General features: G+C 41.9%; 1 protein-coding gene and 1 long non-coding RNA gene across 2 annotated transcripts in view; one reads left to right on the top strand and one right to left on the bottom strand.

The window, feature by feature from the left end:
- Positions 1-16,033, bottom strand: part of LOC139584666 (uncharacterized) — a 20,315-nt gene extending 4,282 nt beyond the window's left edge. Inside the window, exons 1-2 of the long non-coding RNA XR_011676804.1 lie at positions 14,247-16,033; positions 13,685-13,785 (exon numbers count right to left, since the gene is read on the bottom strand). This is a non-coding gene — a long non-coding RNA (uncharacterized lncRNA). The remainder of the gene's footprint in view (positions 1-13,684; positions 13,786-14,246) is intronic.
- Positions 16,034-32,011: 15,978 nt separating this feature from the next.
- On the top strand, positions 32,012-51,966 carry LOC139530944 (telomere repeats-binding bouquet formation protein 1-like). Its single transcript, XM_071327750.1, has 20 exons — positions 32,012-33,587; positions 33,696-33,806; positions 33,960-34,088; positions 34,173-34,304; positions 34,751-34,811; positions 34,993-35,111; positions 35,243-35,371; positions 35,849-36,001; positions 36,152-36,283; positions 36,438-36,563; positions 36,690-36,832; positions 39,094-39,254; positions 39,678-40,190; positions 40,323-40,393; positions 41,724-42,089; positions 42,199-42,318; positions 50,210-50,289; positions 50,514-50,558; positions 51,173-51,360; positions 51,477-51,966. Exons 1-20 carry the CDS (start codon positions 33,551-33,553, stop codon positions 51,508-51,510), a joined length of 2,850 nt encoding a protein of 949 aa, XP_071183851.1. The 5' UTR covers positions 32,012-33,550; the 3' UTR covers positions 51,511-51,966.
- The last annotated feature ends 20,123 nt before the right edge of the window (positions 51,967-72,089 follow it).

The following is a 72,089-nucleotide window of genomic DNA, read 5'->3' as shown; positions in this document are numbered from 1 at the left end:
AGTGCAGAGTTTGGATGGTGAGCCGTGCATTGCATGACGTGCAATTTTGTGCTGTTCCTACCAGGTACATTGTTAAAGATATTATATTGTAATTGTATTATTTTGGTAACTACATGCCCCAGTGAACAAGCACCAAACCAGCGAATAAATCTCCATGACTGGTGCTACACTTTGGAGTTCGTGTCGAGGATTGATTGTACACAACGCAAGAAGAGTACTGTTACAGTGGTGCCGTGACCGTTCTTCTGGATCGGATCATCCTTCGCTGGATTTCCATCTCAGAACTTCGCCGTGGTTGCCGTTGAAGAACCAGATAAGACGTTGCTGGTGCAGTATAGTGCGATATCGCATTTCGCCACAAGAGGGCGCCACCAACGTTTTATTATCGGAATTGATGATTTCTCTGGCTGAGACACTTCACAGATAAACGATAACTTTTGTGTTACTTGTTTATTTGCAATTCTATTGTATATCTGATATAAGTAGGGTGAGTTTTACCAGTGTACTAGATATAGGTTAGATTTTGACGTGAGGTTAAAGAAAGAAATATATATATGCATTTTTTTGCTATTTACATTTTTATTAGTGTGTTGATTTCCCATTGTTAAAATGGAAGGTGTTGGGAGAGGTAGGGGTTTCCTGTCATTTAATCTGTCTCCATCTGTTGGTAGGGGTTCAGGCAAAATTCCAGTTGCTTCTACACCTATGCCTAAACTGGAGGGTTTTGGGAGTTTTGATGATAGTTTGCCAATGGAAACGCCCAAGGATGTGTATGGAAGAGGTTTGCCAAATACAGGGAGTGGGGAGGTCTCCATGGATTTCATAGCAGACATAGTACAGCAGATTGGTCATTCCATTGGGGAGAACATTGCCTCCTGTTTGGAGTCAAAGGCAATTGTTGGACATGTTGGGGACAATGTTATGGGGAATGCATGCAGCTCTAGGGGTTTGGATGTGTCGGGCCTGAACCTGGTATTGAAGTCTGATATCAGGGAACCGGTGTACTTTCGGGGGGATGGCTCTGAAAAGTGCACAGTGCATGAGTGGGAGGATATGGTCATGGTTTACATGCGTAAGAGGGGCGTATCTGTGATGGACCAAGCTGTTGAGGTTATGGGTAGGCTTATGGGAAGGGCCCGTGATGTTGTTAAAGTGGCCATACGCAGCAATCCCTCTGTTGATTTATCTAAAGGCCCGAGTCCCATCTTTGACATACTGAAACAACATTTTAGTGACACTGCTTTTTCAAGCATGCCCCTCGCTGACTTTTATGCCACATTACCTCTGACTGATGAACAACCATTTGACTATTGGCTCAGACTCAACAGGGCTATGGAGGTTGCTGAAGATTGTCTAAAGAGACAGAAAAAAAGTGTTGAAGACCCATCTCGTGAGCTCACAGTCATGTTCATCAGACATTGCCCTAGCGCTGAACTGTCCCTTATCTTTAAGTGCAAGCCATTACAGCAGTGGACTGCTGCAGATGTTCATGAGAGGCTGGATGAATACAGGAGGGAGCAGAGGTACTCTCACTTATCTAAGGTGACCCCAGCCATCACAACAATGAAGCAGGAAGTTGGTGCTGTAATGCCGATCACCATGCCTGCTGTGAGGCCCATCATGGAAGTACCCAATACGTTGCCTTACCCAGCCCAGACTATTCAGGGCTCAGCTGAGCCGATGGAACGTATCCTTGCAATGCTGGAGCGTGTGCTGGAGCAGAGACCACAACAGTCTGACCATAGGTTCCAAAAAGGGAATAGGAGCAAAGTGAAGTCTAATGGGCCATGTAACGTGTGCGGGGATGCTGGACATGATACTTACTTTCACTGCAGGGCCAATCACCTCTGCTTTCTTTGTCATGTAGCTGGCCACGCACGCTCTCAGTGCCCCAAGGCCGCAGCTCTGAGCACAGCTGGTGGAGTCCCTACAGTAACCACTGCTCAGCTCCCGGAAAACTAGTAGGCCTGCATGTAGAAGGGGAGAGTGTTGGGCCTTTTGTAGAGTCCCCATCGGTGAGAGCTGTTGATTTGGAGTCTGTATATAAAAGTGTTTGTGACGAAATGGAGACTGAGAAGAGTATCATAATGCAGAACACACAGAGGCTTTCTGCACATGATGATTTATTTTATGCCAAGGTGTTAATAGGAGGAGAAGTGGAAGTGAGAGCTATGCTTGACAGTGGATCCATGGCTTGTACCTTGAGCTCTAGGGTCTTACCTGAACTGTTGCGTGCAGGAGTGTTGAAAAGTCCATCATTGAGTCCTACAGAGGTAGTCTTGGTTGGTTGTGGTGGGTTGAAGACGCGGCCTTTGGGAGTATGTGAGCTGGAGATGGAGGTGTACGGATGTAGAGTTGCCGTGCCTACACTGGTGGTTGAAGGCCAGAGTGATGACCTCATCTTGGGCAGCAATCTCCTAAAGCACTTGATTCGCCACCTGAAGACGGATGGAGATCTCTGGAAGAGGGTTTATACTCCTGTGTGTGACGGGGGTGAGGAGAGCAAGCTAATCAAAATGATGGCTAATGTGGAGAGATGGAGAGACGGTGAAGTACCTGACAAAGTTGGAACTGTGAGACTAAAAGGGGCTGTGACTCTAGAGCCTATGCAGGAGCACTTAGTCTGGGGCAGACTACGAAACACTCAGAATCTATCAGCGGGCAGTGCTGTTCTCATTGAGCCCAGCAGTTCAAGGTCAACACCAAGGTCAATACTGGTAGGGAGGACAGTAGCTCTATTGCGGGGGGATGGGTGGCTCCCTGTTAGAGTGATAAACCCTTCTCAGAAGACAGTGACTTTGAGACGAAACGCCACTCTAGCCGATGTCTTTCCTTGCATGGCTCTAGAGGACTTTGACTGTTCGTGTGTGAATGATGATTCATCAGCAGCTTTGCAGCAGCAAGTGCAGAGAACGGCTGATATACTCACTGACTGCCAAGATGACTTGACACTGACTGATGACGGTTCCAGCCAACTTCACGATACTGACGGACCTGACAGTTCAAGCGATCCTGAGGTCTTACGTGACTTAGGTTTGACTGATATTGATGTCAACTCCTGTCAAGCGTCTCCTGCTGGTAAGAAGAAACTCATCCAACTCATAGCTGAGTACCAGTCTATTTTTTCCAGGCACAAGTTAGATTGTGGAAAAGCTTCCGGATGTCTTCACCGCATTCACCTGAGTGATGAGAAACCCTTTCGGATGCCCTACCGACGCCTTTCACCAAATCATTATGAGAAGCTCAAACAAGCATTGAATGAGATGGAAGAACGTGAAATCATAAGGAAGTCTAGTAGTGAGTTCGCCTCTCCCCTTGTCCTTGTATGGAAGAAGTCTGGAGACCTGAGACTCTGTACTGATTTTCGTTTGCTCAATGCTCGCACCATCAAAGACGCCCACCCACTCCCTCACCAGGCTGACGCACTGGCTGCTTTAGGTGGAAATGCCTTTTTCTCGACAATGGACCTTACCTCTGGCTACTACAATGTGGAAGTGCATGAGGATGACCGGAGATTCACAGCTTTTACGTCGCCATTTGGATTGTACGAATACAATCGTATGCCACAGGGGTTATGTAATAGTCCTGCAACCTTTATGAGGATGATGCTAAACATCTTTGGGGATCAGAACTTTCTTAGCCTGCTGTGTTACCTTGACGATGTCTTGGTCTATGCGCCCACTGAAGATCTGGCTATACAGCGCCTGGAAATGGTTTTTGAGCGTCTCAAGGCTCACAACCTGAAGTTGGCGCCAAAAAAGTGTAACTTTCTGCAGAGGTCTGTGAAGTTTCTGGGGCATATCATTAGTGCGGATGGTGTAGCTACAGACCCTGAGAAGGTGAAGGCCATTACAGGAGTAACAGAAGCTGATCTGATGGAAGATGGCACTGACATTCCATCTCAGAAGAAGTTGAGGTCATTCCTTGGGATGGTGGTGTATTATCAACAGTTCATTGAAGGTTGCTCGACCATTGCAAAGCCTCTCTTTGGATTGACTACTGGACACAAGGCTCCACGCTGGAAGAAGAAGCAACGCTCACCTGTCAGGAAGTTGACGGCTGCCGACTGGACAACAGAATGCAGACAGGCCTTATTCCAGCTAAAGCAAGCCTTACTGGACCAGGTTTTGTTGGCCCACCCCGACTTCGAAAAACCCTTTCTACTCTCGGTGGATGCGTCCAGCAATGGCTTAGGTGCTGTGCTGTCCCAGGTGCAGGAACAGGGAGCTACAGCGAGACCTATAGCCTTCGCGAGCAAGTCCCTCAGTTATGCGCAGTCGAGGTATCCTGCGCACAGGCTCGAGTTCTTTGCCATGAAATGGGCTATCTGTGACAAGTTCCACCACTGGCTACGGGGGCAGCACTTCACGGTATGGACGGATAATAATCCCTTGACATACATTCTGACCAAAGCAAAGCTTGATGCTTGTGAACAGAGATGGGTCGCCAAGCTGGCACCGTACGAGTTTGACATCAAGTACATCCCTGGAAAAATAAATGTTGTTGCAGATGCTTTGAGCAGAGAGCCCTTCGTACGACCCAGTGCACTCCATCGCCTGACAAGGGTTCCGTACGAGACCTTACTAGCTGAAGCCGACGCTGTGCGCACAGACAGAGTGCAAGATGTGTTTCGCTGGTCCAGCCACCCCTTTGACAAAGCCTCTGACTCCAACGAAGTGGTCATTAGCTGCCAGGCTACTGTTGACCCCCCATCTGGTGCTTTATCAAGACATGAAGTTGCAGCTGTTCTTCACTCACACAGGTGCTGGGGGGGTGAAGTGGGCTCACATGCACTGCTGTTGCCACAGCTTCCACAAGCTGTTATGCCATCAGAGCAGACCGATGTCGATGTTCTGCCACACAACCTTCTGATGAGTAAGCAGCGTGATGACAATGTGATCAGCAGAGTGATCTTCTTTGTGGAGAGGGGGAGAAGACCATCCCGGAGAGAGCGTGCCCATGAGAGTGTTGAGGTTTTGTGTCTTCTCAGAAGTTGGGACAAGTTGACCATGAAGATGGGTGTACTGTATCGTGTTTCAAAGAATGTGGTTACAAAGAGGAAAACGTATTTGTATGTGGTTCCAGCCTCCATGAAAGCAATGGTGTTGAAGGGTGTCCATGATGAAGCTGGTCACCAGGGCCAACAGAGAACAGTCTACCTGACAAGACAGAGGTTCTTCTGGCATGGCCTGGAGAGGGAGGTAAAGGCATATGTGAAGTGCTGCAGGAGATGCGTCGTGAGCAAGACTCCTGATCCGGAAGCGAGAGCTCCTCTTGAGAGCATAATAACAACTGAGCCTCTTGAACTAGTGTGCATAGACTTCTGGTCTGCAGAAGATTCTTCAAACAAGTCCTTGGATGTGCTCGTTGTTACTGACCACTTTACCAAATTGGCTCATGCCTTCTTGTGTCCGAACCAGTCTGCTAAGTCAGTAGCTCATCAGTTGTGGAACAACTATTTCTGTGTCTACGGGATGCCTCGCCGTATACACTCAGACCAGGGAGCCAACTTCGAGAGCGCTTTAATAGCCGAACTGTTGAGTGTTGCAGGGGTTCAGAAGTCTCACACCACGCCGTACCATCCGATGGGGAACGGGTCCTGCGAAAGGATGAATAGGACGTTGGGAAACATGATCCGGGCCCTGCCAACGAGAGCAAAGCACAGATGGCCTCAGGCGCTGAAGTCCCTCACATTTGCGTACAATTGTACAATCCACGAGACCACAGGCTTTGCCCCTTTCCTGCTAATGTTTGGGAGGACGCCAAGACTGCCTGTTGACATAGTCTTTGGCTCTGTCATAGAGAACCCAGAAGTTGTCGACTATGACCAGTTTGTTCAGTCTTTGAGGAGAGATCTGAAAGAAGCCATGAATACAGCACAGGCATCTGCAGCGAAGCAGTTGAAGAGGCATGCTGACCTTTATGACAGAAGAGTCAGAGGAGCACCAGTGGAGATTGGGGATCGAGTGTTACTGGCTAACAAGGGGGAGCGGGGAAAGCGGAAGCTCGCTGACCGTTGGGAGGATACTGTCTACCTTGTCACTGGATTGAATGCTGACAGTCACACTTTTAAGATTCAGAACAGCTCCACTGGACGGGAGAAGACGGTACATCGCAACCTGATAATGCCAGTCAACTTCCTTCCTCTTCCCTATGCTGCTGTTGATGAGGGAACAGACATGTCTGGATTAACAGAGTCTGAGGGCATGAATGACAGCCTTGTGGTCTCAGCTGCCATGGACACTGCAGTGGATGATGATGCTGAGTACAGAACAAGAGTGTGGGTGTCAGAATTGCCTTCTGAAGGAACAGGTGACACAAGCCTGGAGGGTGATGTGCGATCCTTGGATGCTCGGGATATTCCACCTTTGGATTCTGTGGAAGATATACTGCAGCTGGAAGGTCTGCCTCGATCAGAGAGTCTTCAAGAATCTGACCGAGACCGTAACAGTGTAGTGAGTGAGCTAATTGACCAGTCTTCTTATGATATCCGTACTGACCTACCAAACTCGGACAATTCCTTAACTGATCAGTTACAGACGGACTGTGTTGACAGACCCACTGTTGCAACAGTACACAACACTGTTACCCCTTATGCAGTTGAAGGTAGTCGGGGTCGTATTAGGTCAAGGGCAGGAAGACTATTTAAACCAGTGTCAAGACTGATTGAGATTATGAATCAGCAGACAGTTAGCTCTTGAAGGTTAAATATGTGAATAGAGGGTCAATGGTATTGACATCTTTTATTTGTTTTGCTTTTACATCATTGTGACCATGATTAGAGGTTGCAAGCTGGTAATGTGACGGATATGATCAACTCTCTTATGGTAGTTTATTTTATTACTTGGATGTTTTAAAGTCACTGAGTGTACTTAACATGTAACAGGCATGTTTACCTATGAGGGCTAAGGGGATTGATCAACCGCTTTTCACTCTAATTCTCAAGGAGAATAGTCTAATGACTGGAATATTTAGTGACTGATTTAAAGCAGGGTCTGCATCCTTGATATACACAGCTTTACCTTTTAGTTTCTCTATTAGGTAGTATAAAAATATCTCCATTTTTTTTCTCTGGATTATTCTGTACATATGTTGAGTGTTTCTGTATCTGGTATGTTTGCACAGTGCTGTTTTGTATTTTTATTATTTTTCTTTGCAAGTGGAATTCAGTAGGGGGGAGTGTAACAGGGTTATATTGGTGATTCCCCTTGCCACTTTATTGTTAAGCCAATGGGTTTTTGGTTTTAGTTTTGTCTTGCCTTCACCTACTCAACATGGCATCTTATTGGCTGGTTTGCGTAGCTTGCTTACGAGGGAGGATGTTTCAGTTAGAATCGTCCCAGTGAACAAGCACCAAACCAGCGGTAAGTTGTTGGTTGCAAAGCACTGTACATCAAAAGTGATTTTTATACTCCCAAGTGATGATTTAAGTGTACAATTTATATAAATGTGTTTGTAAATGTTATTCGAACATCACACATAAGATGCAGTGTTTTTTGGAGAATATTGGTTGTGCATTTTGGTTGTAAAGAATTCCCGCCAGTACTAGCTAGCAACTTACTGTGTCTGGTGGGGGGGGGTTCATATATTTTGTACAGTGCGTGAGTGCAGAGTTTGGATGGTGAGCCGTGCATTGCATGACGTGCAATTTTGTGCTGTTCCTACCAGGTACATTGTTAAAGATATTATATTGTAATTGTATTATTTTGGTAACTACATGCCCCAGTGAACAAGCACCAAACCAGCGAATAAATCTCCATGACTGGTGCTACACTTTGGAGTTCGTGTCGAGGATTGATTGTACACAACGCAAGAAGAGTACTGTTACACTGGATAAGAGCTTCTGTTCAATGACTAAAACGTAATTCATATAACACGAATGAGGAATTATCCAGAGTTACAGCTGCTTTTGCAGTTTATTCATTAAAAAAACTTAACCTTTATTTAACTAGGCAAGTCAGTTAAGAACAAATTCTTATTTTACAATGACGGCCTACCCCAGCCAAACCCCTCCCCCAACCTGGACAACGCTGGACCAATTGTGCACCGGCCTATGGGACTCCCGGCTGGTTGTGATACAGCCCGAGATCGAACCATGGTTTGTAGTGACGCCTCTAGTCATAACGATAGTCTGTCAGTAGCTATGTTTCATTAACTTGTCCAGTGATTTTTTTTTCTACATTTACAAACATCGCATAGAAAATAGATAGATGCCTACTAGAGTGATTTCCCACTGAACCATTTAGTGTCGATGAAAACAGCTGGAGGTAATGACTTCACAATTTAAAAAGCAACAACTTTACAGTGTCAAATACAAATGTACTGGGTGAAGTGTTTCCATTACTCATTTAGGCATTAATAAATTGGTGACAGCCTTTTATGCCCTTCCACCTATCTGTAGCCCACGAAAGCCAGCATGGATAGAATGCAATAATTGACTAATATTTGACATATTCTAATAATTATCATGTGCCAATGTATTGCCACGGTCCGTGCCATGGTGAAACTTGTTATTCATGTATATCTGAAATAATTGGATGGTGAAACCTGCCAGCCAACCAGAAAAGCAAGGCAAATAAATAGAGTTCGCCAGCTTGTAGTCCTAAAACACGGAAATTAGTTATCTACGGTTCGTTCAGCCATTCCTATGGTGAAAATGAATGGGGAAAGAATAGTTTTCGGACGAATGACAGAAATAAGGTCTGAGGATAACACAAGCTTAGGAGATCTTATACGTTTTGTTTTATGAGATAATATCAGTCAGTTAACGTGACCTTTATGATTTATGAAGCATTTCTGTGCTTTTTAAATTACATAAACGCGTCAAAATTCCCAAAAAGTGACGTTAGCTAATGAAGAGTATATCATAAAACAATACGTATAAGATCTACTAAGCCTGTGTTTACCACAGACCTTATTTTTGGCGTTTATTCAAAAACGCCATTAATTTTCCCATAGGTTTTGTTCAACGAACCTTGGTGGACACAGTGCCTACAAAAATACGCTATTAGGCTACTATTGCTCCCTGTTCAGGCATGTTTGAATGTCAGGACAATCCTTGTCCTGCAAAGAAATTGTATTTTTAGTAGAAAAAAAACATTTTGCTCTCAGTAGGCCTTTAGAATTAAATGTGTAGTGGAGCTTACAGCTACATTATTAACCTACATCACGTGCCCGTCTAAGGTCTACCTCTACCTCATAATTTACTCAAAAAACACAGTTTACACCATAATTTCTCACAAAAGTTTGACAAAATAAAATTCTGCCCATGTCGAACGGATAAAAATGTTGTGAATCTTATGAAAATGTGTCTTATATATATATATTTTTTTCATTTAACCAGGTAGGCCAGATTTAAAACTGTGACCTGGCCAAGATAAAGCAAAGCAGTGCGACACAAACAACAACACAGAGTTAAACATGGAATAAACAAACATACAGTCAATAACACAATAGAAAAGTCTATATACAGTGGGGAGAACAAGTATTTGATACACTGCCGATTTTGCAGGTTTTCCTACTTACAAAGCATGTAGAGGTCTGTCATTTTTATCATAGGTACACTTCAACTGTGAGAGACGGAATCTAAAACAAAAATCCAGAAAATCACATTGTATGATTTTTAAGTAATTAATTTGCATTTTATTGCATGACATAAGTATTTGATCACCTACCAACCAGTAAGAATTCCGGCTCTCACAGACCTGTTAGTTTTTCTTTAAGAAGCCCTCCTGTTCTCCACTCATTACCTGTATTAACTGCACCTGTTTGAACTCGTTACCTGTATAAAAGACACCTGTCCACACACTCAATCAAACAGACTCCAACCTCTCCACAATGGCCAAGACCAGAGAGCTGTGTAAGGACATCAGGGATAAATTGTAGACCTGTACAAGGCTGGGATGGGCTACAGGACAATAGCCAAGCAGCTTGGTGAGAAGGCAACAACTGTTGGCACAATTATTAGAAAATGGAAGAAGTTCAAGATGACGGTCAATCACCCTCGGTCTGGGGCTCCATGCAAGATCTCACCTCGTGGGGCATCAATGATCATGAGGAATGTGAGGGATCAGCCCAGAACTACACGGCAGGACCTGGTCAATGACCTGAAGAGAGCTGGGACCACAGTCTCAAAGAAAACCATTAGTAACACACTACGCCGTCATGGATTAAAATCCTGCAGCGCACGCAAGGTCCCCCTGCTCAAGCCAGCGCATGTCCAGGCCCGTCTGAAGTTTGCCAATGACCATCTGGATGATCCAGAGGAGGAATGGGAGAAGGTCATGTGGTCTGATGAGACAAAAATAGAGCTTTTTGCTCTAAACTCCACTCGCCGTGTTTGGAGGAATAGAAGGATGAGTACAACCCCAAGAACACCATCCCAACCGTGAAGCATGGAGGTGGAAACATCATTCTTTGGGGATGCTTTTCTGCAAAGGGGACAGGACGACTGCACCGTATTGAGGGGAGGATGGATGGGGCCATGTATCGCGAGATCTTGACCAACAACCTCCTTCCCTCAGTAAGAGCATTGAAGATGGGTCGTGGCTGGGTCTTCCAGCATGACAACGACCCGAAACACACAGCCAGGGCAACTAAGGAGTGGCTCCGTAAGAAGCATCTCAAGGTCCTGGAGTGGCCTAGCCAGTCTCCAGACCTGAACCCAATAGAAAATCTTTGGAGGGAGCCGAAAGTCCGTATTGCCCAGCGACAGCCCCGAAACCTGAAGGATCTGGAGAAGGTCTGTATGGAGGAGTGGGCCAAAATCCCTGCTGCAGTGTGTGCAAACCTGGTCAAGAACTATAGGAAACGTATGATCTCTGTAATTGCAAACTAAGGTTTCTGTACCAAATATTCAGTTCTGCTTTTCTGATGTATCAAATACTTATGTCATGCAATAAAATGCTAATTAATTACTTAAAAATCATACAATGTGATTTTCTGGATTTTTGTTTTAGATTCCGTCTCTCACAGTTGAAGTGTACCTATGATAAAAATGACAGACCTCTACATGCTTTGTAAGTAGGAAAACCTGCAAAATTGTCAGTGTATCAAATACTTGTTCTCCCCACTGTACAGTGTGTGCAAATGAGGTAAGATTAGGGAGGTAAGGCAATAAATAGGCCGTAGTGGCGAAGTAATTACAATATAGCAATTAAACACTGGAGTGATAGATATGCAGAAGATGAATGTGCAAGTAGAAATACTGAGGTGCAAAGGAGAAAAAATAAATAAATAACAATATGGGGATGAGGTAGTTTGATGGGCTATTTACAGATGGGCTATGTACAGGTGCAATGATCTGTAAGATGCTCTGACAGCTGATGCTTAAAGTTAGTGAGAGAGATATGAGTCTCCAGCTTCAGTGATTTTTGCAATTCGTTCCAGTCATTGGCAGCAGAGAACTGAAAGGAAAGGCGGCCAAAGAGGAATTGGCTTTGGGGGTGACCAGTGAAATATACCTGCTGGAGCACGTGGTATGGGTGGGTGCTGCTATGATGACCAGTGAGCTGAGATAAGGCGGGGCTTTACCTAGCAAAGACTTATAGAGCCAGTGGGTTTGGCGACGAATATGAAGCGAAGGCCAGCCAACGAGAGCATACAGGTTGCAGTGGTGGGTAGCATATGGGGCTTTGGTGACAAAATGGATGGCACTGTGATAGACTGCATACAATTTGCAAGTGTTACAAGTGTTGGAGGCTATTTTATAAATGACATTGCCGAAGTCAAGAATTGGTAGGATAGTCAGTTTTACGAGGGTATGTTTGGCAGCATGAGTGAAGGATGCTTTGTTGCAAAATAGGAACCCGATTCTAGATTTAATTTTGGATTGGAGATGCTTAATGTGAGTCAGGAAGGAGCGTTTACAGTCTAACCAGACACCTAGGTATTTGTAGTTGTCCACATATTCTAAGTCAGAACCGTCCAGAGTAGTGTTGCTGGATGGGTGGGCAGGTGCGGGCAGCGATCGGTTGAAGAGTATGCATTTAGTTTTACTTGCATTTAAGAGCAGTTGGTGGCCACGGAAGGAGAGTTGTATGGCATTGAAGCTTGTTTGGAGGTTAGTTAACACAATGTTCAAAGAAGGGCCAGAAGTATACAGAATGGTGTCGTCTGCGTAGAAGTGGATCAGAGAATCACCAGCAGCAAGAGCGACATCATTGATGTATACAGAGAAGAGAGTCAGCCCGAGAATTGAATCTTGTGGCACCCCCATAGAGACTGCCAGAGGTCCGGACAACAGGCCCTCCGATTTAACACACTGAACTCTGTCTGAGAAGTAGTTGGTGAACCAGGCGAGGCAGTCATTTAAAAAACCAAGGCTGTTGAGTCTGCCGATAAGAATGTGGTGATTGACAGAGTCGAAAGCCTTGGCCAGGTCTATGAATATGGCTGCACAGTATTGCCTTTTATTGATGGCGGTTATGATATCGTTTAGGACCTTGAGCGTGGCTGAGGTGCACCCGTGACCAGCTCTGAAACTAGATTGCATAGCGGAGAACGTACGGTGGGATTGGAAATGGTCGGTGATCTGTTTAACTTATCTGCTGTTTGTTTCCGTTACACATGTCGCAAGGATTTTTTAGTTTGTTGCTACATTGCTTTTGTCGAATAAACCTGGGTCAATGGAAACCTAGTGTGTAAATATCTATGAAAAGTAGGTTGTTTTATCTGGCACATCCTGCACGGTTTTATCAGATCTTGACAAACCGCTTCCTGTTTACACATTTTTCCAAATGTAAAGCATCTAAAAAGTTCCATTATTTCCAATCGAAAACGTAAAATAAAAGTTCATTTTATATTCACCTTGTGCATGAAACAAGTAGCCCAAGATACCAAAAGTAGTGGAGGTGGTGCAGGAAGATAATTGTTGAGTCAATAACAAATCTCTAAATCTCCATTCGAAGCTGAAAGCAAGGCCTTATTTACCTATTGTGAAGGGAATCACTTAATTTACTAAATGTCCTTTTTTCAAACAGAAGATGGTACATTGTGACTTAAAATATTGACAGTACAGACATGTGTTTGACTAAAAAGTAAACTTCCTCCAGCCTCAGCTCCATAATGTTAATTATACTAAAGAAACGCTGTGGACGAAGTGAGCATAAAAAGGAAAACAGAGGAAAACTCAATTTTAACTCACTTTCATTGAGTTACAACTATTAAGACATTTTGACTGGCTTTAATTTCAAGTTAAATTCATGATTTGAAAAGAACCTCCACAGAAAACAATGGCAATTTCAGTTCCTCCCCTGATCTGACTAATCTAAATGGAATTGCTGTGAACTCGGCATTACACATGTATATAAACTTCATGTGTCAATAACAATGAAACCTTCACACAGTTTGTGGACCGTAGATTGTCAGCATATCTGGTCAAAATAAGGTACATAGCAGTTTTAGCAAACTAACACCGGCTAACATGAAGTCATAAAAAATATACTCAGGAAAATATATTAAGGATTTTATCGGACAGTATAAAGTGAGGAAGTGCACCAGAGAGTTCATATGAAAATATTATTTATTTAAACTATGGTCAAGTTTGGTACTACTAGTCTAGTGAAACACATTTTTATTTTTAACTAGGCAAGTCAGTTAAGACCAAATTCTTATTAACAATAACAGCCTACCGGGGAACAGTGGGTTAACTGCCTTGTTCAGGGGCAGAACGACAGATTTTTACCTTGTCAGCTCGGGATTCGATCCAACAACCTTTCGGTTACAACGCGCTAACCACTAGGCTACCTGCCACCCCAGGTCGTGTCAGCTTTGGGACCGTGGTGACTATGTAGGAGAAAACACAAACACACACACAAACATCAGCTTACATACATTATTGTAAACTACACAACAAAGGTTTTCATTGTGTGTACAACATGGTTATTTACCAACATGTAGTAGGGATTTCAAGCTAAAACAGTACCTCATGTCTTCAACAACCTGAAAAACACTAATACAATGCCACTCACTGTTTTTCTGCAAACAGTATTCAAGCTTTAGGTCTATGTACACAACACGTTTTCACCCCCTGGGGTAAAGTAAACAAGTTTCATGAAATGTGTGTGTGTGTATATGTCGAGGTCAACCACCTTAGCTAACAATTTTGTGAATAAGTGTGTGTGTGTGTGTGTGAGAGAGAGTGAATTAATGTGTGTCGGGCCGTCTATATGTGCTAGCTGTGGCTATGTTAAGATAAACCCCAGAAGCTGTTATATAGTCTGTGTCTGTGTGTCCACCTGTGTTACCTGTGTTGTTTGGCGAGATCAGAGTTGAGGTAAACCATAGTAGCTATGATATCATCTCTATACATGTGTGCCAGGTCCTCAGGCAGAGCCAACATGGATGCCAGTCTTTCCTGGCAGAGCTCTCCGTACTCCCCTGTGCCCAGGGCATGTCTGATGAGGTGTGGCAGCGTTGGGGTCCAGGATGGGCATGGCGCTGGCACAGCGTTTCAGCAGCAGCTCTTGTCTCTGGCCCAGCTTCAACTGTCTCTCAGTCGGGGAGACTGGAGCCTGCAGGACAACAGTTTAGTAGATGAGAACTGATAAAAGGATAAATGCACATGGACAAAACACAGACACACAATTTTTTGAAGTTCCCGCTGTCGTGACTGTACTTTCGTTAATCTGATGACTGTTATTTATCGAATCAACTAACTATGTTTATCTGTTACCCGATTAAATTAATCATTTAACAATTAACTTGGGGCACCACGAGAGCAGTTGTTTATAGCATTACCATCTCCCGAAGTAAACTCTAAAGGTCTTTACCTATCACATCTGTAAAACATTTAACATATTAATCATAACCTATTATCATATTATAATTCTGAACAGTCGTAACCTCCTGCATCTGCAAAAAACCCAACCCTACATATGATTCAGTATTACACAAATTGGTTTAATTATTTTTTTACTAGCTAACTAAATAATAACACAGAAGAAACATACACACTTAATACATTAGGAAAATGTCCCTAGCGGACTGACACAATATGTTGGCTTTGTACACAACGACATGGAGAGGTTGAGAGAGAGAGAGAAAGAGAAACTTATCATTGATACTTTTTAGAAACTATTTTCACAGTAATCATATACTTTGCACACAAACCGCCGCAAGTTTGAAGTAAGAAATCTTGAATGTATTTACGAGTGAATGCCTTCGTTTGTCGTGGATCTCTGTCGGAACCAGCCCTCCCTAGAAAGGGTGATGGGACTTTCAGCGGCACGCTTGTATGGCTCTGATTGTCCGAAAGGTGTCACCCCTTTCCCGTCTTCTACTGTTCTTCACTCTGGACGATCCTCCTTGGAAGAGTTCAAACCACTTTAGACATGGGCTGCAGCTCCCCGTCTTTCCTGGTCTGGGAGGTGAGTTTATTTTCTTCACCTAGTGTTGAAGTTCAAAGTTCCAACCATTTCAAATGTGTAGCTACGTGAAGCGTGAAGCGCTTTTCTGGTCTAAATGTTAATTTCTTTACCAATCCTTTTATGCAATCTGGCTGACAGGGATGGTTCCGTTAGGCTAACACGCTCTCTGACCTCACTCGGGGCGTGGCTACTTACTTACTGTAAGTTTATAGGAGACACATTTTATTATCACTCCTAAAATCGCGTTCATATTTTAACAAAAATACTTTCATAATTGTTTATATTTCAAATTTGGATGACATCACAAAATGACAACCCATATGACATGATTATTCTTTAGATCTATTCAGATCATTCCCCATGTTTGTATGTTAGAAATATTGTTCCAGTATTCACTTTAGAGCATTTTAAGAGTTTTGGCGGGAAACCTCTGTTACAAAGAACATTCCTTTGGTTAATACTGGAGTGGGAGAGAGAGTCTTCTTCTCTTCTAATTTACAACAGGAGTGAGCTGTCAACCCAGCCCAGTTCCCTCCTCCCCTCTTCTGTGGGTTAGAGAAGGTCTGGTTACTGTCATCCATTGCCAAGCTGATCTGACATATTCGGATCCTCACAGGACAGTCATGACACCGCCGACTAGTGGTTTGTCCCACAGCCCTCGCACACAAACGAACACCCACCACACCCACACACACAAAGCATCCCGTCTCTCTCGCACTCACCCTACCGTCCACCATTCGCACTGCCCCCTCAGAGGTCATCTCGTCCCACAGCCCGTCAGAGGTCAGGATCATCAGGAAGCGGTCCTGCGGTCGCAGCCTGTGATCGGTCAGCTGGGGCATCATGTCCAGGTAGGGCGGGCTCAGGTACATTTAACATTACATTTACATTTAAGTCATTTAGCAGACGCTCTTATCCAGAGCGACTTACAAATTGGTGCATTCATCTTATGATACCAAGTGGAACAACCACTTTACAATAGTGCATCTACCTCTTTTAGTTGGGCAGGTTGTACTGGTAGAGGTTTAGAGAGTCCAGGTCTGCTCCAGACTCCAGGCTTTCCAGAACACTCTGCCGCAGCTTACGGATCCACTTGAACCTCACATCTTCAAACGAGGCATCAGGATCTAGAGACCATGAGATGGATAATGATTAGACAGTCATATAAGAGTACATGCAGAGGTAATTATACTATATGAGCCTGTCAACATTGACCACCGTTTCTTTCTCCAGCTCAACCATCACAGCATATGATTCCAACCGCTCTGTCATTGTGAGACGTGGTGTGGGTGAACGGATGATCTCCGCATGTATATTTCCCACCGTAAAGCATGGAGGAGGAGCTGGTATGGTGTGGGGGTGCTTTGCGTGTTGTTTGTAACTTGTTTTGTACATAATGCTGCTGCTACCGTCTCTAATGACAGAAAATAGCTTCTGGACATCAGAACTGGGATTACTCACCTCAAATTGGACGAGGAGTTCTTCTTCAATGAGTCGGACTTGAGGGATATACTACGGACACCCGCCCAGGCCCAGATCCCCGTGATTCACTTGAAAAGGAAACGTAGTGTCAGGTTTTGGCCAGGACTATTCAGGTTTTGGTCACTAGATGCCCCCATTGCGCCTTTTTGAACCTTTTGTTTTTCCCTTGTTCTAGTTATTGTTTGCACCTGTGCCTCATTTCCTTGTAGGTATTTAAACCCTTAGTGTTCATCAGTTCTTTGCTCTGTGTTTGTATGTTAGCACCCAGCCCCAGCCATGCTGTGAACATATTTTTCTCTAGTTGGATTTTCCTGAGGTACTCTGGTTTTGTTCTTGTTTATTTTTGATTAGTCATTTGAGGTTGTTTTTTCCCTGCTGTTCTTACCACTTTGTGGATTTTCATTGTATTTTGGAGGATATTCATTTTTTCTCTTGGCTTTACTTTTGACGTTGTGGATTTATATATTTTGCCTGAAGATCTTTTACCTTGATTAAACCACCGTCTCTAGTACTGCTGTGTCTGCCTCATCTTCTGGGTTCTGCCGACTATTTGTGACTGTTTCTCACACCGGGTCCTGACACGTAGGTTTCAGGATGCCTTGTGAGGATCAGGCGACGAGTGGCTAATATGCCCTTGCCTTCCGTTCTGCTAGCTAACGTTCAATCGCTGGGAAACAAATGGGACAAACTGAAAGCACGTACTGTATATCCTATCAACGGGACATTAAAAACTGTAATAACTTATGTTTCACCGAGTCGTGGCTGAACGACGACATTAAGAACATACAGCTTGCGGGTTATACACTATCGGCAGGACAGAACAGCAGCCTCTGTTAAGACACGGAACGGCCCCCGTTCTGTGTCTTAACAATAGCTGGTGCACGATATCTAAGGAAGTCTCAGGGTTTTGCTCGCCTGAGGTAGAGTATCTCATGATAAGCTGTAGACCACACTATCTATCTAGAGTATTCATCTGTATTTTTCGTAGCTGTCTTCATACCACCACAGACCGAGGCTGGCACTAAAACCGCACTCAATGAGCTGTATTCCGCTAAAATAGGAAAACGCTCATCCACAGGTGGCGCCCTAGTGGCTGGGGACTTTAATGCAGGGAAACTTAAATCAGTTTTACCTCATTTTACCCCCCGGTACCCCCTGTATATTATTATTATATTATACTATTGTTATTTACCGCTGCTCTTTAATGATTTGTTTTTCTTGTCTCTTACTTTTTGGGGGATTTTCTTAAACTGCATTGTTGGTTAAGGGTTTGTAAGTAAGCATTTCACTGCAAGGTCTACACCTGTTGTATTCGGCACATGTGACAAATACAATTTGATTTGTTCTAAAACGTGTATATACAGTCTCCAGACCTGAACCCAATAGAAAATCTTTGGAGGGAGCTGAAAGTCCGTATTGCCCAGCGACAGCCCCGAAACCTGAAGGATCTGGAGAAGGTCTGTATGGAGGAGTGGGCCAAAATCCCTGCTGCAGTGTGTGCAAACCTGGTCAAGAACTACAGGAAACGTATGATCTCTGTAATTGAAAACTAAGGTTTCTGTACCAAATATTAAGTTCTGCTTTTCTGATGTATCAAATACTTATGTCATGCAATAAAATGCAAATTAATTACTTAAAAATCATACAATGTGATTTTCTGGATTTTTGTTTTAGATTCCGTCTCTCACAGTTGAAGTGTACCTATGATAAAAATTACAGACCTCTACATGCTTTGTAAGTAGGAAAACCTGCAAAATCGGCAGTGTATCAAATACTTCTTCTCCCCACTGTATATGTATATAAATACAATTGAAGTCGGAAGTTTACATACACTTAGGTTGGAGTCATTAAAACTCGTTTTTCAACCACTCCACAAATTTCTTGTTAACAAACTATAGTTTTGGCAAGTCGGTTAGGACATCTACTTTGTGCATGACACAAGTAATTTTTCCAACAATTGTTTACAGACAGATTAGTTCACTTATAATTCACTGTATCACAATTCCAGTGGGTCAGAAGTTTACATACACTAAGTTGACTGTGCCTTTAAATAGCTTGGAAAATTCCAGAAAATTATGTCAGAGCTTTAGAAGCTTCTGATAGGCTAATTGACATCCTTTGAGTCAATTGGAGGTGTACCTGTGGATGTATTTCAAGGCCAAACTTCAAACTCAGTGCTTCTTTGCTTGACATCATGGGAAAATCAAAAAATTGTAGGCCTCCACAAGTCTGGTTCATCCTTGGGAGCAATTTCCAAAAGCCTGAAGGTACCACGTTCATCTGTACTAACAATAGTATGCAAGTATAAACACCATGGGACCACGCAGCCGTCATACTGCTCCGGAAGGAGACGCGTTCCATCTGCTAGAGATGAACGTACTTTGGTGCGAATTGTGCAAATCAATCCCAGAACAACAGCAAAGGACCTTGTGAAGATGCTAGAGGAAACGGGTACGAAAGTATCTATATCCACGGTAAAACGAGTATACTTCCAACGATGTTGCAAAATGGCTTAAGGACAACAAAGTCAAGGTATTGGAGTGGCCATCACAAAGCCCTGACCTCAATCCTATAGAAAATTTGTGGACAGAACTGAAAAAGTGTGTGCGAGCAAGGAGGCCTACAAACCTGACTCGTTTACACCAGCTCTGTCAGGAGGAATGGGCCAAAATTCACCCAACTTATTGTGTGAAGGTTGTGGAAGGCTACCCACCACGTTTGACCCAAGTTAAACAATTTAAAGGCAATGCTACCAAATACAAATATAGTGCATGTAAACTTCTGACCCACTGGGAATGTGATGAAAGAAATAAAAGCTGGAATAAATCATTCTCTCTACTATTATTCTGACATTTCACATTCTTAAAATAAATTGGTGATCCTAACTGACCTAAAACAGGGAATTCGTACTCGGATTAAATGTCAGGAATTGTGAAAAGCTGAGTTTAAATCTATTTGGCTAAGGTGTATGTAAACTTCTGACTTCAACTGTGTGTGTGTGTGTGTATATATATATCTATTTTATATATTTTATATATATATATATATATGGCAACCAGTGAATGAGAGTCATTTCATACTAGCCATTTTAATCCACATTCCCTCTTCTCGCCGCCTCAAATAGTTGAATCATGCCATATTTGGACTAGATAATGCTAAACAACGTTGGCATGTTGTCTTAACAACAAAAGACAACAATTTGTTAATCTGTTGAAATCGCACTGTGTATCTATTAGACAGATCTTTGGTCCATGAATTGCAGTATCAGCCTACTCTGTGACACCCACAGATTACAATTCTAAAGAGTTTACACAAATATTTGCATCCAAGGGCTTATTGCGGGACTTTGAAACCGGTGTGACATGAGCCACATTAAGCTCACCAGTCAACCTACTATGTATTGAACATTCATATTGCAATGTACAGCAGTGGCGGTTCTAGGGGGGGGGCAGTGCCCCTGTGACAACAATTTTGATGATTATGAACATGGTCTTTTGCCTGCTAATGCCTGCAATGCAGTGAAGAAAACGATGACAACAATAATGTCTAATTTAACTGGCCCCAGCTTGGCCCCCCCCAGTTGAAATGGTCTAGAACCGCCACTGATGTACAGCCTTACGTATGGATCTTGGATCTATGAAATGGCGTATCAGCCTACTCGGTGACAGTATTTAAGATACCCAATAATGACAAATTGCAATTTAAATAATCTTTGAAACAATATTTATTTAAAGAAACGATTTTCCAGAGGAAAGCAAAAAACAGTAACCCATTTGAGCCAGTAACCCATTTGAAGTTTGCGGTTGTCAAAACAAACAAACACTATTTTGCTTAAAACTAATTTGTTTTACCCTTTAGTGTGTTTACTTTAGTGTATTCATTTTGTCAGGCCAACTGATTTAAATGTTTAAAGTTGCATCACCATTAGCATAATCTAGGTCGTTAACAGCTATGTCAGCTCATTTACATTTTAGTCATTTAGCCGACACTCTTATCCAGAGCAATAGTGGTTAAATGCCTTGTTCAAGGGCACATAAACAGATTGTTCACCTAGTTGGTTTTGAGATTCAAACCAGCGACCTTTTGGTTAATCGCCCAACACTCTTAACTGCTAGGCTACCTGCCGCCCTAGTCCATCGTTGTTTACATTGTGTCTTTGAAGCAGTTGGTTTCTCAACTAAAGTCTAGTAGGGTTGAGTGGGGAAAGTTGAGCCAAAATAGTAAATTGAGCCACCCTTGTCTCTAGTAAACCATACACAAAATGTATTATTTGACCAAATATTTAGGAATAGGTCATCATTTCATGGAGTCTGTGATGGAAGAAACCACATGGACAAAGTGGTAAGCAAGTTAAATCCAAGAAAGCAGAGCTCCCTGCCATCCAGGACCTCTATACCTGGTGGTGTCAGGGGAAGGCCCAAAAAATTGTCAAAGACTCCAGCGACCCAAGCCATACTGTTCTCTCTGCTACCCACAGCAAGCGGTACCAGTGCACCAAGTCAGGAACCAACAGGACCCTGAACAACTTCTACCCCCAAGCCATAAGACCGCTAAATAGCTAATCAAATGGCTAACCGCTGCTGCTACTACTATCCTGTTGCCTACTCACTTTAACCCTACCTACATGTACTTAGCTACCTCAGTTACCTCGTACCCCTGTACATTGACTCGGTACTGGTACTCCATATGTATAGCCATGTTATTTTTACTCGTCATTGTTATTCACTGTGTGTTTATTCCTCATGTCACTTTCTGTTTTTTCAATTAAATGTTTTCTCTTTAACTCTGCATTGTACAGGACCCGCAAGTAAACATTTCACTGTTAGTATACACCTGTTGTTTACTTGCGAAGCATGAAACAAATAATATTTGATGAAATTCATAACATAGTATGTTGACTGGTGCGCTTAAAGAAAAAATGCAACTTCATATTCATCATCTCCAGCCCTACCCCAACATCAACATAAGTGAAAATTGTGTGTTTCTATGTTTTGTAGAAAAAAAGATAGAGGAAGATCAGTGTTTCCAATGACATCAGTGTCCGTGTGCATCGTCTGATTTCGTATTCCAGGTGACTACCCCATGAAGCTGGTTGTGAGAATGCCAAGAGTGTGCAAAGCTGTCATCAAGGCAAAGGGTGGCTACTTTGTATAATCTAAAATCTAAAATATATTTTGATTTGTTTAACACTTTTTGGTTACTACATGATTCCATATGTGTTATTTCATAGTTTTGATGTCTTTGCTATTATTCTACAATGTAGAAAATAGTTAAATGTGGATAATTTCACACTGGTTTTAAATTCCTGCAGTAAGAAAACTCTTCACAGTTGTGTTCTGTGGGTGTCCACTGAGTAGGCTGATACCCCATTTCATGGACTTAAGATCTATAGGTAAGGCTGTACATTGAAATATGAATGTTCAATATGCACAATAGTCTGAATAATGAGGCGATTTCCCACAGTTAAAGTTCCCTAATATGAGCTACGACGCTAATATTTGTGTAAACTCTTCAGAATTGTAATCTGTGGGTGTCACTGAGTAGGCTGATATCCCAATTCATGGACCCAAGATCCATAGGTAAGGCTGTACAGTGCATAGAACCGTGGAGGCTCCTCAGAGGAGGACCATCCTCAGTGAATTTCATAAATATAAAATAGTAAAACATTTAGCAAGTTATCCTTTTTAGATAGAATAGTTTTATATATAATCACATCACCAAATAACTGATTAAAACACACTATTATGCAAAGAAGGTCTACAGTAGCCTTAACAGCACTCTGTAGGGTAGCACCATGGTGTAGCTGGAGGACAGCTAGCTTCCGTCCTCCTCTGGGTACATTGACTTCAACACAAAACCTAGGAGGCTCATGGTTCTCACCCCCTTCCATAGACTTACAGTACACAGTAATTATGACAACTTCCGGAGGACATCCTCCAGCCTATCAGAGCTCTTGCAGCATGAACTGACATGATGCCCACCCAATCAATGGATCATGTAATTAATCTAGTACTGAGGCATAAGTTACAGCTAGCTATCAGGAGGTAGTTGACTCAGAGGGAGAAATACAATAGTTGAACAGTTTTGAACAAATACATTTGTCCAAAATTAAGGAGAAGGAAGAGAGAAATAGAGAGCTAAAAAAAAAAAAAAAACTTTCAGTTTCACTTACTTAGCTAGCAAATGCAGCTAGCTAGTTTAACCTACTGAAACACCCTGCTCAAACAGAGGGATGCTATGTTAGCTAGCTGGCTATGACTTTCGAACGCAACACTGGAACTCTTCCAAGTCAAGGTAAGCTTTTGGTACTAATCATTTATTGCCACCGGGGCCCGCCGGTAACTGGCATTAGTACACTAACATTGCTTCATGATTGTATCAGGTTTACTAACGCATTAGTTCTATTAGCTATGCTGACAAGGACGTTACTTTAGCTAATATGGTGACAACAATGTAGGCTGTGTGTAGCGGTTTGGTTTGGAAAGGTTATTTCGCCTCGCCACATACAGCTGTGTTGTGCATTGAAACCCACAAGCGAAGGGAAGAGGTGAGAGGAGGAGAGTGCATGGATGCGAGAAGGAATACAATGTGGCTGCTATGAAAGTGAACTGTTATTACGTGTGATCAGGGGTGTATTCATTCCACCGATTCTGTTGAAAAGGATTCTTAAACGGAAGTTTCTTAAACTGAAGCAAATGGAACAAAACAGGGATCAACATACCTGAATATGTCCAATAGAAACTCTTGTTTGCAACTGTTGGACTACTGATTACACCCTATATCAGCTAGATGCAGGCAAGAGTTTGCAAGGTGGTACTGAATGTCACTGTCTGTCCATGTGTCATTGTCTGGAACCTAAAATTTGTCTCTTGACCTGTGTGCACCTACTTTGTAAACTTTCATTCATAGGCTAGCTTGTATCAACCTCATGGTGGGTTTAGGGAACATTTGAGTATCATGTTGTAGCCTAAACCTATCTCTGTTACATTGAACAGGGTGAATGGAATATGAATGATAGTCAACCAATATGCTGTAATATAAATAAGGCCATGCTCATGAAAAAAAAAATCGTCCTCCCTCATCTTAAACGGCACTGGCAAAGTGGTATGCCCCAACGCAATTCTAAAGTCTAATACATCCACAGTCCGATTTCAACAAATGTGTACACTTTTCTCATTGTCTTTGTTGAATTTATATAACAACATTCCTACCTCGCTCAGAATTATTTAGTCCAAATGGCAGGATTACACTATTTGTACCCGTTTGATCACTTTCAAATGGTGGACTTTTATTTTGAAAGGGAATGGCAAACGCCACTATTGTGGCTAGTTTCAAACAGGTACGTGCGACGTCCCTATTGCTCCTGATATGGAGTTCGCTAGTTAACCAACACATTTTCCCCGGTAGCTAGTTAAAATAAGAGATTAACAGCAAAACATTAGAAAATGTTGCTGGCTAAATTCTTTCTATGATAAACATGATAAATCTGTTGGCAAAAAAAGACCTTGCTCTTTCATTGTAAACTAGCTGGTTTTCTTATGTTGTGTCGCTTAGTTGCTAGCCAAATATCTTTGCATTTTATTTTGTGTGAAAAACTATAGTTGCATGCCCCCGAGTACATAGGCGGAAATCCCAGGGGGGACGGGGGGGACACGACCCCCCCATCCTGGGAAAAATATGATTTGTCCCCCCCAATCTATCACTGTAAACATAACTATGTAATTTCAATAATATTAATAATACGCAATGAAAGCAGTTGTGCTGATTATAGACACTTAATAGCGCCTTTTTAAGTTTCAAAAGATTGCGACCACCCCGCCCTTTGCCTCACAATGGTTTGATCCACTGCCAGTTCTTTAGCTGGCAAGGTAATAGAGGGTTCGTATCTACTGTCTGAAAGGCACATGTACGTAACTGACGTGAGGTTAATCCAGTCAATCGCGCCATAGCAATGTTTACATTTTTATGTTGGCAGGGTTCACACACTAGCTGAATTTGCAGAGCTAGCGCGCAAACTAAAGCAAACATTAACTAGCAAGCTAGCTAGTACCTATTCCATTAATGTGGCGTCGTCAAAGATGGAATCTTTGCTATCGTCAGTTTATTCCAAGATCAGCATGCAGCTGTAGTGCTTCAAAGTCCCTGTGATAAGGTTAGCGATAAACTGAAGTCCAAACTGAACAGAACTACACTATCTTATACCATTGTCTTAAATATATTTAATGGTCTCGTTGCAAAAGCTAAATTGTCGCTAGTGAACTTTTTTACATTTATTTTATTTCACTTTTTTTTTTTTTTGATTATAGCAAACACCACAGAAACGGAGTTGGTGCTCGCTAGCTTTACAAATTCAGCTATTGTTGGAAGCCAGCCAATATGAAACAAACTATATTAAAATTAGAAAAGGTTGTAGCATATGTTGTGTAAATGTGTGTGTGTGCAGCTAGACCGGCCAGCCAGCCAGCCAGCCAGGTAGAAAAATGGCAGAAAAAAGTAAAAGACGGACATCAGAGTATTTTTCAGTACAGTACACCAAAACGCAAAGTAAGAACTCTAGTAGCCTAATATCTCAAAGACGAGTTGATAAAATGTTCATAAGAAAGAAGTGAAATGCTAATGGAATGTTTCACAATGATGTCATTAGGCAGAGCAGGCAACAGATGGCACACAGACAGCAGAGCTGGGGACAGATAGGCAGGGACAGACTGGCAGAGACAGGGAGTCTCAGGTAAGTTTGTTGAGTCTTTGTTTGGCAACATTATGAAAGGTTCTCAATTTTTTTTACTTGTAAAATAGGGACATAATTGGAAAATGCCATGGATACCCCCGCTCTCAACTTAAACTGATGACTAAACTAAGATTTGTTTATGGCAATGGTATTGCTGTTGTGATTAATTGTGTAGTTTTGGGTACCGGTAGTTAGGAGTACGGCAAACACCTTATTTCTTTTCTAGGAGACAGACTGAGTCTGTGAGGGTGGTGAAAGGGAAAGAGCCAGGGAGAGAGACTTCAGAGAACAATGTCACAGCCACGGCAGGACCAGGTGTCACCCTTGTTGCCAGCAGCACCAGTATAGGGGACAGTGGCACAGCATTGTCCAGTTACCTCAGTGATGGCACAAAACCATATCAGCCACACCCACAATTTTTGAACCGCAAACTCTTGCCAACAGAGTGTTGACGTTTCAAGAGGCCCCAAAGCACAGAATGAAATTCTGAACATCATGGCCAATACAATCATTCGAGGCATTGCAGCTGAGATTAGATCTCTTCCGATTGTACAATTTTCATTAATTGTTGATGGTACTCAAGATGTCTCTGGTGCTGAACAGGAGAGTGTCTTTTTGCATTATGTTGACCATGACCTTGTCCCTCACGAGGAGTTTATTGGGCTATACAGGGTGTCGGAGACAACAGGCGAGGGCATTGCGAAAGTGGCAACTGAAGTGTTGTTGAGGCTCAATTTGCCCATGTCTGGCTTACGTGGGCAGAGTTACGATGGTGCCTCAAACATGGCAGGAAAATACACAGGTGCACAGGCAATTGTGAGAAGGCAGCAGCCATTAGCCCTCTATGTCCATTGTGGAGCACACTGTGTAAATCTGATTACACAGGCTGGCTGCTCAGCCTCCCCACTGATCCGGGATTCCCTTTCTTGGGTCCATCAGTTAGGTGTCCTCTATGGCCAGTCAGGAAAGTTTAAGAGCATGTTTGAATCAATTGCCACGTCCAAAGAAACACATCTGCCCACCCGGAAACCCCTATGTCCAACAAGGTGGACTGTGCGGAATACTGCTATTAGAGCTGTGCTAGGGCAGTATGAGCGGGTACTAAGCAGCCTAGAGGAGAGTAGTTTTTAGTACATGACAGTACACGACAGTACACTTACAAATTATTTATTTCATGTTATTTTATTTAAAATTGCATACTTTGTGCGACATACTTGTCCATAGCTGCTGTTTGAAGAGTTGAGACACTGACTGAAGGATATTTTGTTTGATTTATTTGGGTTTTTCATTGAAGTAATTATTTTGCTTTTAGAACTGTACTTATTTTAAGCTTTTTGTTCTTGTAAAGATATTGTAGTAGACTCAGGCCAGTGGCACATTTAATGACTATATAAATGTATCAGAAAAAGTCAAATTAAAAGGTCAATTCAATACGGAGACTAACTTTGTGATGGTTCTCAATGGAGATTATTTTAGATGAGATCACACCATGTTCATTGTATTTATGAAAACTACACCCATACAGTGTACAGTACCATTGCTACCTACTGGCCTTTCTTGATATTGCTAGTTGTAAGTACGAATACCTGCATACATACTGGACTGGTAAGGAGCACTGCTATAACTATTATTAGTAGTAGTATTATAATGATTTAAACATTTGAACAAGTTGGTTAAACCCTTCAGTTAACTACTGTACCTATCAATTATTCAGTTGTAGGAATTATGGTTCCTCAATATACATTTAACATATTACAACGTAGGCTATGTGTTACAGCACTACTTTTGGTGTCCCCCTCAGGAATTGCTCTTGAGAAAATGTAATGTAATTGTCCCCTCCAAGGTTGATATCAGATTTTCGCCCCTGCCCGAGTAGCGCAGCGGTCTAAGGCACTGCAATTCAGTGCAAGAAGTCCCTGGTTCGAATCCAGGCTGAATCACACCCGGCCGTGATTGGGAGTCCCATAGGGCGGCGAACAATTGGCCCAGCGTCGTTCGGGGTTGGCCGTCATTGTAAATAAGAATTTGTTCTTAAACTGACTTGCCTAGTTAAATAAAGGTTAAATAAAAAAATACATAAAAAATACCGGTTCAAGAGCCAATTTATGCTTGATCCGAAAATGCGGTCGCAGACGCCATATGGGTGGTATGGTGCAATTGCAAGCCAGATGGGAGGCACGCAGAGGCCACATTTAACTCTGTACCGCATCGCCGTAAATCTTAGGGCTCCGCATTAACCGTAGGTGAGGGTGGGAGGTCCTGTATAAACACAAACTCACTTCCTTCACATCTCTGAGCTGCTGGGAAAAGCGCAAGAAGTATGAATGCCGACTTCTGCAGAGGCCATATCTCCGTAAATGTTGCAAGGCCTATGCCGCGCTTTTAAAACATATTTTTATGATGGTGTGCGTTTTGAAAATGCAGATTTCTTAAAGCTAAAGCGACCCCTGCCTAGTTGGCCTGGTTACTGTTGCAATGCAACATTAGCTAGCTAGGAAACGTCTGAAATGTGCAAGGAAAACGTAAATGACATGTTTCACTCCGAGCATAAGCCTGGGCAGCTGCTAACTTTTTATTTTTTAAAGGGGTGGATCAGCTTAATATTGCGGAAAGAATGTTGCTTCCAATGTAATTGTCTGCATCATTTCCAATCCCCCATATTTATGGGGTAAATATATATATCCATACACGCATGCATACATATACACATACCTATATAAACATACTTTTTTATAGAATATACCTTTATTATTATTCCCCGCAAACCCTACCACCGATCCCCCAATTGGAGTAAACTAATTGGAGTAAACTAATAAACACTTCTGCTTTTACCTTCAATTTATACATCTTATACACATTTTACAGACACAGTCTACTTTACAATAGTTATCTCTTGTTTGTTCTTAGTCCTTCCTCTATTTCTGATGTCCATCCAGTTTGATTTCTATTTGTAACTGCTATTTCACAACATTTCTGAACCTATATACATTTTACAGACCCCGTATGTTTTACATTGGTTATCTTGTTATTAGTCACACCCTTCAGCTCCATTCAACCCCTCCCATCTATCTCTCAACATCCATTTCGGATTTCTATTTGCCATATATTTTTCAACTGTGCTGTGATGCTTCACAAAATAATTGAACCTTCCTATTCTCATAGCTTCTACAGATTGTAAATTAAAAATAAACATTTTTGCTAAAATAATAATAATTTTATCAAAAGCCTTTTCAAAATCAGCTATGAAAACCAGGCCTGGTGTCCCCGATATTTCATAGTGTTCTATTGTTTCCAGTACTTGTCTTATATTATCTCCAATGTATCGTCCATGTAAAAAACTTGTCTGATTAGGATGAATAATATCTGACAATACTTTTTTTATTCTATGCGCCAAGCATTTTGCTAGGATTTTTGCATCACGACACTGAAGTGTAAGAGGTCTCCAATTTTTAAAATGGACTGGATCTTTATATGTACCACTTGGGTCCTGTTTCAGTAATAATGATATCAGATCTTCTTGTTGCGTGTCTGATAATCTACCATTTATATAGGAGTGGTTAAAACAAGTTAATAATGGTCCTTTGAGTATATCAAAAACATTTTGTATACTTCCACTGGTATGCCATCTAGCCCTGGATTTTTCCCATCCTTAAAGACCCCAATTGCATCAAGCAGTTCCTCCTCTGTAATTTGGCCTTCACATGAGTCTTTCTGTACAGATGTTAATTTTACATTATTATTAGGGAAAAAATCCATACAATTACTTTCAGTTAGTGTAGATGGAGGAGCCTGAAACAAAAACGTATTCTTAAAGTACTTTACTTCCTCTTTCAAAATATAATTTGGTGAATCATGCGTGACTCCATCATTTGTAACAAGTTTTAATAAAAAAATGTTGGTAGCATTTCTATATTGAAGATTGAAAAAGAATTTGGTGCATTTTCCCCCATATTCCATCCAGTTCGCTTTATTTTTATAATATATTTACACTGGATCTTTCTTGAATAAGTTCCTCCATTTCTTTTTGTTTTTCCTCTAACTTATTCTGTGCCTCTATGGTACCGTTTTTATTGCTATCTAACTGTACTGTTAGTCCTTCAATTTCCTTTGTTAATATGGACTCTTTTGATCTAAATTGCTTTTGTTTTATAGATGAGTACTGAATTGCATTGCCTCTAAAGGCACATTTAAAAGTGTCCCATACAATAAGGGGATCTGCTGTACCTATGTTATGTCTGAAAAAGTCAGTTATAAATTATTCTGTCCTAGTTCTAAACAATTTATCATCTAGTGGCTTTGATTAAATTTCCAATATCCTCGCCCACGTGGAAATTCTATAAGAGTAATATATATGTCAATTATGTGATGATCTGACCGCATTCTGTCCCCTATCAACACTTTTTAAACTTTTGGTGCCAGAGAGAATGGTATAAGAAAGTAGTGACTAGCTTGATTAAGCCTCCGCCATGTATATCTCACTAGGTCAGGGTATTTAAGTCTCCATATATCCACTAATTCCAATATATCCATGACATTCATGATTTCCTTAAGTGCCTGAGGGTGATAGTTTGTAGTGTGATTTCCTTTCCGGTCCATAGAGGTATTTAAGACCGTATTAAAATCTCCCACCATAATAATATAGTCTAGTGTTGCTTGTAGAGTTGATAAATTATAATATATATTTTCAAAGAAGCTTTGATCATCATTATTCGGACCGTACAGGTTAATAAGCCATATCTGTTTATTGTCCAATAACATATTTAAAATAATCCATCTACCTTGAGGATCTGTTTGGACAATTTGCACATTTGGATCAAAATTATTGTTAATTAAAACCATCACCCCTTTTGAATTTCTTTGCCCATGGGAGAAATATATTTCGCCCCCCCAGTTCTTTTTCCACAAAACTTCATCTAAAACTGTTGAATGGGTTTCCTGTAAACAATAGATATTATATTCCTTCTCTTTTAGCCAGGTAAATACTGATTGTCTTTTCTTATTATCTGCTAGGCCATTACAATTGTAACTGGCTATACTTATTTCACCACTTACCATAATGAGACACAACTTTCAATTATTTTTATCAAAATATGTTTGTAAACGTACCATTAAAAAGTAACATGATGATTGCGTGTCTATATAGCTGTACCATGATATTTGCATTTCTACTAAGTAAACCACCAATTGGTCTCTACTATTCCACCCGCTAAAAGCCCTCCTCATCCCGAGTTGGGTTGTCATCCCAATGCCCGGCAGACCACCCTCGACCCTCTGTATCCCATAGCCCATAACCGACTGGGATCCATCCTTTGAAAAGAGCACACAGTGCCATTTACCAAATTGAAGTAGATCAAATGCATTTCCATCTCCCTCACCTCGATTTGTATTATATATAGCTGTGGATCATCCTCTATTGTCCCTAACATCTTTTACTCCTTCGCAACAGTTGTGGGATACACACATACACCCACACACACACATTCAACCCTTACCCCCATACAACCATAAGCTCACTTTCTCAACAATTGCACCAACCCAGAGCCCAACTCAAGATAGGTCTTGATTTACAAATGCACTTGCAGTTGCATGAGAAGGCCTGCAAGACCATGCAAAAAATGGGCAAAAATTCAGAGATTTTATTTATCATTGTCACATCCTAGATGATGGAGGTCAAATGTACACCTTTTCCCTGAAACACCCACAATATGGTCACCCATATTGACCATATTCCCAAGCATCTCCATGCAGTCCGACTTTGATTTTGTGCCACCAGGGTCACAAAAATATACCCCCTCTCTGAATGTCCGAGTGTGACCCCCTCCCCATGGGTTACTGCAGCTAGTGTTGCCAGCACTGCCACTGCCTGGGTGGGGGTACCCCACCGGAATCCCCACCGGCTAGGTACAAGGTCGTCAAGGTTCTCATTAGCAGCTTTGAGAATTTCCGTGTGTAGTATGCTCTCCCGTTAGGGGGCTTTGACTTTGCAGGACCAACCCTGCCAAGCAGGCTCAGAATCTTGAGGGGGCAGTGCTGCTCTAGGTCTCTGACCTCATTTTGGCTGCATGCAGGCACATAAAACAGTTAGGGACTTCTCCTTAGTATCTGGGTCATTCAGGTGGGTGTCTAGGATATAGGGTCATGGACCATACCATTTAAAATAGGATCATAAATAAATAATTCGATATAATTTATTTTTAAAATGTAGTTCCCCATGATAGAACAATAATAAATCAAATGTATAATTTATTTTAAAACTGTTCCACCATGATAGGACAATAAATAAATAAGACGTATAATTCATTATAAAAGTATATCCATCATCTGAACAACATTGAAAGCCCTCTCATACCCATTAAGCGCTGTAAGGAGGAACTCTCTAACAACAGATTCAGGAACTTCCCCTTCTTTCTCCTAGATACCTGTAAGTACCAGATTCTCTCTCATTGATCTAGTTTGTATATCCAGTAAGGCTTCCCTTAGAACGGTGTTCTCCTTTTTAATTTCATTCATTTCGGTTTCAATCTTATTGACTGTCCCTTTTAGCTTGTGTGTTTCTTTCTCCAATGTCGCAGCTTTTTCATCACTCATCTCGAGGCTTGCCTTCAACTCTTTTATATCCTTACTGACTAGTTCAAGTATACCCCGTTTGTCATTTATTGATTTTAACAGATCGGTTTCGACCTTTACCATTCCCGGTGGTGAAAATATTAAATCGTTTGTGTCTGTAGAAGAGTCAAGTTTCCGTTTTGAAATCGGTTCCCCTGTCTTACTCTCCGTCATGTTTGGGTGTTGCTTGTTTTCGTAATATTTGTCGATAAATGTCTCTAGTCTTAAGATTTGTTTTGTGTTATTATCCAGATTGAAGGTTATCACCCACCAGAGTATGTAGTGCTAATATTTTAGTCTAATTTGCCGATATTGAATATTACGTTTTATCTTGAGGTGCTCTACATAACTTCGTTCAGTCCGCCATTACCTTTACGTCCGCCAGCTGCTAACTTAACCAACCTCTGCCTTAGCGGCTAAATCGTGGGCTTGATCTCCACTAGTAACTATAGTAGCTAACTACATAGATACTGGAGATCCATAAAGCCCACTAGTGGCTGCCCAGGCTAACGCATAACCGAGTATTTTACACTACTGTAAATAATACTGAAGCTAAGACACCCTGACCTGTTGATATTTAGCTAACGTTAGCTATGTTTAAAAAAAAATAGGCTCTGGCTTCGTTCTGTCTCCTACAAGTCGTGCCTTTACTGTGGCCAATCAGAAACGATTGCGTCGTGGCGGTAAATTTGAGTCATTCTCCATCAACTGACTCTCCATAATCTTCCATCCGGTGCACCAGCAAAGGCATCAACACATAAACATTTTAACGTCTGTTTACTGTCCAGCAAATGACAATGTAAGAGTGTATGCTTTGATTTTAATTGTAATTAATTAAGTGTATTGATGAATTGGCAAGTACTAGACAGGTCGCTAGATAGCTGTTTTTGTGCAAGGACGCTCATGAGAGTCGTGACACATCTAGTAGCAGATAGCTAACGTTAGCTAGCTCAGGTGGTGGCAACAATCTGTGACTACTACCGCGTTCATAACATATCCGGCCTCAAATACAACTGGGAAATGAGAGTGAGGGAAACCGCGTTTTGAATGGTCATTCAACTTGGAAGTCCAAGTCTGCAACTCGGGCCTCTTTCGAGAGCTCGGAGTTTCCGACCTAAAGATCACTGACGTCATGATTTTACCTCGTTTATTTTTTTTCCGACTTACCAGTTGTTTTGAAAGCACCATCCCACAGAGTTTCTAAACCTCTTTGATCGTACTTTCTTGCTAGCTAGCTAGTTACAGCAACAGCACAGATTAATACAGCCTATATTTCTTTGGTAACAACATCTGTCCTACAGTCCTAGCTAGTCTTTATTTCTTGAAACATATCCATGTCCCACCCTGGCAGCTCAATCCATTGAAGATGGAAATGTATGTTTCCAGCATAAGCAAACATAATGGTGAGTATTATTGCTGGACTTTTATATGTTACACATGACACTACTTTATGTTTTTGTTCATTTATTTGTTTGGTTTGTCTTTTTTAAATTAGTTTTTCTACTTTACAGCCACAAAGACAGATCTGAGTTTGTTGCTGGAGTGTCTGAAGTACCAGATGAAATGTCCTGCTTCACAGAAACAAGCTCTTTTCACCATCTACTCCATCTGTCAACAAAGAGGTGTCTCTCACACACACACACACACACACACACACACACACACACACACACACACACACACGCCCACACAAACAGCAAATCTTCTGTAGATCGATTTAATAGACAAATGAATCACTAATAGTTATGTAATGTCACTGATTCTCTCTGTTTCAGAAGAGAATGTGGACTTCTTCAGAGAGATGGGAGGAGTGGTGTTTGTGCACAACCTCTCTAAATCCAGTGCTCACTCAGAGGTCAGGGAGACTGCTCAATTCACACTGGGAACGCTGGCAGAGGCCAATGGTATGTGTGTTGGTAGTGTACTTTAAGCAGTTTCTCTCTGATGCTGACGTACGTGTATTGTAAACACGCTGTGTGTATGTGCAGTGTACTGTAAGCAGGCCCTGTGTAGGAGGGAGACATTCAGTGATCTGGCAGAGTGTCTGATGCAGCAGGACAGCCCACTGACCCAGAGGAGAGTAGCTGTCTACCTGCTCTCTGTCCTCGTCGCCAACAACAGTAAGAGCAGACAGGAAAAAATGACTTTGTTTTTTTTTGGTCCTGCTGGGGTTGAGGGTTGAGAGTTGATTTCGGACAGGGGGTGATTGTCATGACAGGCAGGTGTTTTACCTGGTACAGCCAGAGGAGGATGGGGCTCCCCTGTCTAGTGCCTCTCAATATTTCTACCTTCCAGGGAGTTTTTCCTTGCCACTGTACTAGTGCTTGATTTTTGAAGTCTAAGCTGGGTTACTGTGAAGCACCTAAGCCCTGTTCACACTGCAGGGCTTAATGCTCAAATCAGTTTTGCAGGAAAAATAATAGATTTGGATATGCAAAAAAAAGAAGGATTTGAGTCACTTCAAAACCTCCAGTGTGAACAAGGCTTTATTGATGTTAATGTGAAAAGCACTAGGCTATATATATTGTACGTACAAATGTGGTTAATTGTGTGTGTGCTGCTTCAGGGTCTGGCCAGACGTTCGCTCAGACCTCGGGCTGTCTGGATATCCTGCTGGACTTGTTCAGGTAAACACTGAAATGCACCACACTGGGTTTCTGGCAGACATGGGTTGAAATAGACAACTAATTATCTTTTACAACCAAGACCTGCATGGTCAAGAGGTGAGCTGCTGATTACATTGTATTAAAGTAAAGCTGTACAGGACAACTCCAATTCAGGTTGATTGATGTTTGTTCCTCTCCCCAGGACTAGTTTCCCTCTCTCTGGCGAGGCCACAGTGAGACCTGCTAACGTCACTCAGCTGTTCCAACTCTGGACCTCTGTGTCCAGTGCTCTCTGTGGCTGTGTCAACAACCCCCAGAATGGTAACGTGTGTGTGTCTGTGTGTATTTGTGTCCTTGTACAGTGTTCTATGCAGCTGTACATTAAATAAACAAGGGTGGTTATGCATGCATGTGTGTAACTTGGTGGATGAAGAAAAATGTTCTTTCCCTAGAGGAGAGCCAGCGTATGTGTGTGTCAGCCTTCCCCCTGGTCAAGGGCTGGCTGCAGCAGCTCTCTCACCCCTACACAGAGATGGTTCAGCCCATCTGCTCCTTTATATCCATGACTGTCGCCAACAACCGTGAGTAAAACAGGGATGATATACTGACACTAATGTTTAGAGTCAGTTACTTACGTATGTATCAGTATCTTGTGATTGAAAAGGTATGTTGGCCTTTTTAACTGATTTTCTTGAGTTGTCTTGTCACACACAGAATACTTAGGTTGCTTTTGCAATGGACGGTTTGTAATTGTAATCCGAGTAGTTTTATAAGTGTAGTGTTGTTTTTATTTCTATGACGGCCAGGCAAAGATCTTAAAGATAGATCCAGACCTTCAGTCTGTAGAGATTAGTGTCCTAGAGCGTTTTGGTAACTGTTCAAATGAAGGTTTATATCTCTCTTTCTCTCCCTGATGTTAAGGAAGGATGGATGCAAGCCTTTAGCCTGTAGAGGCTACAGTGTAGAGGACGGTTTTGGTTTATCTGTTGAACACTCATTATTATGTATTCATCTCCTATCTCTGTGTCTCCCACTATCTATCTCGACCCCTCTCACAGATTGTGCTCAGGATAGTTTTTCCACCGTCGGCGGGCTCGGAAATCTGACACTCACTCTGATTCGCTTAGCCTCTGATGCCGCCCACAGCCCATTGGCCTGTCAGCTGTCTGTCATCATGACCAAGACCCTGTCAGCCTGCATCATTGACAACCGTGAGTGACTCACTCCCTGAATCCCAAATCAACCCATCTCCCCTACCGCTAGGGCGGTGTAGAACTCACTCACTCACTCATACAGCCATGTAAACCAGCTCTCCTTAGGTAACCTGTCCATTTTCTCCTCTCTCCCCCTACTGTGCGTAGCTGTGTTGGCGTCAGGTCTGGCAGGTTATGGTTTGGTTCCTCAGCTCCACTCCCTGCTGTCCAGCCCCAGCCTGGAGCCCCAAGACAGGCTCATTGTCATACTCACCCTGGGACACTGCACTGAGGCCTCTGGTATGGCTGGGACACACAGATTTATTTGCATCAAATAATGACGATAACACATCTTACAATTCCAAAGAAAACATTAAGTTATTACAACAGTAATAACTGCACAGTAGTAACTGTGATAACTACAGTATTTATTTAATTCAATTCTCTCCTCTAGAGGAGCACCGGTCTCAGTTCTTACAGTGTGGAGGTCTGTCCCTCATCATCACTCTACTGACTGAGTCTACCAGCGAAGAGCTCAGGAAGGCTGCTACCTTCATACTGCAGACCTGCAAACAGGCTAGTGAGTACACACACACACACAAACCTGTATGCAGACGTCAAATGTCAGTGTTGAAGTGAGTCTACCCATTTCATAACGTCCATAGCATTGTCTTTCCTCTCATCCTTCTCCTCCCTGTCCTCCCAGCTGTGTTTCTGCGTGGTGCGGTCCTTGGGGAGTCTCAGGGTCAGACTGCGGAGCTAGAGCCCCCTGTGGACATGGAGGGGTACTGGAGGTCAGCACGAGACATGCTGCACAGGATCAACCAGCTGGAGAGACAACAGGCTCAGGTATATTACACCACACACACATATACATGGCGGGAACCCGGGTACCGGGATTTACCGCCCAAAACCATTCTCTTTTCCAGGGATAAATAACTGCGAGAAACTGGTAAATTACAATAAATTATTTAAATGAATGGCATGAAATGGAACTGTTAAATTATATGCAATGTCTAAATCTGTCTTCTTTACGGCCTCTGCATGATGAATCATCAACGCTCAGGGTGGGGTCAGACAGCGCGTCTCAGTATGGAGCGCAGTTCACAATGCATGTAGAACTATCATCTCATCATGGTAACTTTTTTTCTTGTGACAGGTGCTGTAGGCCTACATTTGCTGCAGCATAGCCTATGCTACAGTAATATAAAGAACAAATGCGCATCTAATTTACCATCTCCATCTGTCTTTCGGGGGTCACCTTATTTTTTAATTGTAAATACTTTTGTTGCAGCTGCAGAGTCACTCGAATATCGTTGTTTTAAATCAGTGCACGCCCAAGCACTCTCTTTCTCTCCATTAACTCCATTAAAATTGCATCCAAAATAGATAATCATGTTCTAGTTAACCAATAAGGCACCAGGGGGTGTGGTATATGGCCAATTTACCACGGCTAAGGGCTGTTCTTATGCACAACGCAACGCAGAGTGCCTGGATACAGCCTTTAGCCAAGGTATATTGGCATATATCACAAACACCCGAGGTGCCTTATTGCTATTATAAACTGGTTACCAACATAATTAGAGCATTAAAAATAAATGTTTTGTTATACACGTGATATACGGTCTGATATACCACAGCTTTCAGCCATTCAGCATTCAGGGCTAGAACCACCCAGTTTGGTAGGCTGTCATTGTCAATAAGATTTTGTTCTTAACTGACTTGCCTAGTTATTAAATAAAGGTTCAATAAAATAAAAAACATACATTGATATATAGCCCTATATATAGATGTCCTAGCCTACCTCTTTCAGGTAATACATTCAATGCAGTATTAGCCTTATATTTAGCTAATTAATGATGGGTTATGCATAATAAGCTTCTAACTTATAGCCTCTGTCTCTTGTGCAATACAAACACACCTGTGCTCCACTGGCTTCTCCCATGCAGGAAAATCTAGACTAGAATAGCGTTCTGGATCATTTTTTTGCATTTCTTATACCAATAGACTATTTGAAGAGGGATGCAAGCTCTTGTTTGCTGAATGTTAAATACAGCAGCCAATAGAACTCACAGGTAGTTTGAAAGAAGAGCAAACGCGTGATGGCGGTAGGCTATAGCGGTTATTTATTCAGACCCATAACCATTCAATCAAACAAATAAAAATAATAACTTACATTTTCATGAAGAGAAGTGAAAGCCTTCTGCATCTTATTCTAGTCCTATATTATTCAACGATGTCATTAAAATTATGAAGATCAGGACAACAAAACTTATTTCATTTAACTGTTGAAAGCTAGGAAGAAATGAAGCCACGATAGAGGTAGGCTAATAACATTAGGGTAAATACTGTATTATGAAAAGTATACATGTGTCAGCCTACTAATTATATAATTGTTATAGGCCCTATTATATTTCAAAATCAAATTCTCTAGCCTATACTTGTAACTTTGTAGGCCGCATGTGCTGCACCAGAATTGCATGTTCTCTCCCTGTTTTATCATTGGTTTGAACAATGTGTGTCCATCTAATACAGTATATTACAGTGCAGTAATACAGTTCACACTCAAAAAGATTAGCCTACATGAGCTTGTTTAATTTATTTAACCAAGAGAGCATATAGCTAGCTACATCTATGGGCTTTTATGTTTTTCTGTCTAGTGTATGTGCAGTAGCCTATGTAATAGGCTATATGTATTGGATAATAGCACAATCATTTGGGCTATTTTTGATGTAGGGCTCATTAAATGTATTTAATGCATGGCTCAGGTAGCATCAGGGTTGCATTTTAGATCAAAGCTCTAATCAAATCCAGACATAGACCTATTAATATGCTTTGGAATGACACTGCCGGTTTTGGCAAGAAATACCAGTTTATATGGGAGAAAAGTGATTGATTCTCGGGATGGAACATTTGTAAAATACCAGGAAAATATTCAACGCTCACACACACACGCATATATATCAAGCTTTACAAAGGCACTGCAAACATCACACTTCTCCACATACAGGCATGCATACTCTCACTCCCACTGACTTACTCACTCACTCATCCACATGCACACCCCTTAAACAGCAAGCCTTTGTGTGTGTGTTGGGGTTGTTGAACAGGGAGCGGAGGAGGAGTGGGAGGGGGTTGAACCAAACCCCCCAGACCAACAGAACCCTGCAGAATGGGGGAGGAAGGAGCTACTCTTACCCCTACCCCCATCCTTATCCCTACCCCCTCACCACACCTCTTTACCATACCAGGAGTGGAATGGAGGCAGGAGGTGTGAGGAAAGAGAGGAGCGTTGGAGAGGAGTAGAGAGTTGGGGTCAAGAGAGGAGGGAGGAGGGAGGAGGAGAAGAGAAAAGAGGAGAAGAGAGGGGGATGTCCTGTGAACACACCCCAGTCCGGCCGGTTCTAGTGGGGAGGGGTGGAGATGGAGAGAGAGAGGATCTACACCATAGAGTCCTAGAGGAGAATCAACCCACAAACAGAGGGCAGGACCTAACGGTGCGGGTCTAACACAGCTCTGGTCCACTCCACACACAATGGTCCTGTCCAGAAACAACCCCTACCCTCTAGGGGACGTCATGTCAATCTGAAGGAATTGGATAGGTATAATAAGCAATATGGTAGCTCTGATATGTTGTTTCTGGACAGGACCAATCTATTTTACAGACACTGTACTAGGCTCTCCAAGCCCACTGACTCTCTTGGGTTTTTTATAGTAAGTTAAGTGTCAAGGTGTGTGTGTGTGTGTGTTTTGATCAGAAGCGTGTAAGGAGACAGATATTCCAAACCAGTGAGGAGCCTCAGAAACCCAGCCACAGCAGCAGAGAGAGGGAGAAGAGAACACACATACAAAGGCACACCACACTGCACGTGTACACACTTGGAAACACACAACCAGAGAAGGACAGGGGCTTGTCAGCTAAGATAAATACTTATCCTCTCTACACAAACACACTCACAGAGAAAGGTAAAAACACAGCATCACACACACAGACCGAGAACCGCAGAGACAAGCACCTTGCTATGAGAGAGCAGGCTCACACACAGTCTGTGTCAGCCGTGGTCTATGCTGGACCTGGTATAGCTAGTGTCCCTGGGCAGCCCCGTGATGGAGAGGATGAGAGGTGTTCTGTATGTCTGGGGACAGGAACACTGGTCCCTTCCTCCTCCAGTCTTATAGAAGGACACTCCCAGACACACACACACAGGTCAGCACTCTGCACTATATGTAAATGCTGTATTTATTGAAACATGATTCTTGTGAAGTGTTTCATGTTGATGTTATGTAAGAAATGTTATTCTGTGTACCGTTCTTCTCTCCCTCATGGTGTGTGGTTTAGCCAAGTGTTCAAGTGCCCAGCTCCAGGCAAGCCAGGAATGAGCAGGCAGAAGAAACCGTTGGATGATGAAGGTACAAAAATGTCAGTGGGATAAAGTGAAAATGCAAAACTGTCTACACTATGTATACAGAAATATGCGGACACCCCTTGTAATTTGTGTATTTGGCTGTTCCAGCCACACCCGTTGCTGACAGGTGTATAAAATCGAGCACACAGCCAAGCGATCTCCATAGACAAACATTGGCAGTAGAATGGGCTTACTGAAGAGCTCAGTGACTTTCAACGTGGCACCGTCATAAGATGCCACCTTTCCAACAAGTCAGTTCATCAAATTTCTGCCCTGCTAGAGCTTCCCCGGTCAACTGTAAGTCCTGTTATTGTGAAATGGAAATGTCTAGGAGCAACAACGGCTCAGCCGCGAAGTGGTAGGCCACGCAAGCTCACAGAACGGGACCGCAGATTGCTGAAGCGTGTAGCATATAAATCTGTCATCATTCTCAATACTACCTACCGAGTTCGTCACTGCGTCTGGAAGCAACGTCAGCACAAGAACTGTTCATCGAGAGCTTTTATGAAATGGGTTTCCATGGCCGACCAGCCGCACACAAACCTAAGATCACCATGCGCAATGCCAAGTGTCGGCTGGAGTGGTGTAAAGCTCGCCGCCATTGGACTCTGGAGCATTGAAAACGCTTTCTCTGGAGTGATGAATCACACTTCACCATCTGGAAGTCCAACAGATTAATCGGGGTTTGGCGGATGCCAGTACAACACTACCTGCCCTAATCGTGCCAACTGTAAAGTTTGGTGGAGGAGGAATAATGGTCTGGGCTTGTTTTTCATGGTTCGGGCTAGGCCCCATAGTTCCATCGAAGGGAAATCTTAGCGCTACAGCATTCTAGACAATTCTGTGCTTACAACTTTGTGGCAACAGTTTGGGGAAGGCTCTTTCCTGTTTCAGCATGACACTGTCCCCAGGCTCAAAGCGAGGTCCATACAGAAATTGTTTGTCGAGATCAGTGTGGAAGAACTTGGCCTGCACAAAGCCCTGACTTCAACCCCATTGAACACCTTTTGGATGAATTGGAACACCGACTGCGAGCCAGGCCTAATCACCCAACATCAGTGCCCGACCTCACTAATGCTCTTGTGGCTGAATGGAAGCAAGTCCCCGCAGCAATGTTCCAACAACTAGTGGAAAGCCGTCCCAGAAGGGTGGAGGCTGTTATAGAAGGGGGGAACAACTCCATATTAATGCCCATGATTTTGGAATGAGATGTTCGACAAGCAGCTGTCTACATACTTTTGTTCATGTAGTGTATCTATTCATCTATCGCTCTGAAAAAAGCTTAACTGTCTCTTAGCAAAACCGTGTTCACCCAGCTGTTTCCTTCTCCCCAGGCTGTGTGTTCGGTTTGGTGACCAGCCGATCGTTCCCTGTCCTCCAAAGGAACTGTCCCCACAGCTGTGACCTGCACCTGGTACTGCAGAAGGCCACACACAGCTACACACAGCACCTCCGAGATATACGCAGGAGGAGAGAAATACACACAACGGGACAGAGAGAGACAGAGCGAGGGACACAGAGCGTCTGGGATCACTGCAGAGATAAGATTCCTGAAGTGCTGAACACACCCACACACCGATGTGATTTGAATTGGGATTTGTGTCCTGTTGTAACAGAGGCCAGTCTGACTCCTGTCTGTAAAGGAACCCTCCTGAGGAGCTTCTCAACCAACAGCGGACAACGCAACACTGATCACAACCGTAAGATTCACCATCTCAACAAAATATTTATATATCCCCTCTGTCTTTTCTGTGAAAAACAATAATATATTATATAGTTCTCTCGCTCCCCCCCTGTTTTCTCTCTCAGATGTGAGTTTCACTCCCCTTAAGAACTGTGGTCCATGTGAAGGTATCACTCGGAATCCTTTGCGTAAAGGTCTGATGAAGAGCCTATCCTCTGTGACCAGCAGGGGGCAGGAGAGAGGAGGTACAGTATGTTCAGACACCATGACAACACGTTAGCCTTTATTTTACCCAGCCAATAATGAGATAACCGTATCGTTTCTCATGTATCATCTGTGTGTGTGTGTGTGTGTGGCATCATCATCATTTGTATTTTTATTTATTATGGATCCCCATTAGCTGCTGCCAAAGCAGCAGCTACTCTTCCTGGGGTCCAGCAAAATTAAGGCAGTTTGTACAATTTTAAAACATTACAATACATTTACAGATTTCACAACACACTGTGTGCCCTCAGGCCCCTACTCCACCACTTCCACATATCTACATGACTAAATCCATGTGTATGTATAAAGCGTATGTTATCATGTGTGTGTATGCATGTGTCTGTTCCAATGTTTGTGTTGCTTCACAGTTCCCGCTGTTCCATAAGGTGTGTTTTAATCTGTTTTTTTAAATCTAATTTTACTGCTTGCGTCAGTTACTTGATGTGGAATACAGTTCTATGTAGTCATGGCTCTATGTAATACTGTGTGCCTCCCATAGTCTGTTCTGGACTTGGGGACTGTGAAGAGACCTCTTGTGGCATGTCTTGTGGGGTATGCATGGGGGTCTGAGCTGGGTACTAGTAGTGTCACTACTAGCTGCCACTAGTAGTGTCAATACTAGAGGTCGACCGATTAATTAGGGCCGATTTTCAAATTTTCATAACAATCGGTAATCAGCATTTTTGGACGCCGATTATCGCCTATTACGTTGCAATCCACGGGGAGACTGCGTGGCAGGCTGACCACCTGTTACCTTGGCTCCTTGCTGCACTCGTGTAAGTTGCTAGATAGCATTAAACTTATCTTATAAAAAACAATCAATCTTAACATAATCACTAGTTAACTACACATGGTTGATGATATTACTAGTTTAACTAGCTTGTCCTGCGTTGCATATAATCAATGCGGTGCCTGTTAATTTATCATCGAATCACAGCCTACTTTGCCAAACGGGTGATTTAACAAAAGCGCATTCGTGAAAACAATCACTATCGTTGCACCGATGTACCTAACCATAAACATCAATGCCTTTCTTAAAATCAATATACAAGTATATTTTTTTTAACCTGCATATTTAGATAAAATAAATGAATGTTAGCAGGCAATATTAACTAGGGAAACTTCTTACATTCCAGTGCAAGCAGAGTAAGGGTATATGCAGCAGTTTGGGCCGCCTGGCTCGTTGCGAACTGTATGAAGACCATTTCTTCCTAACAAAGACCGTAATTAATTTGCTAGAATTTTACATAATTATGACATAACATTGAAGGTTGTGCAATGTAACAGCAATATTTAGACTTAGGGTTGCCACCCTTTCGATAAAATACGTAACGGTTCCGTATTTCACTGAAAGAATAAAAGTTTAGTTTTCGAAATGATGGTTTCCGGGTTTTACCATATTAATGACCTAAGGCTCGTATTTCTGTGTGTTTATTATATTATAATTAAGTCTATGATTTGCTATTTGATAGAGCGGTCTGACTGAGCGGTGGTAGGCAGCAGCAGGCTCGTAAGCATTCATTCAAACAGCACTTTCTGCGTTTGCCAGCAGCTCTTCGCAATGCTTGAAGCACAGCGCTGTTTATGATTTATCAACTCCCGAGATTAGGCTGGCAATACTATAGTGCCTATAAGAACATCCAATAGTCAAAGTTATATGAAATACAAATGGTATAGAGAGAAATAGTCCTATAATTCCTATAATAACTACAACCTAAAACTTCTTAACTGGGAATATTGAAGACTCATGTTAAAAGGAACCACCAGCTTTCATATGTTCTGACCAAGGAACTTAAACGTTAGCTTTCTTACATGGCACATATTGCACTTTTACTTTCTTCTCCAAAACTGTTTTTGCATTTATTTAAACCAAATTGAACATGCTTCATTATTTATTTGAGACAAAATAGATTTTATTTATGTATTATATCAAGTTAAAATAAGTGATCGGCCGATTTAATCGGTATTGGCTTTTTTTTGGTCCTCCAGTAATCGGTAGACCTCTAGTCAATACCTCTCATAAATAAAAGTAGTGTTGAAGTCAATCTCTCCTTAACTTTCAGCCAGGAGAGATTGACATGCATATTATTAATATTAGCTCTCTGAGTACATCCAAGGGCCAGCCGTGCTGCCCTGTTCTGAGCCAATTGCAATTTTCCTAACATGCTGACCAGACCGGACACGTCGCGTGAGCGAGCGTCGCAAAATAAATGTAGAAATCCATGTTATTCAATTATTGCACCCACACTGCTCGCGCGCGCAAACGAGCGTCTACGACGCCAAGGGCTAAAATAGAACTCATTCCTATTTCTGACGCAGATCGTGCTGCAAGTCCTGCCTCTCCCATCTCCTCATTGGTTTATAGAAGCAGGTACCCACGTGCCATCTCCTCATTGGTTATACCCACGTGGGTGATTGAAAGACAAACTGTTTTGCCGGTAGTCGTGGTAATACAATGAAAGTTTAGATGTGATCACCATATAATTTAAACGATGAAAAAGCCTGGAAGGAGGAGAGATGACTAGAAACGATTTGGTTGGCCGTTTTATATGTGGTAGAGGTCCTTGTGCATTTCAGGTAAAATAACAACTCAATGTTCATATCCCAGGACAAATTAGCTAGAAACAGCAAGCTAGCTAAATAGGACAAATTAACATTAGCTAGCAAGCTAACTAGCTAAATTGCCATACATGTTTAATGCTTTTCGACCTGTCCCCAAATGAATGTCATTGGTTCAGAGTTCGTTTTGATATTTTAACCTGCGTGTCGTGATCGCGTTTGGTGTGGGGGGGGGGGAATACATTTATGCACGGTGGCGCAGCCGGTTTGGGTTCCGTATAAGTCCTTTTTTGTGGCACCTGAACACACGACTGAACAGTAGTCAAGGTGTGACAAAACTAGGGCCTGTAGGACCTGCCTTGTTGATAGTGTTGTTAAGAAGGCAGAGCATTGCTTTATTATAGATAGACTTCTCCCCATCTTAGCTACTACTGCGTCAATACTGCATCAATATGTTTTGACCATGACAGTTTACAGTCTAGTGTTACTCCAAGCAGTTTAGTCATCTCAACTTGCTCAATTTCCATATTATTTATTACAAGATTTAGTTGAGGTTTAGGGTTTAGTGACTGTTTTGTTCCAAATACAAAGCTTTTAGTTTTAGAAATATTTAGGGCAAACTTATTCCTTTCCACCCACTCTGAAACTAACTGCAGCTCTTTGTTGAGTGTTGCAGTCATTTCAGTCGGTGTAGTCAATGGTCAATGGCATGTCTTTAGTAAAAATTGAAAAAAGCAAGGTGCCTAAACAGCTAACCTGGGGAATTCCTGGTTCTAACTGGATTATAGTTGATAGGCTTCCATTAAAGAACACCCTCTGTGTTCTGTTAGACAAGTAACTCTTTATCCACAATATAGCAGGGGGTGTAAAGCCATAACACATACATTTTTCCAGCAGTAGACTATGATCAATAATGTCAAAAGCTGCACTGAAGTCTAACAAGACAGCCCCCACAATCATTTTATCATCAATTCCTCTCAGCCAATCATCAGTAATTTGTGTAAGTGCTGTGCTTGTTGAGTGTCCTTCCCTATAAGCATGCTGAAAGTTTGTTGTCAATTTGTTTACTGTAAAATAACATTCTATCTGGTCAAACACCATTTTTTCCAGAAGTTTACTAAGGGTTGGTAACAGGCTGATTGGTCGGCTATTTGAGCCAGTAAAGGGGGATTTACTATTCTTGGGTAGCGGAATGACTTTATCTTCCCTCCGGGCCTGAGGGACGTTCTCTAGTAGGCTTAAATTGAAGATATGGCAAATAGGAGTGGCAATATCATCTGCTATTATCCTCAGTAATTTTCCGTCTAGATTGTCAGACCCTGGTGGCTTGTCATTGTTGATAGACAACCATTTTTTCACCTCTTCCACACTGACTTTACGGAATTCAAAGTACAATTCTTGTCTTTCATAATTTGGTCAGATATACTTGGATGTGTAATGTTAGCATTTGTTGCTGGCATGTCATCCCTAAGTTTGCTTATCTTGCCAATGAAAAAGTAATTAAAGTAGTTTGCAATATCAGTGGGATTTGTGATAAATTAGCTATCTGATTCAATTAATGATGGAGTCGAGTTGGCTTTTTCCCCAAAATGTAATTTAAGGTGCTTTTTTTTAAGGTGCTTTTTACTATCATTCTTTATATTATTTATCTTTGTTTCATAGTGTAGTTTCTTTTTATTTAGTTTAGTCACATGATTTCTTAATTTGCAGTACGTTTGCCAATCAGTTGGGCTGCCAGACTTAATTGCCATACCTTTTGCCTCATCCCTCTCAACCATACAATTTTTTCATTCCTCATCATTCCACGGGGATTTAAGTTTTTACCGTCATTTTCTTAATGGGTGCGTGCTTATTAGTAACTGGAATAAGTAGTTCCATAAATGCGTCAAGTGCAGCGTCTGGTTGCTCCTCATTACACACCACAGACCAGCAAATATTCTTAACATCATCAACATATGAATCACTACAAAACTTCTTGTCTGACCTCTTATACACTATATTAGGCCCAGCCTTTGGAACTTAACATTTATTTATTTTTCCTAGATATGGCTATTATATTGTGATAACTACATCTGATGGTTATGGATACTGCTTTAAAGCAAATATCTGCAGCGTTAGTAAAAATGTGATCAATACATGTTGATGATTTAATTCCTGTGCTGTTTGTAACTACCCTGGTAGGTTGACTGACAACCTGATCCAGGTTGCAAGCACTGGTTCCAGTTTGAACTTTTTTCCTGAGTGGGCAGCTTAATGATAGCTAGTCAATATTTAAATCACCCAGAAAATATACGTCTCTGTTGATATCACATACATTATCAACCATTTCACACGTTATCCAGATACTGACTGTTAGCACTTGGTGGTCTATAGCAGCTTAACCACCAGAATGGGCTTTAGGTGAGGCAGATGAACCTGTAGCCAGATTACTTCAACAGTATTTAACATTAGATCGTCTCTAATCTTTACAGGAATGTGGTTTTACTACCACTGTATCATCAAAGGTATTATCTAAATGAGTTTCAGAGATAGAATATCTGTCAGAATATGAATGTAATCTGTTACAAGCAAGTTATTGACTTCATGGACCTTGTTTCTTAGGCTACAAATGTTAATATGGGCTATTTTTAGTACTTTTCTGGGTTGCTTGATTGTTTTTAATGCTTTACTGGGAAGCTCATCAGAGGTAGACTTACTCATGTTATTTACATTGGAGCTGATAGTGCAGGGTGAGCTGCACACCGCCTCAGTGCTAACAGTGTATCTCTGGTTTATAGGCTCATGATTACTGCTTACAATAGCTGTAGGATAAACAGATGTATTCGTTGCAATTAGGGGTACATAAATGAAATTACTTGTGTTTGCCAATGCCCCTAAGATCATGTACATTTGATGCAGCATTATGACGACTCATTGTCACAATGGTAGGGATTAACTGAGCTGGTCCTGGATCATTTACCAGTCATTGTTTCAACGCATCCTTGAAATGCATGGACAGAGTCCAGGAGCCAAGATGATTTGGATGGACTGTCATTCCTGTAGAATATCTTCTGTTTCCAGAAGGTGTCAAAGTTATCAGTACAAGTGACTTCAGCAGAGCTACAGTAGTATTTTAGCCAGATGTGTAATGCCAGCAGTCTGCTAAATCTTTCACAACGATGGTACTGGACCTGAAATTATTGGGCGTTTTTGGAGTCTTTTAATACTAAAATCAGTTCTTTTAAAATCCATTTTCAAATGTTCCGAGCTAGCCCTCCTGATGTCGTTTGACCCCACATGGACTACGACAGTGTCAGCTCCCGACATCTGTGGGAGAACAGTCAGAAGCAGCCTTGTGATGTCCTGTACTCGTGCTCCTGGGTAGCACAGGGCTTTTGCCTTGGGGACCGAGATGTTTCTCATCATAGAGCTGCCTATGATGACAGTTGGTGATGTTGAATGGGCCGGTCTCTCAGGCAGCCTCATGGTCTAGTGAGGCTGGGAGCTCCTAGGATCTGAACCCGAGGTAGAAGCCACTGGAGAGGGAGACAGAGCCGAGGATGAAGACGCAGGTACCTCCGGATCCGATCTTGATTGGGAAGCCACCACGGACGAAGGCGCCGGAACCTCTGGATCCAGGGCGGCAAAGCTGTTTCTGGTCTGTGTCAGTTCCGGGCTCAACATCTCCATGGAGACCCCTGTTGCCAGGGACGCCTTCGTCGACATCCACAGCGAGTGATGTACCTCCATGGCTGGTTGGTTGATGTGGCCAGTGACACTTTGCTTCTTGAAAGTCCAATATTTAGAAAATTGTCTGCTTACATGCAAAACATTTTGGGACTGTATCAACAGTGGACTAATGAGTGGATTTACCCTTTAAGTTAGATGCTGGTAACAGGCTGCTATGAAGTTACAACTAATATGCGAATTGAATGTGTGTGTTTTTTTCGTGGGTTTCCTGGTCTCCAGTGTATTCCTTGTAGCACAGAGAAATGTTCTCACACTGGCTGATAGCTAGTCAACTCTGTTACTGACCTCTCTTTTACCGACCTCTACAGCTGTATAACACAACACTAGCTAGTTTACACTGTTCTATACCAGTACAGTTGTACAACACTAGCTAGTTTACACTGTTCTATACCAGTACAGTTGTACAACACTAGCTAGTTTACACTGTTCTATACCAGTACAGTTGTACAACACTAGCTAGTTTACACTGTTCTATACCAGTACAGTTGTACAACACTAGCTAGTTTACACTGTTCTATACCAGTACAGTTGTACAACACTAGCTAGTTTACACTGTTCTATACCAGTACAGTTGTACAACACTAGCTAGTTTACACTGTTCTATACCAGTACAGTTGTACAACACTAGCTAGTTTACACTGTTCTATACCAGTACAGTTGTACAACACTAGCTAGTTTACACTGTTCTATACCAGTACAGTTGTACAACTCCAGCTAGTTTACACTGTTCTATACCAGTACAGTTGTACAACACTAGCTAGTTTACACTGTTCTATACCAGTACAGTTGTACAACACTAGCTAGTTTACACTGTTCTATACCAGTACAGTTGTACAACACTAGCTAGTTTACACTGTTCTATACCAGTACAGTTGTACAACACTAGCTAGTTTACACTGTTCTATACCAGTACAGTTGTACAACACTAGCTAGTTTACACTGTTCTATACCAGTACAGTTGTACAACACTAGCTAGTTTACACTGTTCTATACCAGTACAGTTGTACAACACTAGCTAGTTTACACTCTGTTATAGCGCTCTAATCGTGTAGCAGTGTCCACCTCTAAGCATCTGTGTGTGTTGATTCATAGTTCACAGATTTACTCTTCTCTTTTTGAGCACGTTTACTCCTTCACTTTGTCTGAAATACTACACTATCTTTCTTTGTCTGTAGGTTTGTTTCTTTCGCTCTCTAACCCACTTTCCCTCTCTTTCTGTTTTTCTCTCTTGCTTTTCTCTTTTCTTTCACCATCTTGATCTTTCCAATATGACCCTCTGTCCCTCTCTCTCATGCTCCATTTATCCTTATTTCTCCCTTTCTCCCTCTCTGGTCAGTGAATCTCTTCTCTGTGTTTTATTGTTCTGGTAGCAGGCAGCTGTATTAGGCCTGACTGATGAACTAATGTCACTTCCAATGAAGAAGAAAGAGGGAGAGATTGTATTTTCTCTTTATTTGATTGTGTCTCTGTTTACCTCAATGAGCTCTGAGAGCTGTTGGTCTCTGCTCACAATGAGGCTTGACACATCTGTTCTTTGCTTACTGTCTCCCTCTTTTTTTCTCTCACACACACACACATACACAGACAGAAGAACACATAATGGGGAAGATGGTGTCATCGATGATCAGCAGAAGACTCTGTCTATGGGAAACCCATCTTTGACTGTAAGAGAGAGATGCGTGTATGTCGGGAGTTTGTGAATGTATCCAGATGTCTCTGTAGAAGTGAGTGTTGAATTGGAGGTTAATCTATAGTGGATGGACTGTATAGAACAACCAGTGTTCTAGTAACCAGGCAATATAGCAGCAGAGACCACTATGCCAGTGTGTGTGTGTAGTAGGGGAATGTTATCCAGAGGTCTGTGTGTCATGTGTCCTCTGTCTTGCAGCAGAGCAGTTCCAAAACCAAGGAAAAGAGGGTGATGACCAATGAGGTGTGTTTGTGTTTTGTCTCATGTCCTCTCTCTTACTGTTCTTTACCCTGCATTCTCTTACACTCCTTGTACATTGACACCCCCTCTCAATTCAATTTCAGTTTAAGGGGCTTTATAGGAAACATGTTTATATTGCCAAAGCAAGTGAAATGGATAATAAACAAAAGTGAAATAAACAATAAAAAATTAACAGTAAACATTACACTTACAAAAGAATAACGACATGTCAAATGTCATATTTTGTATATATACAGCGTTGTAATGATGTGTAAATCATTCAAGTACAAAAGGGAAAATAAATAAACAAATATTGGTTGTATTTACAATGGTGTTTGTTCACTGGTTGCCCTTTTGTGGAAACGGGTGACAAATCGTGCTGCTGTGATTGCACACTGGTATTTCACCCAATAGATATGGGAGTTTATCAAAATTGTATTTGTTTTTGAATTCTTTGTGGGTCTGTAATCTGAGGGAAATATGTGTCTAATATGGTCATACATTTGGCAGGAGGTTAGGAAGTGCTGCTCAGTTTCCACATTTTGTGGGCAGTGTGCACATAGCATGTCTGCTCTTGAGAGCCAGGTCTGTCTTCAGCGGCCTCTATCTGTCTACAGAGGAGGGAGAGGAGGAACTTCAGCCGTGAGGAGGAGAGTTATCTGTGTCGAGGTATAGAGCGGTTTGGTCCATCCTGGAACTCCATCCTTTGGGCCTATCCGTTCCAGCCGGGACGCACCAACGTTGACCTGGCCAAGAAATACAAACGCCTGCAGGTGATAGGCATCAACAATGGTTTTACAAAAATGTATGTATGTCACTGACTTCAATTTCAGTTGGTGAGTATTCAACTGACCCCGCTCTCTCTGTCATTTTCTGGGTCTTGTTCTCCATTTTGTTCCCTCTCTCATTCTCTCCCTACAGGCTAAAGCCCAGGGTATGGATTCAGACTCCATGAGATCCTAGAAGAACACATTGTATATTGTACATAAATCACAGTCATATATTTGAAATACTTTAATGTAATATTCAATAATAGTTTAAATACTATAATTTAGTCCCCAGTTTGAAATTAATTACTATGCTGTACTACTGTAAATAAAATACATAATTTTATATTTAATTTAGTAATATATTTGAAATATGTTAATTTCATGGTCATGGAGGATTAATGAAGGATCTGTTCTGTATTTCTCAACCTTGTTTTTTTACACAGCAGTATTTTACTGCCTATTTGAAGTAGTTGGAATATTGTTTGGAATAGAAAAATGGAAATGATTCGTGTAATGATTTGCACTTGACGATTTCATAATTTATCTTGTTCTTTGTTAATGTATGGATTGAGACTGAAATGGTTGTTCACTCGTCATCCCCTGAAGTTGTTTGTATTGAATTAAACAGAAGGGTGTCTGTATGCAGTGATGTGTGTCAGTCACTGTCTGATAATCTCACGCAATGCTTTTTTCATTCAGGGACCCTTAAGGCTCCAGGGAATTAACAATGAGGATGTTCATTTACTGACTTGAGGTTAAAAACAGCTTTTTCTACTTCTAGAGAGTTTGTTTGTCCCTTAAGGGGAAATGCTTTCTATAGCTTAATATTAAACTCCAATATCTAAGACACTTTTTATGCAATGCATGGGTGTGAATGGTTTAAACATGCATGAAACATAGGAGACCATGTGGGAGAAAAAAATATATATATAAATATATGTGAAAGATATATTTGAGTTGCAGTGGCCTACGGCCGACAGACATTGAATAGTGTATCTTGATGTATTTATGAGTCTGGATTTGGATACAGGGATTGTGTTCTCATTGGGAAAACAACAGCAGGAGCTCATACTTTTGACGGAACTGACCGTTTGCAAATGTCGAAGCTATACGGAACATGCAACAATTTAAAAGATTATACTGAGTTACAGTTCAAATAAGGAAATCAGTCAATTGAAATAAATTCATTAGGCCCTAATCTATGGGTGGTCCTGGGAGGGCATACGCTCACCTACTGGGAGCCAGGCCCAGCAAATCATTAGTTTTTCCCCACAGTAGGGCTTTATTACAGACAGAAATACTCCTCAGCACCCTCTCAGACCATCCCGGATGTGAAGAAGCCGGTTGTGGAGGTCCTGGGCTGGCGTGGTTACACTTGGTCTGCGGTTATGATGCCGGTTGGACGTACTTTCAAATTCTCTAAAATGACGTTGGAGGTGGCTTATGGTAGATAAATTAACATTCAATTGCCTGGCAACAGCTCTGGTGGACATTCCTGCAGTCAGCATTCCAATTGCACGCTCCCTCCCCCACATCTGTGGTATTGTGTTGTGTGACAAAACTGCACATTTTAGAGTGGCCTTTTATTGTCCCCAGCACAATGGACACCTGTGTAATGATCATGGTGTTAAATCAGCTTCTTGATATGCCACACCTGTCAGGTAGATGGATTATCTTGGCAAAGGAGAAATGCTCTCTAACGGATGTAAGCTTTTTGTACATATGGAACATTTCTGGGATCTTTTATTTCAGCTCATGGGACCAACACTTTACATGTTGCGTTTATATTTTTGTTCAGTATAATTGTAGCTTTACCAGAAAGTGGTCTTTGGTTCTGATGTTAGTGAGAAGAGCCTGTTGAGTCAATTGTCCATTCAACACTCCTGCGATATCTGAGAGAGGGTTCTGCTCTCAGAACTGTTTGACAATTCTGATTTCAATCGAGGCAAGTCAGTTAAGAATAAGTTCTTAATTAAAATGACGGCCTACCCCAGCGATGTTAGGCCAATTGTGCGCCGCCCTATGGGACTCCCAATCACGGCCGGTTGTGATACAGCCTGGAATTGAACCAGGGTCTGTAGTGACACCTCTAGCACTGAGATGCAGTGGTGCACTGTACTATCCTCAAAGCGGGCAAAGAAGGTGTTTAGTTTGTCTGGAAGCAATACATCGGTGTCCGTGACGTGGCTGGTTTTCTTTTTGTAGTCCGTAATTGCCTGTAGACCCTGCCACATATGTCTTGTGTCTGAGCCGTTGAATTGTGACTCCACTTTGTCCCTATAACGACATTTTGCTTGTTTGATTGCCTTGCAGAGGGAATAACTACACTGTTTATATTCTGCCATATTCCCAGTCCACTTTCAATGGTTCGCGCTTTCAGTTTTGCATGAATGCCGCCATCCATCCAAGGTTTTTGGTTAGGGTAGGTTTTAATAGTCACAGTGGGTACAACATCTCCAATGCACTTCCTTACAAACTCACTCACCGAGTCAGCGTATAGATCGATGTTATTCTCTGAGGCTGCCCGGAACATTTCCCAGTCCGCATGATCAAAACAATCTGACTGCACGTCGGCAGACTGTGATCTGACTGCACGTCGACAGTTCGTCCATATGTGAATTGGTGGAACCTCTCCATGCCAAACACCACTGCAAGCAGCTCCTTCTCTATCTGTGCATACCCTTTTTCAGTCTCTGTCAGGGCTCTGCTGGCGTATGCTATTGGTTGTCCTCCCTAAATCAAGGCTGCTCCTAACCCACTCTCTGAAGCATCACACTGTAGTACAAGCTGCTCTGTTGGGTTGTAGTATTTCAGAGCAGGGGTCTGTGCACTGGTATCCCTGATTTTATTGAAAGCCAACTCCTGTCTGACCACTCCCACAGTGAGTCCTTGTGTGTTAGCTGTTGCAGTGGCTCGCAGAGCTCCGTGGCGTGGCTGCAGAACTTGGCTAGGTAGTTTACCATGCCCAGGAAGCGCTGCACCCCCTGCACATCTGTAGGCCTAGGCATCTGTCTGATGGCTGTCACTTTTTCTGGGTCCACTTTCAACCCCTCTGATGTTAGCAGGAGGCCAATGTAGGGCAGCTTGAGCTGTAGCTATTCAGCTTGATATAGAGCTTCCTGCATCTGTCCAGGATCATTCTCAGGTTCTTGTCATGGATGTCATCTGCAATAATTTTGACTCCTGGAAAACCTTCCATTGCCTGGGTCAACTTCCTGTGAAAGATCTCTGGGGCTGGACTGATTCCCATTGGCATGCGCAGCCACCTTGTAGCGCCCCATGGGAGTAGAGAATGTGGTGAGAAAGCTGGATTCCTCCTCCAGTTCCACATGCCCAAATATTTTTTTTACATCACAAACAAAGAACATGCGTGCTCTGTTGAGATCTGGCAGCACGGCTTCAATAGTGGGAAGTGGGTAACGGCTCCTCTTGAGCGCCTTGTTGAGAGGTTTCGGATCAATACACACTCGTAGTTTTCCAGACGTTTTCTGCACTACGGCCAGGCTGCTAATCCAATCTGTGCTTTTTTCAACTGCTTTTATTGTCCTTCTTTTCTCTAGACCACGAGCGTCTCTTTGAGTGGTTTATATAGTGCTGCTGGCACTCTTCTCTTTGGCAGCTGGATGGGCTCCACTCGCTCATCCACTTCCAGCTTCAGTTTGCCGGGTAAGCATCCATCCCGGAATACATCAGAATACTCCAATTTTAATTGCTATTATGTCCAGGATTCTGTTGTTTTCTTGATGGCCATGAAGTTGTGGTGCTGCACAGTAATAAACTCCATTGCTTGAATAGCCTTACTTCCTAGAATGGGCCTGTGCACGTTCTTGTTGACTACGATGAACTCAACTTGGTAGGTTTTCTTATTGCGTGGATTGATCACTTTAAGTGTGCACTTCCCTAGTGGTGTCAGAGTGCTCTTGTTATACATCACCAATACCTGACTGCAGGGCTCTAGGTGACTGGCTTTTGTGAGGTTTGCAGGGATAACATTACAACTAGCACCACAATCTAGCTGAAATCTGACTGACTTTTTCTTGACCAGCATGGTTGTAAAGAGAGCTGCATTGGAGTCTGGTTTTCTCTCATGTGTCCGTCCACAGTATCTGCATTGTATAATGCTCTGTCCCTCTGTAGGGTCTCCTCTCCCTCTGTCCCTCTGTCCCTCTGTAGGGTCTTCTCTCCCTCTCTGTCCCTTTGTAGGGTCTCCTCTCTGTCCCTCTGTAGAGTTTCCTCTCCATCTCTATCCCTCTGTAAGATCTCCTCTCCCTCTCCTCCTCTCCCTCTCTGTCCCTTTGTAAAGTCTCCTCTCCCTCTCAGTCTCTCTTCCTGTGTTAATGCATGCACTGCTACAGGGCCCTGCACATTTAGGACTTTAGCTCACTGTCTGGACAGTTCTGCAGCTCTTCCAATCTGTATGCATTTCTATAAACTGAGATCAGTCTCTCTGAGTAAGCGCTCTCTTAAGTGTGGGTCACACGTGCCACACACAATCCTGTCTCTGATAAGAGAGTGTGATTACTCAAGTTGTATGTGGCCACTAGAGTCCTCAATTCAGTGAGATATTTGTTTAAACTCTCATCTTGGCCCTGCGCATTAAAATATATTTTTTATTGGGATCACAAAATGCATCCATTGCTGCAATTACTTCCTCAACAAAGATAATGTATTTTGTACTGCCCACACAGAGGGTCTCATAAATGGGCGGCGCGCAAGATGGCGGTCAGTGCAGATGATTTGTTTTGGTAGTTGAAGGAATTATTGGATTTCCTTACCTAATTATGACCATTGGATTATTTCTACGGCCATAAAACCCCGTATGAATATGGTTTAGTTTATTTACCAAAGTAATTGATTACTTTCTGCAAGTTATTCACCTCTAAAACTAAGTTTGCGACAACACTAGATAGCCTGATAAGCTAGCTAGCTCAAAAACTAGCTTGTCGAACGTACATGGAAACTGCCACGACCAGAACCAAAAGGAAAGAAATGTAGAGATCATCAGATGGACAATTAACCACAAAAGATAGTATGATTTTGGGTACTCCTCTTCAGAATGTAACTGTGGGGGGAAATACTGCAATGGGTGATGAAAATGTGGTGAGTACGGACAACAATGCTCACAACTTGCGCCCCTCCAGTCCCCAGCTCAGGCCTTTACCTTACGACCCCGGCACTTGTGGGAGTAGATGGTACATATATGGACAGATATAAATTTGTACATCAGACCACAGGAGGAGAAGGCGACACATAGGCACATAGGACAGCTGGACACACTAATGTTAGAGAGACACAGTCTGCTGATCCTAATAAGGGAAAACATACCAAAGAGCACACCAAGCTAAACATAAGTACGAAGGCCAAAGACATAGGCCCATAGGATAGATGGACATATATTATTTTTAGGACAAGAAGGGGTCCTGCCACCATTATAACCTAACTGAAAGCAGATTTGGGCGTGAACAAGCAGGAAGCTTAAACTAAAAGATAATGGTGGCAGATGGACTAAGGGAAGGAACTTCATTTGCATATGGGATGGACTCATTTTATGTATTTGTATAAGAACAGAGCCAGTGCTTATGAAAGTTGGTATTTTCCGCGGACTGACACGGCTTCTGATATTTTGTATTAAAAGCCTTTATTGAATTCACAAGTTCTTGTAAGTGTTATACGATTTTCCACGACACACTCCAGTCAAGCCCCAGGGGAAAAAGATGAGAGGCCAAGAGGGTATATTACTTCTTGACATGCAAAACAATATTGTAATGCTTTTGACAGCAAAGATAGATGAAAGGGCAAATGGCTTAGAGGTCATGGTTAGGGAGAATATGATGAAAATTGAGGCCATTAAAAAATCTGTTGCCTTTATCTTTGGAGAAGTGAAAACCCTCAATAGTGACATGAAGAAAGTGGAAGTTATCTGCCAGGAAAATGAAAAGAAGGTGGCTGAACTCGAGCAAAGGGTGAATGAGGCGGAGAGATACCAGTGCAGGTGGAACCTGAGGCTCCATGGAATTCCAGAGCAGGTGGGTGAGGACATCAAATGCAGAGTTGTTGACATCTGTGGAGCTGTCATTCCCCAATCAAAAGCCAAACTTCAGGAAAATGTAGACATCGTCCATCATTTGGGAAGACAAGGATCAAGACAAGAGACCGAGGACAACCATCATCCAGTTCACCAACAGATCTACACGGGACCTTCTTTGGAGGCGAGCGAAAAATTGTGAATTCCTCATCAAGCAGAAATTGAGGTTCACGGAGGATCTGACCTCAGCAGACAAAGTGACAAGAGAGAAACTGTGGCCGATGGTGGCTGCAGCTCGAAAGGCAGGGAAAACTACATTTTTTAACGGCGCAAGAGTGATCATCGATAGGAAAGAAATACGGGCAAATCAGAACATTTGAGAGAGCCAGAGTCTAACTCGGGCAGAACTGTCAGGCCAAAAACTGATTACCAGGTGAAAAGCAGCTTTTTATTATAAAAATGTACACAAACACTTGAATGAGAAAAGGCTGACCTGAGAACTGGTAAACTTAACCTTTCACGAGCCTCTACCCCGGGTCCGGGATCACCCCCCACCCCCCCCACACACTGATTAGCATAGCTAGCATAGCTTCACAAGTAGATAGTAGCATCTAAATATCATTAAATCACAAGTCCAAGACACCAGATGAAAGATACAGATCTTGTGAATAAAGCCACCATTTCAGATTTTTTAAATGTTTTACAGGGAAGACAAAATATGTAAATCTATTAGCTAAACACGTTAGCAAAATACACCACTATTCTAACTCCATCAGTTTCTTACTCCTTCAGGTGCTATCACCAATTCGGCTCAACTAAGATATTGATAGCCAATAACCTATAAAAAAAACCATCAGATGACAGTCTGATAACATATTCATGGTATAGGATAGTTTTTGTTAGAAAAAAGTGCATATTTCAGGTAGAAATCACAGTTTACAATTGCACCGACCATCACAAATCGACTAGAATTACTAGATAGAGCAACGTGTATGACCAATTTACTCATCATAAAACATTTCATAAAAATAGACAAAGCATAGCAATGGAAAGACCCAGTTCTTGTGATTTCAGACCATATTTCAGATTTTCTAAGCGTTTTTCAGCGAAAACACAATAAATCGATAAGTTAGCATACCACATGTGCAAACGTTACCAGAGCATCGATTCCAGCCAAAGAGCGCTATAACGTAATCACCGCCAAAATATATTAATTTTTTCACTAACCTTCTCAGAATTCTTCCGATGACACTCCTGTAACATCATTTTACAACATACATATACAGTTTGTTCGAAAAGGTGCATATTTAGCCATACAAAACCGTGGTTATACAATGGAAATAGTCACAACTCAAGCCTCAAAATGAGGAACGTCAGCTTTCAGAGTGATCTAGTTTAATCGAAAGCTAATCATATACTTGACTAAAAAATACAGGGTTGACAGGAATCGAAAGACAAATTAGTTCTTAATGCAACCGCTGATTTACATTTTTAAAATTATCCTTACTTTTCAATACAGGGTTCGCCAAGTGAAGCTATACCAAACAAAATGGCGAAATATGCGTTTAAAATATTTCGACAGAACAACGATTTATCATATTAAATATTGCTTACTTTGAGCTGTTCTTCCATCATATTCTTGGGCAATGTATCCTTTCTATGTTATAAACGTCTTTTGGTCGATAGATGTCCTCTGTCCTTCGAAATATCCACTAACGATCGAACGGGACCCCAAAACGTGTCCAAAGTTTCAGAGTGCACAACAAAGAAATTCCTCAAAATCGCACTAAACGGATATAAATTGCTATAAAACGGTTCAAATTAACTACATTATGATGTTTTTAACAACTATAACGACTGAAAACATGACCGGAGAAATATTGCTGGTTAGACAAGGATTTGGAATGAGGCAAGTCCGATGTCCTTCACGCTTCAGGCGCGCGACGAGAAAGGGCGGTCCCTATACATTTTGTGGTTTTATAATGGCTGGGATTGTGCAATAGACTCCATTCAAAACGTGATGACGTACAGACACCCAGAGGAAGACGTAGGCAGTGTCGGTTTCTTCATAGCATTCACTGTCGCCTTAAAAACAGACTCCAGATCAGGGGTAAAAATTTCTGAAATCTGACCCCTGTCATGAAAAGTGCTGTAGATATTGTTCTGTACCACTCAGAGACAAAATTCCAACTTCTATAGAAACTAGAAGGTGTTTTCTATCCAATAATAACAATAATATGCATATTGTACGATCAAGAATTTAGCACGAGGCAGTTTAATTTGGAGACCCAAATATGCTAATGCGGAACAGCACCCCCTATAGTTGCAAGAAGTTAACACTAACTATAGGTGAATAACTGCTTATTGTAAAGTCTACACAATGTCTCCCCCTTGTGGGAGTAAGAATACTTTGGTAACTTTATGACCAATATTTGTTTTTTGTTTTGTTGGAGAGGTTAATAATGGGATGGAAATCCTTTTGAGCTACATATCCTTAGGAAAAGCTTATATTAGCATAACAAGGTTGTTGGTTGAAGTTTATGTCTTTATCTCTTTGTTCAATTAATGTCAGGGGTATTCGTAATTTACTCAAGCGTAAGGTATTGGAAACGGTTTAATGCAGACTTCTTCCGATCTATATTTTGGAAAAATCAATGGGGTAACGATATCTGGTTATCATATGGCAACAACCACTCTGCAGGTGTAGCAGTTTTAAGAGGTGCATTTAAAGGGAAGGTCATCAGTAGTAAGACTCACCACTCTGGACATTGGTTAATTTTAACAGTAAATTTCAACAATGAAATGTTTTTATTAGGGAATATTTATGCATCCAACAACAAACAAAACAACAGGATATTATATCAAGAATTTGAAGAAGAGATTAATAGAGTTATAGGTGTATTTCAGGATATCAAAATTATCTTAGGTGGGGATTTTAATTATGTATCTAATGTGATGATTGACAGATATCCCCCTCCTAACAGATCCAGCATTGTTAATCCTGAGTTTAATAACCTATGTCTTGTTCTTGGATTAGTCGATATTTGGAGATCTAAATATCCTGATTAAAAGGAATTCACTTGGAGTAACAAGGACATGTCTAGACAGTCTAGAATTGACTTCTGGTTTATTTCTAATTCATTAGATAACACTAGTCAAAGTATCAATTGAACCATCAATTCTTACTGATCATAAAGTTATATTCTTATCTTTAAATATTAATGGATCTGAAGTTAAACCGAATCGGAGTTATTGGAAACTCAATGATAGTTTCAAGATGGATGCCAAAGATATTATACAAGACAATTGGAGGAAAGCTCAACTATTTAAGTCTTATGGGAAATATTGGAAATTAATGAAGTATGAAATAAAACAAACAGCCATGAAGAGAGGTAAAGAAATTGCTGAACTTAAAAGATTGAGGGAAGATAAACTTGTTAAGGAAATACTTTCTCTAATCTCTATGGAGGTGTCACGCCCTGACCATAGTTTGCTTTGTATGTTTTATGTTTTGTTTGGTCAGGGTGTGATCTGAGTGGGCATTCTATGTTGTATGTCTGGTTTGTCTATTTCTATGTGTTTGGCCTGATATGGTTCTCAATCAGAAACAGGTGTTTTGCGTTGTCTCTGATTGGGAACCATATTTAGGTAGCCTGTTTTGTATTGTGGGTTGTGGGTGATTGTCTATGTGTAGTGTTTAGTGTCAGCACTATTTGTTATTTAGCTTCACGGTCGTCGTTTATTGTTTTTGTATTAGTTTCGCAAAGTGTTCTCTTTCTATTAAAAACTAGATGAACACACACACCACGCTGCATATTGGTCCTCCGATCCTTCAAACTTTTCCTCCTCAGACGAGGAGGAAGAAGACAGCCGTGACAGAATCACCCACCAACCAAGGACCAAGCAGCGTGGTATCGGGCAGCAGCGATCGCAGGACTCCTGGACCTGGGAGGAGATTCTGGATGGGAAAGGACCCTGGGTACAGGCTGGGGAATATCGCCGCCCCAAAGCAGAGCTGGAGGCAGCGAAAGCTGAGCAGCGGCGATATGAGGAGGCAGCAAGGCAGCGCGACAGGTACGAGAGGCAGCCCCCCCCCCAAAAAATTGGGGGGCACACGGGGAGTGTGGCTAAGCCAGGTTGCAGACCTGAGCTCACTCCTCGTGCTTATTATAAGCAGCGCGTTACTGGTCAGGCACCGTGTTATGCGGTTAAGCGCACGGTGTCGCCAGTACGTGCCCATAGCCCGGTGCGCTATAGGGCAGCCCCCCGAAAGTGTCATGTGAGAGTGGGCATCCAGCCAGGGCGTATTGTGCCCGCTCAACGTGTCTGGTCTCCGGTACGCCGTTTCGGTCCAGGGTATCCTGCGCCGGCTCTGCGTGCTGTGTCTCCGGGGCGCTGGGAGGGTGCAGTGCGTCCTATGCCTGCGCTCCGCTCGTGCCGGGCAAATGTGGGAGTGGAGCCTAAGGGAGAGGTGCGCGTAGTAGGCACTAGATCTCCAGTGCTCACTCACAGCCCGGTTCAACCTGTGCCTGCACTCTGGAGGGTCCGGGCTAGAGTAGTTATCCAGCCTGAGGGAGTGGTGCCAAGACTGCGCACCAGAGCTCCAGTGCTCCCCCACAGCCCGGTCCTTCAGGTGCCTCCTCCTAACACCAAGCCTCCTGTAGGTCTCCCCAGCCTGGTGCGTCCTGTGGCAGCCTCACGCACCAGGCTGTCTCTCCGTCTCCTCCCTACAGGTGTGCCCGTCTGTCCAGCGCCATCTGAGCCGCCCGTCTGTCCTGAGCCGTCAGAGCCGCCCGCCAGTCAGGAGCCGCCAGAGCCGCCCGCCAGTCAGGAGCCGCCCGCCAGTCAGGAGCCGCCAGAGCCGCCCCTCAGTCCGGAGCCGCCCCTCAGTCCGGAGCCGCCCCTCAGTCCAGTGAAAAAAATCTGAATTGACATCTATTCACAAGCTCAATATAGATGGCAAAGAAAATGAAAACCCCAAAGATATTTCAAAATATGTTTCAGAATTCTATGGTAATCTTTACACCAGTAATGCCTGTCCTACTAGTGACATATCTGCCTTTCTAGACTCTGTCAAAGACTGCAAAATTCATAGATGAAGACTTCCAAAAGTCTTGTGATGAATTTATTTCTATCAATGAAGTAAAAAGAATGTATCAGCAAGTTAAAAGAGAACAAATCTCCAGGGAATGATGGCATTATCAGTGAATTCTATACATATTATCAGGAGGATATTATTGAATTTATATTTCATGTTTTTAAGGACGAAATTGATTTAGGGGTCCTGCCTGTTTCTATGACACAAGGCCTAATTTCTGTAATACCCAAACCAAACAAAGATTATATGATGTTAGAAAATTGGAGACCAATCACATTAATGAACAATGATGGAAAGCTACTTGCATCCATCTTTGCAGAAAGACTTAAAAAAGGTCTTGACCAAATCATTGATGATTCCCAGTCTGGTTTTATGAAGGGCAAACATATATGTAATAATATTCGACTAGTATTGGACTTGATAGACTACAATGAGCACAGTTAAATTATCCCATGGAACTTCACAAAGATTCGACATTAGATGTGGAATTAAACAAGGATCCCCAATTTCTCTTTTCTTAGTCACACAAATTATGGCACTTCATATAAATAAGGATAGTTTTAGGGGTATTCAGATACAAGACAAAGAGATAAAATGTTCATTTTAGTTACTGACAATTCCTCTGTCAGTAACTAAAATGGTTGATACTAAATTATTTAACTTCATATGGAGGAATAAACCTCATTATTTAAGAAAAGTGGTAATATGTAGCACCCAAGGTGAGGGAGGGTTGAATGCTCTGGATTTTAAAACCTCTAATATAATATTTAAGATTAAATGGATACAAAACTATTTAAGAAATAAGGATTGCATTTGAAATATCATCGCTAAATTAATATTCCAACAAATTGGTGGTCTAGAATTCTTACTCAAATGCAACTTTGATATGGGTAAAATCCCTATTAAGCTTGCAAACTTTCATAAACAAGTACTTCTAACTTGGAACCTCATGTACAAACACAATTTTCCCCCTCATAGGTATACAATCTGGAATAATAAAGACATAAAATACAAAAACAAGTCTTTGTTTTTCCAGAACTGGTTTGACAACAACATTATTTGGGTTAAACAATTATTGAATAATGATGGACAACTTTATGATTATTCAGAATTTATTAGAACACACAATGTTACATTCACTCCCGAGGAGTATCAAATTGTTGTTAGAGCTGTACCTAAAAGGTGCTATTCTTCTTTTAGGAGAATATAACAATACTCCAAGTGCAACTGTTTAGGATTTTGTAGCCACAATACAATTAGAAGGAATTGACATTTTAAACTATAAATGTAATAACATATATATAAGGAAACTATGTCAATATGTTACTATTCCCTCTGCTAAAATGTACTGGAATCCAGCCCTAGGACAAGTGAACTGGAGCAAAGTTCCGTTATTATCTGGTAAATATTGTATATCTAATAAGGTGAAAGAAGTATCATACAAACTCATTCATAGAATCTAGCCTGTAAAGACCTTTATTATACACAGATTTAAAATAGCTATTGATAACAAATGTGTATTTTGTGATTGTGACCCAGAGACTCTTGACCATTTATTTTGGGACTGCTCTTATGTCAGAAGATTTTGGTGTGAGTTAGAAGATTTTATTTTAAAAGAAACAACTATTAATGTTAATTTGAAAGTCTCTGATATTATGTTTTATTTTGAACCAAATGATATGGACCCTGATTTAACTTTCATTGTTAATTTGTTTATCTTTCATGGAAGATTCTTTGTCCATAAAATGAAGTGGGCAGAGAACAAACCCCTCTTCACATTATTTAAGATAGAATTGAAATATTATTTTGAAATGATCAGTAAATGTAAAAACAAAAAACCATAATACACACCATAATAATATTTAACAAATGTAAAATGAATCTTGATATGTAATACCCCTTGTCTGTTAGGTTTATGTACTCTTGTTTGTATATTTCAGTTTTTTGTATTTGTTGTGTTCATAATACATAAAAAAAAAAAAGAGGGTCTCATAAATATCTGCCTTTTTCTGCAATGCGATTATACAGTAGCTTCACTTTGTAGTCATCAGGTTTTTCTCCCATGTACAAATTGAATTTCTCTTTCCATCTTTTCCAGGTGAGTGCTAAATTACAATCATCAAAGTATATTTTCCCCGGAGGTTTCAGTGCATTTTCCATGGCGATTTATTTATAGAATACAACATAAGCATAATCAATTATTATAATACATCAAACATTTGGTGCAGCCCCTATCATGACCCCAAGTTGACCCCATCATTAGCACTAAGTCGGTATGCCCGAGGAGGAAGTCAACTGTGTGCAGCTCACCCAAAGCAAGTAAGCATCCCGGAAGAAAAGTGCTCAAAATGGCCCACGTTAATATATACACTGCTCAAAAAAATAAAGGGAACACTTAAACAACACAATGTAACTCCAAGTCAATCACACTTCTGTGAAATCAAACTGTCCACTTAGGAAGCAACACTGATTGACAATAAATTTCACATGCTGTTGTGCAAATGGAATAGACAAAAGGTGGAAATTATAGGCAATTAGCAAGACACCCCCAATAAAGGAGTGGTTCTGCAGGTGGTGACCACAGACCACTTCTCAGTTCCTATGCTTCCTGGCTGATGTTTTGGTCACTTTTGAATGCTGGCGGTGCTTTCACTCTAGTGGTAGCATGAGACGGAGTCTACAACCAACACAAGTGGCTCAGGTAGTGCAGCTCATCCAGAATGGCACATCAATGCGAGCTGTGGCAAGAAGGTTTGCTATGTCTGTCAGCGTAGTGTCCAGAGCATGGAGGCGCTACCAGGAGACAGGCCAGTACATCAGGAGACGTGGAGGAGGCCGTAGGAGGGCAACAACCCAGCAGCAGGACCGCTACCTCCGCCTTTGTGCAAGGAGGATTAGGAGGAGCACTGCCAGAGCCCTGCAAAATGACCTCCAGCAGGCCACAAATGTGCATGTGTCTGCTCAAACGGTCAGAAACAGACTCCATGAGGGTGGTATGAGGGCCCGACGTCCACAGGTGGGGGTTGTGCTTACAGCCCAACACCGTGCAGGACGTTTGGCATTTGCCAGAGAACACCAAGATTGGCAAATTTGCCACTGGCGCCCTGTGCTCTTCACAGATGAAAGCAGGTTCACACGCACATGTGACAGACGTGACAGAGTCTGGAGACGCCGTGGAGAACGTTCTGCTGCCTGCAACATCCTCCAGCATGACCGGTTTGGCGGTGGGTCAGTCATGGTGTGGGGTGGCATTTCTTTGGGGGGCCGCACAGCCCTCCATGTGCTCGCCAGAGGTAGCCTGACTGCCATTAGGTACCGAGATGAGATCCTCAGACCCCTTGTGAGACCATATGCTGGTGCGGTTGGCCCTGGGTTCTTTCTAATGCAAGACAATGCTAGACCTCATGTGGCTGGAGTGTGTCAGCAGTTCCTGCAAGAGGAAGGCATTGATGCTATGGACTGGCCCGCCCGTTCCCCAGACCTGAATCCAATTGAGCACATCTGGGACAACATGTCTCGCTCCATCCACCAACGTCACGTTGCACCACAGACTGTCCAGGAGTTGGCGGATGCTTTAGTCCAGGTCTGGGAGGAGATCCCTCAGGAGACCATCCGCCACCTCATCAGGAGCATGCCCAGGCGTTGTAGGGAGGTCATACAGACACGTGGAGGCCACACACACTACTGAGCCTCATTTTGACTTGTTTTAAGGACATTACATCAAAGTTGGATCAGCCTGTAGTGTGGTTTTCCACTTTAATTTTGAGTGTGACTCCAAAGCCAGACCTCCATGGGTTGATAAATTTGATTTCCATTGATAATTTTTGTGTGATTTTGTTGTCAGCACATTCAACTATGTAAAGAAAAAAGTATTTAATAAGAATGTTTCATTCATTCAGATCTAGGATGTGTTATTTTAGTGTTCCCTTTATTTTTTTGAGCAGTGTATATCCACAGTAAAACGAGTCCTATATCGACATAACCTGAAAGGCCTCTCATTAAGGAAAAGGTCACTGCTCCAAAACCGCCATTAAAAAAAGCCAGACCGGTTTGCAACTGCACATGGGGACAAAGATCGTACTTTTTGGAGAAATGTCCTCTGGTCTGATGAAACAAAAATAGAACTGTTTGGCCATAATGACCATCATTATGTTTGGAGGAAAAGGGGGGAGGCTTGCAAGCCGAAGAACACCATCCCAACCGTGAAGCACGTGGGTGGCAGCTTCATGTTGTGGGGGTGCTTTGCTGCAGGAGGGACTGGTGCACTTCACAAAATAGATGGCATCATGAGGGAGGAAAATTATGTGGATATATTGAAGCAACATCTCAAGACATCAGTCAGGAAGTTAAAGCTTGGTTGCAAATGTGTTTTCCAAATTGACAATGACCCCAAGCATACTTCCAAAGTTGTGGCAAAATGGCTTAAGGACAACAAAGTCAACGCATTGGAGTGGCCATCACCAAGCCCTGACCTCAATCCTATAGACAATTTGTGGGCAGAACTGAAAAAGCGTGTGCAAGCAAGGAGGCCTACAAACCTGACTCAGTTACACCAGCTCTGTCAGGAGGAATGGGCCAAAATTCACCCAACTTATTGTGGGAAGCTTGTGGAAGGCTACCTGAAACGTTTGACCCAAGTTAAACAATTTAAAGGCAATGCTACCAAATACTAATTGAGTGTATGTAAACTTCTGACCCACTGGGAATGTGATGAAAGAAATAAACGCTGAAATAAATAATTCTCTCAACTATTATTCTGACATTTCACATTCTTAAAAGAAAGTGGTGATCCTAACTGACCTAAAACAGGGAATTTTTACTAGGATTAAATGAAAAACTGAGTTTAAATGTATTTGGCTAAGGTGTATGTAAACTTCCCACTTCAACTGTGTATATGTGGTAGTATATATGTGGTAGTGGTGGAGTAGGGGGCTGAGGGCACAAAGTCTATGAATGTATTGTAATGTTTTTAAAATTGTATAAACTGCCTTAATTTTGCAGGATTAGCCTTGGCAGCAGCTAATGGAGATCCATAATAAATACAAATGCAAACTACTGTACTGAACACATTGTCAATGTAATGGCAGTATTACACACAGAGGAGCTTCAGGAGTGAACAGTCAACATGGACCCATCTCTGTGACAGAGAAGGAGAGACATGGGCCTAGATTCAATCAGATTGACATCCTTATAGCGTTGTTGTGGTGGTGTCAGAGGTGTTACTGCATTAGAGCTGTCAAATCCACAAGCGCACTGTGTGTTACCTTATCCCGGAAATTGACATTGGATGCAACAAAACCACAACTGACTATAATCCGACAAATCCCATGCAGCCGCATAGAAGTTCATGCAGCCGAGTTACAAGTTTAAACACTCAAATTAGATTGATAGGCTTTAAATCCTCCATACAAATTAACGTAAACACGCATTAGGGTAAATCCACTTGAATTCAATACAATTTTGACAGAACCTCATTTGAATTGAACAAAACCCTTCATACATATTTTGCCATTGTAGAAGTGCTCAGAAAGTGACATTTTGTACCTGAATGCCAAAACATTCAAGAGATTACCTATTTTGTATTCCATACCATGAGACATCCATGTCTTCATTACTAGAAAAGATACATGGTTGAGATTTAAATAATTTAAAAGTTGTCAATCTATACTGAACAAAAATATAAATGCAACATGCAACAATTTTTATGATTTTACTGAGTTACAGTTCATATAAGGAAATCAGTCAATTGAAATAAATTCATTAGGCCCTAATGTATGGATTTCACATGACTGGTCAGGGGCGCAGCCATGGGTGGGCGTGGGAGGGCATAGGCCCACTTATTTGGGAGCCAGACCCAATCAGAATGAGTTTTTCCCCACTAAATGGCTTTATTACAGACAGAAATACTCCTCAGTTTCATCAGCTGTCCCGGTGGCTGGTCTCAGACGATCCCGCAGGTGAAGAAGGTCCTGGGCTGGCGTGGTTACACGTGGTTTGTGGTTGTGAGGCCGGTTGGACGTACTGCTAAATTCTCTAAAACGATGTTGGAGGAGGCTTATGGTAGAGACATTAACATTACATTCTCTGGCAACAGCTCTGGTGACATTCCTGCAGTCAACATGCCAATTGCACGCTCCCTCAAAACTTGAGAAATCTGTGGCATTTTAGAGTGGCCTTTTATTGTTCCCAGCACAAGGTGCACCTGTGTAATGAACATGCTGTTTAATCAGCTTCTTGATATGTCACACCTGTCAGGTGGATTATCTTGGCAAATGAGAAATGTTCACTAACAGGGATGTAAACAACTGTGTGCACCAAATTTGAGAGAAATAATATTTTTGGTGGGACCAACACTTTAGATCAATATATTTAATAATTTATAAGAAATATTATTTATTTGGATATGTTGTAACTTAGACCCATTTTACATCATCTGAGGTTTTTATGTTATGCCCGCCATCGATTGAGACACTAGATGCTCTTGAATAAAGCCATGTTTTGGCTGATAAATGTACTAAAATGGGAATAAAATAGAGATTTCTACTTTCAAATGGTACCACAAAGATGGTTGAGGTCCACACATCGGAGAATGTTGACTTGAATAGGAATATCTATTGTTTTAAATTATACTGTCAATCCTAAATAGGAAACCTGTTAAAATCATAGAAATATAGAATATATAATAGACTTGACCCTTTAAGTTGATATTTGACCGTCGGTGCATCAGCAGCCATTTTCATTTTAGTAATTAGAAGTTACAATTTCAATTCATTTTAAATTTCAAAAGGTGTACCAGCTGGAGAAACAGGAAAAAGTCTCTGCACACTTCTTCAGATGCAAATGTATTTTAATTATAGCTGAGCTTTTGGTCAGTCGACCTTCATCAGAGAATATCTCCACAGAAACCCTTTTCTCCTAGCAAGTAATGCTAATCCTAGAGCCCTTGAAAGAGGTTTACACAAAAGCCATTTCTATAGGCTCAGACGTGTGTCATTCGACAGAGGACTATTGATAAAGCCGTCAACATGAAACAACCTTTTCTGGACAGGGGTTACTCCACCCAGTGTGTGGAAGAGGCATACCAAATTGCGCTCGGTAAACCTCGGCAGGATATTCTCAAAACAGTGTTAACTTCTAAGGAAGTCTCCGTTACTTGCTCTACTACATTCAACCCCAAAGCCTTTATGATTAAAAACAGTGAGGAAACACTGGCATATGCTCACCTCAGACCCAACGCTCAGCCAGGAATTCAATGACCCTCCCTTATTTGTCTACAAACTGGGTCCCAATCTTCACAGTAGACTAGTCCGAGCCAGCCACAACACGGGTTCTAAACAAACCCTCCTTACTCCTCTGAGAAATGGAAACTACCCCTGTGGCAATTGTGCTCAGTGGAACAACACAAAAAAAGGTTCAGACACCCTAGCTCTGGAAAAAGATACAGTGATAAAGGCTGGTTCCTCTCTAGGTTTCTTCCTAGGTTTTGGCCTTTCTAGGGAGTTTTTCCTAGCCACCGTGCTTCTACACCTGCATTGCTTGCTGTTTGGGGTTTTAGGCTGGGTTTCTGTACAGCACTTTGAGATATCAGCTGATGGAAGAAGGGCTATATAAATAAATTTGATTTGATCACATGCAACACAAAAATGTGATTTACATCCTACACTGTTTATGACAATATGTACTTGGGCTAGACATCCAGACGCTTGAAACAGAGAATAAGCGAACATAAGAGTTCTTTAAGACACAAGGATGGAAATATGGATTCTTTACACTTGTTGGGTTCTAGTAGAAATACATTTATAACATGTTATGGTCTATTATGACATCTAGTGGCAATTTTGGGTACTTTAGATTACCAGGTGTCTGTACACAGGGAACGTAGTGTTCATATAAAGAACCCATATTTTCATCCCTGCGTCTAACACCATACCCAAACCGGCCGCGTGCGCCATTGTGCGCAAATTGATTTTGTCCCCCCACACCAAACGCGATCACGACACACAGGTTGAAATATCAAAACAAACTCTGAACCAATTACATTCATTTGGGGACAGGTCGAAAAACATTAAACATTTATGGCAATTTAACTAGCTAGCTTGCAGTTGCAAACTAATTTGCCAATTTAGCTAGCTTGATGTTGCTAGATAATTTGTCCTGGGATATAAACATTGAGTTGTTATTTTACCTGAAAGGCGCAAGGTCCTCTACTCCGACAATTAATCCACACATAAAACGGTCAACAGAATAGTTTCTAGTCATCTCTCCTCCTTCCAGGCTTTTTCTTCTTTGTACTTTATATGGCGATTGTCATAGTTACCACAACTACCGACCGAACTCAGTTCATCTTTCAATCACCCACGCGGTATAACCAATGAGGAAATGGCACGTAGGTATCTGCTTCTCTAAACCAATGAGGAGACGGGAGAGACAGGACTTACACCGCGTTCAGCGTCACAAATAGAATTGACTTCTATTTTAGAGTTTGGTTATGCAGACGCTCGTTGTCTGCGCGCGAGCAGTGTAGGTGCAATAATTTAATAACATGGATGTTTAAATTTATTTGATTTAAATTTAATTTACATGGTCATCATGTTATAGAACTCTTATGTTCGCTTATTCTCTGTTTCAAGCTTCTGGATGTCTAGCCCACATACATGTTGTATCAAACACAGGGTAGGATGTAACTCCATTTGTTTTGTGTCTGCAATGACCGCTGTGTGGCCTCATCTGTCCCACTGTTATTTGTGGAGATATGCTCTGATGAAGGTTGACTTAATGATGGCTCATCTATAATTAAAATGAATTTGCATTGACTGGAAGTCTGCAAAGACTTTTTCCTGTTTCTCCAGTTTTGCCTTTTGCCTCGAGCACCTTCACAAATCAGCTTTGGGTGTGCAGTTGATTCGAAAGCTAGGTTCCTGGTCAGCAGGCCCGATAGCAGGGTTGGGTAGGTTACTTTCTAAATGTAATCCATTACAGTTACGCGTTACCTGTCCAAAACTGTAATACGTAATGTAACTTGTAAACTCAGTAACGTAATCTGATTACATTCCGTTATTTTCAGATGACTTTCCCCTTATTAAGAGGCATTAGAAGAAGACAAAAATGTATGTTACCAATTGAACAACATCTATTGCAGGATAAATCAATGTTACATTATACATAGCTGGCCATATATGGATGTTACATTTTACTTTATGGGTTGGTTATGTAGGCTTCTTCTAACCCATCGCTTCCTACTACATATAATAATACAATTAAATTATATCTTTACATTTAAAACCAAAGTCTATCAGAACTCCAGTCATTTCAAATGTTATACCCCTTGATCATCAAGAATAGGACTTGGAAATATGGAAGTATAGATAAGCCAAATTGTTTCACCTGAGCATGACCCCAAAACTAAGGACTTATTAGCAAGCCCTACTCTGTTGTTTATGATTTTGTTGTCATGGAGGACTGATTGGCTCATTGATTCGAGTTGAAAAATAAATGCTGCCTCATGGAATGGCATGCTTTGCCAAGAGTGTGCAAAGCTTTCATCAAGGCAAAGGGTAGCTACTTTGAAGAATCTAAAATATATTTTGATTTGTTCACTTTTTTGGTCACTACATGATTCCTTATGTGTTATTTCATAGTTT

The sequence above is a fragment of the Salvelinus alpinus genome, chromosome 9, assembly GCF_045679555.1.
Source record: "Salvelinus alpinus chromosome 9, SLU_Salpinus.1, whole genome shotgun sequence".
In the NCBI taxonomy this organism is placed as follows: Eukaryota; Metazoa; Chordata; class Actinopteri; order Salmoniformes; family Salmonidae; genus Salvelinus; species Salvelinus alpinus.
Note: the sequence above shows the minus strand (reverse complement) of the source record. Positions and strands in the feature narration are given on the sequence as shown.

Coding starts and splice junctions, on each gene's coding strand:
- LOC139530944 (XM_071327750.1), top strand. CDS start 33,551: ATGGAAATGTATGTTTCCAGCATAAGCAAACATAATG. Junction 36,284..36,437: donor ACACTGCACTGAGGCCTCTG/GTATGGCTGGGA, acceptor TCTCTCCTCTAG/AGGAGCACCGGTCTCAGTTC. Junction 40,394..41,723: donor GAAACCGTTGGATGATGAAG/GTACAAAAATGT, acceptor CCTTCTCCCCAG/GCTGTGTGTTCGGTTTGGTG.